The 72,089-nt window shown below is 36.9% G+C and overlaps 1 protein-coding gene and 6 pseudogenes across 1 annotated transcript; all 7 read right to left on the bottom strand.

The window, feature by feature from the left end:
- Nucleotides 1-29,799: 29,799 nt before the first annotated feature.
- On the bottom strand, nt 29,800-35,755 carry LOC149255688 (uncharacterized). Its single transcript, XM_089457281.1, has 3 exons — nt 35,637-35,755; nt 35,346-35,488; nt 29,800-35,215 (listed from the first exon to the last, which is right to left on the bottom strand). Exons 2-3 carry the CDS (start codon nt 35,471-35,473, stop codon nt 35,011-35,013), a joined length of 333 nt encoding a protein of 110 aa, XP_089313407.1. The 5' UTR covers nt 35,474-35,488; nt 35,637-35,755; the 3' UTR covers nt 29,800-35,010.
- A 2,477-nt stretch (nt 35,756-38,232) lies between these two features.
- Nucleotides 38,233-39,552, bottom strand: LOC149255687 (L-aspartate oxidase 2-a, chloroplastic pseudogene; annotated as a pseudogene).
- Nucleotides 39,553-40,312: 760 nt separating this feature from the next.
- Nucleotides 40,313-41,035, bottom strand: LOC149255686 (cytoplasmic 60S subunit biogenesis factor REI1 homolog 1 pseudogene; annotated as a pseudogene).
- Nucleotides 41,036-41,158: 123 nt separating this feature from the next.
- Nucleotides 41,159-42,076, bottom strand: LOC149255685 (U-box domain-containing protein 45 pseudogene; annotated as a pseudogene).
- A 3,793-nt stretch (nt 42,077-45,869) lies between these two features.
- LOC149255684 (L-aspartate oxidase 2-a, chloroplastic-like) lies at nt 45,870-49,663 on the bottom strand (annotated as a pseudogene).
- A 2,405-nt stretch (nt 49,664-52,068) lies between these two features.
- On the bottom strand, nt 52,069-52,479 carry LOC149255683 (L-aspartate oxidase 2-a, chloroplastic pseudogene; annotated as a pseudogene).
- Nucleotides 52,480-53,645: 1,166 nt separating this feature from the next.
- Nucleotides 53,646-54,431, bottom strand: LOC149255682 (cytoplasmic 60S subunit biogenesis factor REI1 homolog 1 pseudogene; annotated as a pseudogene).
- Nucleotides 54,432-72,089: the final 17,658 nt, after the last annotated feature.

Raw genomic sequence — 72,089 nt, 5'->3', positions numbered from 1 at the left:
AATATGATGAGTGTTGGAAAAAGGATGTAAAAGTGAAGAAAAAATGTTGGGAAAATAGACATAAAATTGTATGAAAAGTGGATGCACCATAAGTAGATGCAAAGCAAGACAAAAAATATAACACAAAAGTGGTTGCAAAAGCATATGCAATAGTCAATGAAAGCTTGGATGCAAAATAGGATGCAAACAGATATAAAAAAGTGGAAGAAAAAGTGGGTACAAAAGTAGGCATAAAGCTTGGCACGAATTGTGGTGAAACAAATGTGGATGCAACACTAGATGTAGAAATGGACTCAGATTTGGATGCAACAAGGAGACAAATTTGGATGCAAAATAAGATGCAAAAAGGGATGTAAACGTGGACACAAACATGGATGCAATGGTGGATACAAAATTGGATGCAAAAGTAAATGCAAATTGAGTTGCAAAACCTGATGTAAAAGTGGATGCAATAGGGGATGAAAAAAAATAAAAAATATTTGATGAAAACTTGGACACAAATTATGGCACAACAAAAGTGGATGTAACAATAGACATGAAAAAAGATGCAAACTGATGTAGAGAAAGATGCAAAAAGGGATGTAAAAGTGGATGCAAACATGGGTGCAACAGGCAAAACAAAATTGGATGCAAAAAATGGATGCAACGAAATTAGATGCAAAATTAGATACAAAATGAGACACAAAACCCAATGCATAAATCCGACACAAAACTGGATGTGAACCAATGTGCACCACCGATAACAAAAAAAAATTATTAATTTTTTTTGGTTCAACTCCATTATATTTGTTCTAAGTTTTTTCGGTTTTGAATTTAATTTGATTGCAAGTTATAGAAAATTGTAAAAAGTCGATCTCTAAGTGAACCATTAATTTAATTCAAATCATAGTATTCTATTTGTTAAAAATTTGGGGGCTTTAGAAAATTGTTAAAAGTCGATGAGTAAATTAATTGTTGATTTAATATATATTTATTTGTCATAATTTTGGAGTTTTTGGGTATAATAATTTGCTTAGAATTTAAAGTTGTAAACTCCTTATTATTAAACAAGCTCATTAGTGTCGATTAATACGTGAAATCTAAATCACGATGAAAATGTAAGGCGAAGGAAAACGATATTAAACACCGTTTTATATCTACAGATTAGGGTAACTGTTCATTTCGTAATTTAAATTCTCTGTAGGGTTGGTGTGACTTATTATGTCGAAACCTAATCACAACAAAACAAGCTATAGGCGTTGAAATTGAAATATCAAATTAATAGTGAACTTCATATATTCCTAAACAAAAACAATGTTAAATACCATTCTCCTTTCTCCTTGGCAAAAAATGGTGAGAGATGCAGCTTCATGTGTCTCCTGCAATCAAATTTATCAGGGTGAGATATGGAGCTATCTGCGTCTCTAGCAATCAAATAATCTCCCTAGGAGATGTTGCCACCCTACCATTTATTCTTCTTCACTGAACTTTATCAGTCTGCATTGACTCGTTGACAATATAGAGCTTTCATGTTACCACATGCTACTTCTTCTTGACATTGTGGAGTTCACGATTTATGAGATCTTACCACCACATTTCAACAAGTTATGAACCATCTTATATGATAACATGTTGTGGTTCTTGAACTTCACAAGGGTAACACGGGCTTCAACCCAGCCAATGAATAAGGATATTTCATTCAAATGAACCGGATTGGACATTGACAACCATAATCACAAGGAAACAATGAGTTCATTAGGACATTCACTTTAATAACAATTGACAAAAGAATGAAACATGTGGAGCAGAAAGTGTTATTTTCAATATTTCGAAACAATTACAATTAAATAGATTACATAAGAGATATCAACAACAAATAACTGAACTAGAACTTAATTGTAACTGAATCAAACTAGACTGAACTCAAAGTGATTATAGCACTGGGATAAACAGTTATAATACTTAGTAGGTGGTTGGAATTAGTTTTTCCAACACTCCTCTTAATTATAACCACAAAAATTTAAACTAAGATGCCTGCTGGTCTAAGTCTCATCTGGACTTACAACTTAAAAATTGACATCAGCTAGATTGTTTTTTCTTTTCCTTTTCTTCTAATGCCATTAGCCTCTAAAATTATTCAACTTTTTCTTTTTGTTGTAGGCTTCAAATCTGAGTTTCTTCATGTGCTGGGACAACCCTTCCAGTGTTTCTTCATTTTGTCCATGGATGTCATTTTTTTCTTCATAAATTTGCTTGTATGTGGTCTTCTACCACATGTTATCTTTTATTGTTTGCTCTTTATCATTAGTGTTTTGAACATCAACTTAATGCAACATAACTCTATAATAGAAATTTATCCCTTCAGTACTTCAATACATGAACAATTAATTGGCATTTTCATCATCCATGTTGTCTTCAACATTTATTGTTACAAATTATTTTCATACTTTATCAAGACATGGTGTTGCAAGCCATGCTTCAAGGAACTTTGTTTCTTTTTCAAATTTTTTTGCCTCTTTGTGGTTGTTGCTGACATGCACACACAAAATCAATGTTCAGATTAAAAATATTTGCAGAACTACATAGGTTATGTTCTTTCTACTCTGCAATGAGAGCTTTCTCCTCTTGCGCTTCCTTCTCTTCCTTTGTCACTTCCACTTATTTTCTAACCTATGCTGCTTCAAAGAAGTTTTTTTTTTCACGTTTTTGGGGCTTCTCTCACCAAATAATATCACGTCTATGATATTTTTCACTGTTGGAGAAACTAATTCCAACCATGTGCTAGGTGTCGGACCTGTTCATTCAAGTGTCATAGTTAGTTTGAGTTCAGTCCAATTCGATTGAGTTACAGTTGAGTTTCAGTTCAGTCATCTATTGTTGACATCTAGTATGTAATTTATTTAACTTTTTGGAAATATTGAGAAGAGAACTTTTCTCCACATCTTTCATTTTATGTCATGGTATCAAAGTTCAGTCTGCATAAGACTCATTGACAGATAAGCAGAGAGAAGAGGTGAGGTTGCATAAGATTCCTTGAGAGAAACATCCGAAATTAGAGTGTATGTGTTCTTATAGAGAAACAACACAAGTTGAGAAGGAGAAGAAGCCAGTTGTTGTTTAGCCAGTAAAGAAAGGCCGACCAGCTAATTAATTAAAAATAAAATAAATAAAAAATTGCAGAGACCATCACAGTCCCGAAGAAATTAGTGGGACTCAACGCACATTGCAAAGAGAAAAATCACGACGCAGTGCATTCGGCAAACAAAGAAGTTGGGATGAACTTACCGCATTTAAAAAAAGGAGAAGATGCAATGAAGATAAGTAACTTATGAACTGAGAATTTCTACGACTCAACGTAGTAGTTTGTGCCGAAAAGTATGACAACAACACGAAATATTAAAAACAAATAGTCTACCATGCCCACAGCTTTCAAGTCCTCGGAGCATGAAATCTTGAGAACAAAATAGTAGTTGGGACAACATAAAAAATATGATCGACAACGTTTAAAAAAAAGGTACCAAAATTCTACAACATCATGGTTCGTTTGTAAAAGTCCACAACCACCATTTTATGTGAAAAAATAAAATTTGGGTATGGTATGTGATTAAAACGTAATTTCACATGTGCTTATGAGAAAAGTGCATAAGTAATTCGTTTGAATAAAAACTTCTTTAAAGTGAAGATATTTGTTGAACGACATATTGTGTAGGGTGAAAATGTTTTTTTTAAGATTTTTCTTCATAATTTTTTTATTTAAATAAACCTTTGTTGTTATCAAGGATTAAAAGGAATGGGTTATATATATATATATATATATATATATATATATATATATATATATATATATTTTATTTTATTTTTAATTTCAAAATATTTATTTAAGTATTATAAAAAAAGGCATGTTGTTTGGTATAGTTTCTAGTATTTATGAGTGGTTTACCATGCGACTCTAATATTGAGAAAAGGTCGATAAAGAAGCCAAATTATATTAAGTGAAATGTTGAAATTTTGCAAAGGCATAAACATGAACCAAAATTTTTCATTGCAGAGGATTTGTTATGTCTCTAAGTTGATTTTCTTATTGAGATAGCTTTTGCTAGTGGTCAACAAATGGGAAAAGCCAAGGGGCTATAAAAGTTGAACCAACAATACGAGTTGTTTGATGTCTTATTTGAATGAATTGGAAGACAAAAGGAAAAATAATGCCTTCTCATTGAAATGCATAAGAGAATGTGTAGATGAAAACATTCTTCCCCTCATTTGATACGCAAAGACAACCAAGGAGGCTTCGGATACCCTTGAGAGGGATATTGGTGTAGTGGGGAGTATTCAAGTTGAAGATAAAGGTGAATCTATAGCACCAGTTCTATAGCAAGATGAATAATTTCATCAATCCCACTTCAAAGTGGATGAAAATGATGATGTTTTGTTACCAGAAGCAGAGGAAAAACATATAAATGCTTGTGAGTCCCACAATGCTCATCCGCAAGTCGATGATGACTGTGGAAAATTTGTAGAAGAAGCAGAGAAATAGCACACAGATGCTCCCGAATCCCACTATGCACAGCCACAAGTGGATGATGATTTGGTGAATCCAACAATAATGACTGCTGATGAAAATGAAGTTGTCATTGGAGCAACTACTATTATGGAGATCCAATAATTCAATTGGTTGATGTCCAGTTTGATAAAGATCGGTTTGCTAATGATGAATGGTTGCATATGATGCAACAAAAACATCTTACTGATAAATTATTATTTGGTGAGAGAAGCCCACCTATGTGTGAAAACTATAGAAATTCCTCAAATTCTCTACAAATCTTTCTTTGAGACCTATGTAGAAAATCTGACTATAGGTTAAACCGATAATGCAATATAACCAAAGCCAAATACTATAACCTACTTCTACTATCAATTTGTCGAAGCTTGAAGATCGAGTTGAACAATATAACCAGAAGAAGAAGAATCAATGCACAATAAATATGAAAATACTTTGGGGAAAGCCTCAGTTAAAAACCCCACTATCTATATTATCATGCAAGGTGGAGATACATAAGAATTATACAAAGCCTTAGCACTAACATCTAGCCAGCTCTCAGTACAATCCTCACAGATTCTCACAGACAATCTTGGCTTCTCACAAGCCTTCATCTCTGCCCTCCAAGCTCCTATTTCATTGCGCTTTTCCTCTGGGATGATCTCACCTCACCAAGTGGAACACTTCTAATCCCACACACTCTCAGAATTGCACAATCCTCAAGGAATTTATTCCTTCTGCATGTATGAGTTTTCTTTATATGAAAACACATGCAACTGATAGTACACTATCCTTGTCTTTAATCTCAACTGGGCCTTTCTTAGAATAGACATGCATGAGTTTCTGATGAGGGAATCTTTAGTTAACTTGAGTACACTAGTTGGGTGCATGCATGCATCAACTGATTGTTAACTCTCTATTAGTTCCTCAAACAGTTTGGAACTAATTTAACTAGACTTAAATCAGTAAACTGAGTTAACTAATTACAGCTCAAATATAACTCAATCTTATCTCCTTAATTTAAGGGATAACTCTTGCATAACTTCAGAAAGACTTCTAACTTGAATTTCTCCAACTAACTAAGTCAAAATAACTTAATTAATTATTTCCAAGTAGCTGTTAAGACTAAATTCAATTTTAATTCACAATTTAATTCAAGGACAAATTAAATTGGAATATTCTTGTTCCCACATTTGAACACTCCCTCTCAACAAGAAAGGGATTATCTGCCACCCCAATCTTGTCTCTATGGAACTCGAATTTACACTTTGACAATGCCTTTGTCAAAATGTCAAAATATTGCTCATTTGTCAAAATATACTACAGTAACATGATCCTCCCATCATTTGCAACATGATTTACCTTGTAAAGCCAACGAGAACTCACAACTGACTTGTTCTTCAGTCTCAAAACCTCATCCCAAACATTGTTATGAACTATGGAGTCATGCTCCTCCACCAAAACATCAACCCAAATCGGTTGTTGCACTGCTTCCTCAAAGGAAGATGGCTTTGTCTCAACACATTCCCCAACAAGGGCCATGTATCCAGTGTACTTCTCAGGTGACATCCTCTGTCTGTGCTAAGAAAGTGGTGCTCCCACATTCTCTCTCGCATCCTCCAACAATCTGTCAGCTTCTCTTGTGCGCTTCCATCCATCTGTGGAAGATTCTGCTTTAGTGGATGTCTCCACTCCTAGAACCTCTGCATGTGGCTGCTCCGCATCAGTCTGAGGCTCCTCCTCCTTAGGAACCAATAGTTCCTCCATAGCCTATAGTTGGAGCTCCCTCTCAAGGGAAAGTCACATGGCCTTCTTCTCATCAAACTTGAGATCTCTGCAAACCATCATCCTCCGAATGGTAGGCAAGTACACCCAATAGTTGTGAGGTGTATCAATGTACCCGACAAGTATCCCCAACTCTGATGTCATCTCAAGCTTCTTCCATGCATCCTTTGTCCCATGGAAATATACCGATGAGTCAATGATCCTGGAGTGACCCACATCTGGTCTCTTACCAGAGAAAGCTTCCTCTGGTGTCTTCATCCCAAGTATGTGATGCGGGCTTCTATTCTGCAAATAGACCGCTATGCTGCATGCCTCAGCCCACAAGTGAAGTGGTAGGCCTTAGTCATGCAGCATCACCCGAGCTGCCGCTACAATAGTTATGTTATTCCTCTCGGCCACCCCGTTCTGATGTGGGTTATGAGGTGCCATCAACTCTTGTTTAACTCCTTCCACTCCACAAAAGTCCTTAAATTCTTGAGAGACATATTCTCCACCGTTGTCGCTTCTCAAGGCCTTGATCTTTTTCCATAACTCTTTCTCGACCAAAGCTTTGAACTCACAAAACTTTGAGAAGGTTTGGTCCTTCTTCTGCATGAAATAAATCCAGCATTTACGAGAATAATCATCAATGAAAATCAAATAATACCTTTGATTCACTGTGAATTCCATTGAGAATGGTCCACACACATCAGTATGAACTCACTTTAAGATAGACTTTGGTCGACTATCTCGATCATGAAAGGAACACTTTGTGTACTTTCCCAAGGTACAACCTTTGCATGTGTCAACTTGCTCAAGTTTACCATTGGGAATTCCTGTAGATATTTGTTGCATTATCTTCAAAGCCCAATGATGCAAATGGCCCAACCGCTTGTGCCACAACTCACCAATGTCTTGGCTTTGCACCAATTCTGCTTTCGTACTCAATGCTGCACAATCATCTACCTCTAGTTTATAGAGATTCTTCACCCGAATCCCTATCCTCTTGGTTTGACCTATGGATATGTGTCTTAGGAACGCCTTTCCTTTACTGAAGACAACATTGTAGCCTTTTTCCTCCAACATTGTGACCTATACCAAGTTCTTCTTCAGCCCAGGCACATACTTCACACCTGTCAAGATGATAGGAGCTCCATGCTCCCTCTAAAAAGCAATTGTGCCCACTCCTGAAACATTATACCTTCCATCGTCACCCATCTCTATGCGCATCTTAAGGTCTTTCTCCTCCAAGCTAATGAATAAACTTTTATCGCCAGTCATGTCGAATGAGGCTCCACTGTCAAGATACTAGAAACACCCCATCATCGATGACACCATGCATGTGAAGAGAAAATTCCATTTCGAACTGGGAGGCTAATGCCTCACCTTTCAATCCTTCTGAGGACACCTTCTTGAACTTCATCGATGGGAAATTAGTCACATAATGTCCCATCTCGTGACAATTAAAGAATCTCACTTTAGACTTGTCACCCTTCTTCCCTCCATGAGAAGAATTCGATTTGGAATGAGAAGCCTTCTCCTTCCATTTCCTTGTAGTACTTGCTAAGGCCAGATTTTCTTCATCATCACTCTTTGATCAAGAACCATCTCATGTGCTCCTCCTGATCTCCTCCTGCATCAGATCCGACCACAATCATTCCCAATCCGATAGTTTCTCCCTTCCATTCACAGAGTCCTAGTAGCTATTCCAACTCTTTGGAAGGTCAAGGAGAGTGAGGCTCACCATATCATCATTGGAAGTAGTTATTCCCACATTGCTAATCATATCTCTGCAGGTGGTGAGCTTGTTCAAATATGTGGAAATAGTATCACCCTTCTCCATCTTGATTCTTCGAATCTTATCCTTGAGCGCCAATTTCCTCTAGTCGCTACTGTTCTGGTAGAGGTCCTTCAGTGTCTTCCACATTGAAAATGGAGTATCATTCCCATGGAGACTCGAGATAATATGGTCTTGAAATCCCTCAAGGATGATTTATCTCACCTTCACCACACACTTCTTCCACTCAGGCAACTCTTGAGCATTAGTTGAAGCTGGCTTTGGGATTTCTTGATCAATGAATTCCTTCAAGCCATTGTCTTCTAATATAGCCTCCATTCTATCTGTCCATGCTATGTAATTGGAGCTACCTTCCAAGGCATACTTGAGTCTCAAGCCATACAATGCCATTGGCCAACCTTGAAGTATGATAAGAATTAGATTTTCACCTGCAACCTTGAACTTCAAACTTCGAATTCACTTCTCAGTATACTATTCACATCTCTGATAAACGTGGCTCTGATACCATGTAGAAATTCCTCAACTTCTCTACAAATCTTGCTCTAAGACCTATGTAGAAAATCTGACAGTAAGTTAACCCGATAATGCAATATAAACAAAGCAAAATACAATAACCTACTTCTACTATCAATTTGGGGAAGCTTAAAGATCGAGCTAAACAATATCACCAGAAGAAGAAGAATCAATGCACAATACACATGAAAATACTTTGGGGAAAACCTCAGCTAAAAACCTCACTATCTGTATTATCATACAAGGTGGAAATACAAAGGAATTATACAAAGCCTTAGCTCTCACAGCCAGCTAGCTCTCAGTACAATCCGCACAGATGCTCACAAGCAATCTTGGCTTCTCACAAGCCTTCCTCTCTACCCTCCAAGCTCTTATTTCCTTGTGATGTTCCTCTGGAATGATCTCACCTCACCAAGTGGAACACTTCTGATCTCACACATTGTGAAAACTGCGCAATCCTCAAGGAATTTATTCCTTCTACATGCATGCGTTTTCTTTATAGGAAAACACATGCAACTGATAGTATACTATCCTTGTCTTTAATCTCAACTAGGTCTTTCTCAGAATAGACATGCATGAGTTTCTGATGAGGGAATCTTCAGTTAATTGGAGGACACTAGTTGAGTGCATGCATGCATCAACTGACTGTTAACTCGCTATTAGTTCCTCAAATAGTTTGGAACTAATTTAACTAGACTTAACTCAGTAAACTGAGTTAACTAATTACAACTCAAATATAACTCAATCTTATCTCCTTAATTTAAGGCTTATCTCCTTAATTTAAGGGATAAATCTTGCATGACTTCAGAAAGACTTCTAAATTGAATTTCTCCAACTAATTAAGTCAAAATAACTTAATTAATTATTTCCAAGTAGCTGTTAAGACTAAATTTGATTTCAATTCACAATTTAATTCAAGGAAAACTTAAATTGGAATATTCTTGTTGCCATATTTCAACAAAAACCAAGTGGAAGAAAACCTCTTTGAAGCAGTTGAAGTGATAGAGGCAGAGAAAGAAAGACAAGAAGAGAAATCTCTCATAATAGAGAAAACAAATGGAACCGATATGTTTTTGCAAATATTTTTAATCCTGATATTGATTTCCATTGTGCAGGTAAACAAGATAATTATGAAGAAGAATTAAATTTTCTTGAAGCATGGATCGTAACACAATGTGTTGATAAAGTCTACATAGAAGTTGTAAAAATGAATGTTAAAGACAACATGGATGATGAAAAAATTAATAATATTTATGAAATGGTGTGCTGAAGAGATAAATTATAAACTTATGTTGCAACAAAATATTTAAAATCACACAAAAAAATATGACATGTGGTAGAAGTCCACATACAAGCCTACCATTCTAAAAGTAGAGGACATATATGGACAACCTAGAACAATAGAAGCAATACACTAGCAAATTAAGAATCTAAAATTGAAGCCTACAACAGAAAGAAAAAGCTGAAACAATTTAGAGGCTCCAAAATATGTAAGGAAAAAAAAAAGGAAATCGAAATGATGTCAATTTTTTTAAATTGTAAGCCTAGCTAAGACATAGACCAACAGACATCTTAGTTTAATTTTTTGTGGTTTTAATTAAGGGGGAGTGTTGGAGAAACTAATTCCAACCACTTGTTAGTTGTCATTATTGTTAATCCAAGTGTCATAGTAAGTGTGATTTCAGTTTTGTTAGTTAAATTTTAGTTTATTTTTACTCCAGTAATTTATTACTAATGTCTCTTGCGTGATTTTATTTAAGTGTTTGATAATATTGAGAATAACACCTCTACTCCACGTTTTTCATTATCTAACAATAACTTCACATTAATTCATTAAATTAGTTTATAAAAATTGTGAAAGAACCCAATTTAACCTTCTTGAACCATAGCCCAATATCATTTACCTTCCAATAAAAAAGTATATCATAGATCACCATGCTATTGTGAAAGACTGTAAAAAATGCAACTTTAGAAAGAAGAAACATTGTTCAATCTCATTATGCTTGTTCACATATCTATTGCGGCTAACTTGTTTAACCATAATTGAGCCACACCAACTATGAAGAGAATTGAAATTATGAAATGAATGTGATTGTAACATGTACACCCACAATTGATAATTACTCACACAAAACAAAACAAAAAATTATTGATTACCACAACAATATCAATTTACTGCATCTGAGTATATTACTCTTTGATCAAAGCATATGGAGTGTTATTCAACACAACAAAAATTTCATTTCTCATTTAATGGGAGGCACACTAGCACCAACCCCAAAGTCACATTATTAAATAGAATTAATTGAATTTACATTGCGTTGATACAAGCTTGATGACAATTAGACTTATTACTCATTTTTGGTACAATTTTTTGTTTTAATTTCACTATTCCCGGAGTACACTTGGACATGCATCCTCTGTCATCTATCAGGCTCTTGATCCAATGGTGATGTTGTTTGGAACTCGTTTGAGGTAACTGCTTATCCCCCAGACCTTGAGGTTGCCGACCATTATGCCCCTTCCTCACTAAGGTTCCGGCTCTACAACCTTCTCCTCTAATATGAAGAGTGAACCTTCAGAATGTGATTTTTAACCTACAGGAAAGTGCAAAAATATGATTATCATATTTTCCTTCAATATGTTAGAATTAGGAGAAATTTTCTAGGTTTAAGTCACACTCTGCACTTGAAGGCTTCTTACTCCCTCCCAATGATGACGAAACTCTTTCAGCAAGAGTTAAAATAGGTCACATGCACTCTCCACAAGATAACTGAGATTTCTTAACCCCTTGAACTGGTTTTTCCCTCTTTTGTTTTGTTATTCCACTGGGTTCTAATATAATTAATCCCTAGGGTTTGGTGACAGACTGACGCAAAAGGTTTATCACACATGTACTTTTTGGGTTGTTTTCTCTATTTTTAATTCATTAATTTCAGAGATGGTCTGGAAAGAGATAGGGATTTTAATTGGTTCTTCCCTTGTTGGAACAAGTTCATGCTCCTCCACTACTCCTTTGGCAATGACTACGACACCAACCCATTCTAACAATTGCTTCTCCTTCCTATTCAAGGTTTCACTCTTTTCTTTTCTAACCAATACGAGGTTTTATGCTTTATGAGTTTTCCTGAGAAGTATTATATATATATATATATATATATATATATATATATATATATATATATATATATATATATATATATATATATATATATATATATATATATATATATATATAGATATATATATATATGAACTATTCCAACTTCTTCATATGACCAAATTACCCTCAAAGCAAAAGGTATCCTTCCTCACGAAGACCTTTGATCATCTAAGTGGTTTTTTTCCTGTTACAATTTGCAATTTAATAGTTCTGAGCGTTATAGTAATCTTAGAAAAGGAATTGTAAGTATAGGATGATTTTTTGAACAATTGGGTTGTTATTCCCTCATATTTGCACTGAACTCAGGGTTATTTGAATTGGGCTACATGTGAATGTGTGTGTGTGTGTGTATTTATATATTTATTTATTTTGCTACCCACTCCAAGGTTTGTTAATTGACATACGGTTTCCATATTTCTTATTCAGGAAATCTTTGTTTTGTTTCTTCTTTTTTCCATGCCAAATTCTTTACATAGTTATGTTAATGGAATATGTTATTATATTGGTTGAATTATGTTAATGGAAATTTCCATGTTATATTATAATTTAAATAGAAATAGGCATTATGCCTCTTTAAATTCAGCCATTATCTCCTTTATCTCGCACTTGTCTCATTGGACTGTAAAGATTGATTTCCTTTGTAGTTTCCTTTCATGAAAATATTTGGTTGTTATTCAAGAAGTTTGCACCAATCAAATCTGAGTTAAGTGTACAATGAATCTATGTAATTTCACATTCTGCTTTTTGAGTTTTGAATAAGGAACTAGGTTACATTTTTAACACACTTAACCCTTATATTGTTGAGTTATCTTGTAATTTCTTGGTACACACCTGGCCATGATTGGGACCTAGGTTATCTAGGACCCACTCACTGCCCTTAAGGTGTTATTAAAATATTGTATTTGGTTTCGGATTGCCTCTAGCAAGCTTTCTGCTGGTGACCCTTGAGGCATAACTGGAATCCCAGTTATCCACTATGAAACTCCTATAAATTATGTTAAAATTCCATTATGTTGTAGGCCAAAACTAACATAAAATAAGTACTCCTGCTTATACTATCCCTACAACATGTATACACATTCATTCCTTCTTTGTAAGATTGTACTTCAGGATTCTATAAAATTTTAACATACTTTATTTTCAAATATGAATAGAAATTATAAATACCCATCATGTCTTCTTTGTTAATCTCTTCTTTTACAATCCATTTTTTTTTGCAATTAACACACAGATAACACAAAGTACTTTTCTAATCAGTAAAATAAGAAAATATTGCAGAGATATTTATATGTTCCCAAACTGTACTTTAAAATAATTCCACTAGGAATATCTCTCCACCCAACCACGAGTCTGGCAATGAAATCTAGTCTCCCCCTCAGCTTCTTCCTCTCTAGACAATTTGAAAAATCGAATATTTGAGGTAGCATGTTCCTGAACCTGAGGACTATACTAGTCTAATCCAGTATTGTACTCTCAAGGATTGGTCCAAGGGTTCGATTGGCTCTAAGTCCATCTCAAGGAAACCTTAGTATGGTAGAATCTCACCACCTTCACAACGTCCTCTACAAGGTATTAGCTCTAGTTCCAATTTCTCTTTCTATCCTCCAGCCTTCACTTGCTACCCTTGGATTCTTTCCTCTGAGATGGGGTTTTTTTTCATCTTTAGGAAGAGAGAAACTGATAATTTTCTCTACCTGTCTCGAGGGTTAAAGATTCATTTTATTTTTTCTTTTATTTAGCTTAGTCCACAGCTGTGACCTTCCAAGTCATATCATCATTTCCTTCATTTTCATTTCTTTTATATTTTGTTTTAATACAAAGTTTGTTACTATACCTCTTCCACCAGATGATAAGTTACTGAGTAATGTAAAGTAAAAAGTAACTAACAATAAAACAAATATTCACAACACTAGGGTGTTACATATTCCCCCCCCCCTCGTGCAAAACATCATTCTCAGTGTTTAGTCTAATCTTTTGGAACAAATCGGGGTATGCTTTCCACATGAACTCCCCATTCTCCCAAGTGGCCACCTACAGGTTAAAGCATTTCCATTGCACTTTGACCTAGATGATAGCTCACCTCCATTGCATTTTTTCTCTCTTCTAGAGAATATGCAGGTGGTCTATTAGAAATGCCCCTTCTGGTTTGACTTGCAACCCAATGGTCACCTATCGTTAGTTCATGCTTATTATAATTTTATATCCACATAGCTTAAATTACAACATCAAATTTTACCTACACATCTTGTTAATTAATCACATGCCTAGGATTAGATATATATATTTCTTCAACAAGGAAAAATGAAACACATTCTAAATCTTGATATGACCGGTAGTGTAAGTTTATATGCTACAGGTCTGTCTCTTTCCAGTATCTCAAAATGCACACAATATTGGGGTGCTAAGCTTGCACAATTTCCCCACCACAAAGTACTCTTTCTAGGCTTAAATCAGATGTAGACCTGATCTCCTACACAAAATTCTTGGTAGGTCCCTTTTTTGTTAGCATAAGTCTTTTTTCTATCTTGGGAAGCTTTCCAATTTTTTCGTACTTTCCTCACCACTTGCTCCATTTCAGCTATCATGTCAAGTCCTAGTTCCAATCTATCATCAAGATTGTTCCAGTTAATGGACACCCTGCATATTTTCCCATATAGTACCTCAAAAGGACTCATTCCCAATGATTCATGGCAATTATTGCTATATGTGAATTCAACGAAGTGGAGATATTATTCCCACTTAGTTGGCTACTACATAACATACATTTTTAGCATATCTTCCAACACTTGGTTAAATCGCTCCATTTTCCCATCAGTCTGAGGGTGGTATGAGTTGCTAAACTGAATTTGGGTAGCTAGACTTGTAGAAATGACCTTCGAAAATGTGGAGGTAAATTTTACTTCCCTATATGAGATCACGACCTTGGGTATACCAAGTAGTTGAAATATTTCTTTCATAAATATATCTATAATTTTGATTGTTTTATATGTATATTTAGCTGGTATAAAATGGGTTTTCTTTCTCAATTTATATACCATTACCATGATGGAATCATTTTGATTTTTCGATCTAGGAAGACCTGTAATAAAATCTAAAGTAATTGTATCCCATTTCCACTCCAGAATAGGTAGTGGATGAACTAACCCTGTAGGGTGTTGGTGCTTAGCCTTAACTTATTGGAACTCCAAGAATTGGGCCAAATAGTTTGTAAGAACCAAAGGTAATCCTTTTTTATTAGAGAAAATAAACTTTGATACTGAGGATGGGCATCATATGGTATTTTGTGGAATTCATCCAAGACAACTTGCTTAGCCGAGATTTCGTTAGGTACATATATCATACAACTATAGGTCAACAAGTTATCAGTGTTTATGCTATAATTAGATTTCTTCCTAGAGTTTTGTGTTTGACTGGTCTACTACCATAGGAATTGATATTCTAGGTCTTTATGGGAAGCTTCCTTAATTTTTTCCACAAAGTTAGATTGCATTCAACTATATGAAATCTCATATACACAATGTAGTTTCCTGCTTAGTCCATCTACTGCCCGATTTTCTTTCACCTTAAGGCATCTTATATCAAAGTGAAACTCACTTAAGAAGGTAGTCCACCTAGCTTGGTGTTCATTTATATTAGGTTGCTTGAGAAACTGTTATGATTGGTAGTTAAAAGAAATTTCTTTCCCAGTAAATAATGTCGCTATGCTTTTAAGGTATGAAATACTATCGTTAATTCCAAATCATATGCAAAATACTACTGCTCATGATATTTCAGTGTGTGTGACTCATACACTATTACTCTACCTTCCTACAAAAAAACCCCTCCTACACCTTCTCGACAAGTGTCGGTGCAAAAAATAAACTTTGTCTCGGCTTACTATGTTTAATACAGGGGCTTTGGTCAGTAAGTGTTTTAATGCTCAAAACTTTGTTGACATTTTGTTATCCATTTGAATGCTCTTCCTTTTATCTACAGAGAAGTTATAGGGTATGAAATTTTCGAAAACCCCTCAATAAAGCGACAGTAATACCCAACTAGCCCCATAGAAGAATGAATATTGACAACATTTTTGGGGACAAGCCACTCCATGATAGTTTTCATCTTCTCATGATCCACAACTATGCCTTCAAATGAAATGATGTGTCCGAAGTATTGGATCTGATTTTTATAAAAATCACATTTGCTATATTTAACATACAAGTAGTGATCTCGCAAGTTTTGCAGTACAATTCTCAACTGTTCCTTGTGTTCTTCTAAGTTCTTCAAATAAGTGAGAATATCATCAATAAAAATCAGAACAAATTTATTTAAGTAAGGATGGAATATATGATTCATCAAACTCATGATTTCCACTAAGGCATTAGTAAGTGCAAAGGGTAGCACCGTGAACTCATAATGCTCATATCGAGTTTGAATTATTGTCTTACATATATCTTCATCCTTAATTTGTATTTGATGATATCAAGATCGTAAGTCAATTTTCAAGAACATACTAGCCCCTCTAACATGATCAAATAAATCATCAATTTTCAGCAGAGGGTATTTATTTTTGATATTCAGCTTATTTAACTGTCTATAGTCAATCCATAGTCACAAATTACCATATTTGTTCCTTACGAATAAGATAGGGTCTCCCCAAGGTGACATGCTTGGGAGAATGTATCCTTTATCCAAGAGCTCCTATAATATCATTTTGAGTTTTGTTAGCTCTAGTATACTCATACAATAGGGATTCCTTGATATGGTTGTTTATCCTGGAACACGTGCTATGGTAAAGTCTATATCTCGCTTAGGTGGTAGTCCAAGTATCTCTTCCAGAAATACATCAATAAATTCTTGAATCACTGGCAAGTTTTCGAAGGAAACTATTTTATACTTAGAATTGGTATACCCCGCTTGTATTGTGTAAATTTGACAGACTTTCCAAATGCATCTTCCTAAGTGATTGGAATTTATAGGTCACAAATTAATTTCATTTTTAACACCTTGAATTTCTTGTCTAATTCCTTCCTCCATTAGAAAATTAACAGGTTTATCCTTCCAGTTCACCGGGGACTAATGTTTTTTTAACCAATCAATTTTGATCAGCACATCATAAGATCCTAAGGGTAACACATTTATATTCACTCTAATTTTTGTCATGTTACCTTAATAGGGTAGTTTTCTATTTTGATAGTCACCCTTCTTTTGGCTCCAGTGTCCAATTGCACTAACCATGGGTTTTTGAATTTAATCTGTTGCGAATGACACAATTCTACAATCTTTGGACTAACATAACTCAAACTTTCTCCTGGATCAATTAAAATAGAAGCAGTATCATTTGGTATTTTTCCTTCAAATTCTATCATCGTAGGTTGATATTTAGCCTGATTATCGTCCAAAGTTGCGTTAATCGTTAGTATATTCCTTGCCACCTCACCCACTATATAAGCCTCTTGTATTTTGGAAGCTTGTTCTATCCAGACATAATGTGGCTAGTTTTTATAGTAATGGTTCTTCCCACATCCCCAACATTACAAAGGACATTTCTGCTGCTAGCTGACTTCTCGTTTACTTATTGTTTCTGTATGTCTGTTTTCAGTTTCTAATCCAAATTTTTGTTGATTCTTTCGTAAAAATTTTCTCTAGCGTTTTCGATACATGTTTATGCAACTAGTAGCTTTAACATTTTTATTATTCAAGAAACTTTTGGGTCATTTTTTACTCAACCCACTTTTACCACCTTCTACCTTCCGCTTCATTTGCTGAGAGAAAATTCATGCTTTTTGGATAGTCTCATCCATCATCTTTGGATTATCAAATTTCAACTTCTCCTTCATGAAGGTAGGTAGGTTGCCAATAAAACGTTATAACTTGACTTTATGTTCCTAGATGTAGGTAACATATCTTAGAAAGGATGAAAACTTCATTACAAATGCATCTATAATCAATTGGCCTAGTCTTAGATCATGAAACTCTTTTGCTTTTTCATCGTAAAATAGTCGAGTCAAATATTTGTCCTTCAAATGTTTCTGAAGGTCATTCCAAGTTATCTCCTACTCTTCAATTCCCTAGAAAAATTAATTTCCTACCACCACAGGGTAGCTTTACCTTTTGATTGATAAATTTCTAGTATTTCCTTCATATTAGGGTCCTATTCACAAATCTAGAAATACTTATTCATTTTAATCAGCTAGGCCTCAACTGCCTCTTCAACTTTACCATCAAAAGTCATAGGTTTAATTTTCTTGAATTCCCCTTGAAGTTTAACTTTCCGCCTCTTAGCCCCTTTATCACCAGAGGAACTATCAAATATTCCCTCATCATAATTATGTATCCCTTCATATTCTTCATTATCATCCCATTGTCGAAATACTTCATTTTTGTTGTCATTACTAGCACTCGGATTTGGCTCTCGTTGATTCTGTCTTTCTAACAGAATTTTTTAGAATTTTTCTTGTTCTAATCTGAGTCTTTCGTTGTCAGCTCTTAAATTAGTCATTTTAGCTGCAAACTATTGAACTATTTCCAACAATTCTACATTGGCTTGTCGAGACTCCTCACCAATTGCACCCACAACTCAGCATGAACCTCAATGTAGGGTGTTTTTGATCTTGTCAGTGGTAAAGTCCCTCTCTGCATATTCTCTCTACTATATATGCACATTAACATATCAGTTATTCTATATTTGCCCAATTGGACACAGTATTGAAACTACGATCTGACACCACTTGTAACATGTACACCCACAATTCATGATTACTCTCACAAAACAAATTAAAATTTATTGATTACCATGACCATATCAATTTACTAGATTCGAGTATATAAGTACTCTGTGATCAAAGCATATGGAGGGTTATTAAACATAACAAGAAATTCATTACTCATTTAATGAGAGGCTCACTAGAACTAACCCCAAAGTCACCTTATTAAATAGCATTAATCGAATTTACATTAGGTTGATACATGCTTGATGGCAATTAGACTTATTATTCATTTTCAGTATGAAATTAAATTTCATTCCACCAGTCCTCGAGGACACTTGGACTTGCATCCTTCGTGTATCTATCAGCTTCTTAATCCAACCGTGATGGTTTTTGGAACCTTGTTTGAGGTAACCTCTTCTCCCCGATACCTCCAGGTTGTTAACCATTATGCCCCTTCCTCGCTAGGGTTTCGTATCCTTCTCCTCTAGCATCAAGAATGCACCTTAGGAATGCGGCTTTCAACCTATAGGCATGTGCGGAAATCTAACTATCATCTTTTCCTTCGATATGTTAGCACTAGGTGAATTTTGCGAGGTTTAATTCACACTTTGCGCTTGCAAGTTTCTTAATTCCCTCCCAGCAATGGTGGCACCCTTCTGACAAGAGTAAGAATAGGTTGTGTATGCTCTTAGTCAAATAATTGAGATTTCTTAATCCCTTCAAATAATTTTTCCCTCTTTTTTTTGGCTATTTCACTGGGATTTGATATAATTAACCACCCAAGTTTGGTGATGGATCGAAAACAATGTTTTATCACGTAGGTACTTTCTCGGTTGTTTTCTATATTGTAAATTCATTACTTTCAGAGATGGTCTGGAAATAAATAGGGCTTTTAATTGATTCTTTCCCTACTAGAACAAGTTCGTTCTCCTCCACTTCTCCTTTGGAAATGGCTATGAGATCAATCCATTCTAACAATTGTTTCTCCTTCCTATTCAAGGTTTCAATTTTTCTCTTTGACGAGTATGAGGGTTTATGTTTTCTGAGTTTCCTTGAGAAGGATTATATATATATATATATATAGATATATGTGTGTGTGTGTATGTATTGTTCCAGTTTCTCCATATGACCAAATTACCCTTAAATCATAAGGGATCCTTCCTCAGGGAAGCCTTTCAATCATCCGTGTGGTGTTTTTCTTGTTACAATTTTCAATTTAGTAGTTCTGAGCGTTACAGTAATATTGGAAAATAAAGTATAATGATAGCATGATTTGTTGACCAATTGGGTTCTTAATCCCTCATATTTGCACCGAACTTAAGGTTCTCTGAATTGGGCTACATGTGAATGCATATATATATATATATATATATATTTGCTACCCGCTCCAGGGTTGTTAATTGACATGCGATTTCCATAATTCTTGTTCGCGGAATCTCTATTTTGTTTCTTCTCTTTTCCATGCCAAATTATCTGTGGAGTTATGTTAATGGAATAGGTTACTATATTGTTGGAATTATGTTAATGGAAATTTCCGTGTTATGTTAGAGGTTAAATAGAAATAGGAATTGTGCCTCTTTAAATTTAGTCATGATTTCCTCCATCTCCCACTTGTCTCATTGGACTGTAAAGATTGATTTCGTCTGTAGTGTCCTTTCATGACAATATTTGGTTGTTATTCAAGAATTTTGAACAAGGAAATAGGTTTCCTTTTTAACACAGTTAACCCTTAGATTACTAAGTTACCCTGTAATTGTTTGCTACGCACCTGGCCCTAATTTGTACCTAGGCTATCTAGGACCTGCTCACTACCCTTAAAGTGCTATTAAAAGATTGTATTTGGTTCTAGACTACCTCTAGAAATATTTTTGCTTGCGACCTCTGAGGCTTAACCTGAATCCCAGTCATCAACTATGAATCTCCCTTTGTAAATTATGTTAAAATGCCATTAATTTTTAGGCCGAAACTAACATAAAAGTCATACACACACTTATATTATCCCTACAACCTGTATATGCATTCATTCCTTTGTGGTAATATTGTGCTTCCAGATTCTATAAAAAATTAACAGTCTTTCTTTTCAAATATGAATGATAATTAGAAATTCCCATCATGTCTTCTTTGCTAATATCTTCTTTTACAATACTTTTTTTTTGCAATTAACACACATATAACACAAATATAATCAGTAAAATAAGAAAATATTAGAGAGATACTTATTTGTTCCCTGACTGTACATTAAAAGTATTCCACTAGGAAGATCTCTCCGCCCAACCATGAGACTAGAAATGATGTCTAGTCTCCTCCCAAGCATCTTCCTCTCTAGACATATTGAAAAATCCAATATTTGAGGTATCTTGTTCTTGAAATTCAGGACTATACACATCGAGTCCAGTACTATACTTTCAATGATTGGTCTAAGGGTTCCACTCGCTCTAAGTCCAACTCAAGAACACCTCAGTTTAGTGTTAGGCACAACCTGACTAGGCCTAGATTTTGATGAGGACTCCACATTTTGTGGAGCAGTGTGTGAAGAAAAGGATGCACTGAAGTGCAAAGTGGACTACGCAATGGAGTAGCAGAGCACAAATTTGACTGTGTAGTGGAGCAGCAGAGTGCCAAAGTGCACTTCACAGAGATATACCGTGTGGTATATGGGCTTCGAGGCAAGCAAGAGACTCTCCCTTTTGTTAAAATAATGTAATTTTGTATATGATGAATGGTTTTCAGACCATAGTATCTTGTATTAGGGGAGTCCATAGTATATGGACCATGGTATTGCAATGATATATACCTCGATGTAATATTATATATGGGGATGAATAATAAAGAAGGAGATAGCCTTGTGCCTTTAAGAATCACACCATGTATTTAATGGTTGTATCTTTGTGAGTTGTGTTTTGGGAAAGAAGGTGAGGCTTTGTAGCTAAGTGCACAGACTGCCTACAACTAAGTGCGCATGCCAAGAAATGTTGGTGTACAAATTCTCTATTATAAGGAACAGTTCTTGTTGACGTAGTCCCACATTTGGATGAACCACGGTAAAATTTGTGTCTTCATGTGTTTATTTTCTTATTATCTGTTTTAGCATAGCAGTTGCACTTTATTTTAGTACAATGGATTTTTATGGATATATATGATATGTTTTAAGTGATGAATGTAACATGGCGAAGTAATGTATGAATGTGAAGTAATTTATGAAGTTTAAGTATAAGAAAACACAAAATACCACATATTTGCATCCCTTAAGGATACAAAAACCTCGTTCTGTATCCTCCCATAGTCACTTCGGGTGAGACCGCGATCTGCTTGTATGTCATTGTCGAAAGGGTCAATTATTGAGGGTTTTGCTGGTGCAGAGTAAAAGAATTGAACCTGGGTCAGCACAACCTAAGCCATCAAATGGTTCTGTTTCTGGGACCGAGATTTGCTTGAGGGATACGTGGATGTAACATCCATCGAAGAAGGAAATTCAAGATTGGGTAGAACAGAAGGAATGAGAATTTGCAGATCAAGAGAATAGAAGCCTTCGTCTGTCATATGAAAGGTGGTTACATAAGTATACTTTCGAAGATCAATACAGAATTTTCTTCATTTCGTTTCATGTTAAGATTTACGAATCGATATCAAGGTTGAATGAAAGAAAAATTTGTTTTAAAGGAGACGCACATAACGAGTGGACTCCTGAATTGATACAACAACTCAAGGACACTGACAATAGGATTTCAAGGGCTCTTGATTTCTGGATTGATAGCATCTTGGGAGGATTCATTACTGAGTTCGCGGTAGACTCGACTGTGTCCTATAATGAAGCAGAACGATACTTTTTCAAGGGACTGTGAGGTAAGTATTTCAGGTATTTGAAACTCTAGATTAAGATGCTTTTGTGTGAAAAGGGAATTTTACGAATGCAACCAAATTATTAGATTACATATGTTTGGGAGAAGATCTGAAGAAGACACTGGAACAATGCGAATTGAAAAAAAATATAGAACAGACATAAAAAAGGGATCTCATGGCCAAGATCCGAAGCTTTCATAGAAACTGATTATAACCGTCTATTGAGTGAATATGAAAATCAAGAAAACCTCCCTGAGAACCCCAATGTAACTTCGTAGTATTCACTCTTCCAACTTGAAAGTTTACCGAAGCCAAAATCGAGTAATAATGAGGGTGCTTTTGGTTTTCTTCATCCCCCTACCTACCCTATCCCCGACTCCCCTCCCCTTATAAAGCCTCCTCCCCCTCGCCCTCCCCCTCCATGAACAAATATGGTCAATGATATTAAGCTACCTATTTTTAAAGGAACATGATCGGGAGATCTGAAACAATTCTAGTTTTTATGCGAAGCAGAATGGACAGTGAAGGAGGTCCATGATGAAAATATAAAGAAGACACAAGTCATCATGACATTCCGAGATCAAGCGTTGACATGGTACATGAAGTATTCAAGTAATTAGATCTGATCATTCACATACATTAAAACAACACTGGTAAAAGAATTTAAGAAACCAAAGTTTGAATCATAGTAAATCAGAGAGTTAAATGAAATCAAATAAAGGCCTACTAAATCTGTTTGGGAAATTGACCAGAGATTTAAGGTATTATTGGATCGGGTAAGTTTCAACATAGCTCTGCAACAACATAAGGAATGGTTTATAGCTACGCTACTACCACATATCAGATTTCCGTTGATGCAAGAAAAGGTAGAAACTTAAGATGAAGCTCTAGAGCTCATGATGAAATTAGAAGCTTCATCTATAGGAGATACCAATGAAGGTATGCAACAGATTCAGAGTCAGCTGGAAAATTTGACTTTGCAGTTACAAGTTATGAAGAAAAGTAAATAAGTCAGAGAAGAAGTGGAGGAGATACAAGAAGAGGAAGGTGATGCAGTATTTTTATCACCCCTACCATCTAGATCTCGCCAAAGAAACAAAATACTAACCTGTAAAAGAATCAAAGGATGCGAAGTATGGCACATTTACCTTGTTGTAGCTAGAAGTATTACCCTTTAATGGAGGAGTTTAGGGAAAATTCGCAGCTCAAGTTCACAGATTATAACTTTAACGACAGGAAGAAATACCCCCAGTTCACACCGGAATGCTATTTCAAGCAAGTAAATTACCCTAACAACAGAGTGATGAGGCTGGAACCAAAACAATGGGAAAATGGGTTGGCGTAGTCAAAAATACTAAATATGTTGAACATGTCACACTTCAACAGTGCTCGTCCATGGTGGAAATTTATGGATGGGGAATAATATCCCCATAGACCCTATGTTGATTTGGAGGATCACAAGATTTCCATACCAAGGATGGAACCCTACGGAGGAGTTTGTTGGAAAGGATCAGGACCGCGCTATAGTGGAAAGTATGAAGAAAGAGTTCGAGCTCGTCAAAGGAAAGAGAGGTTATGATATAAATTCAATCAACAACCAAGCAATTCACTTCGCATCACACATATTGGCTGGGAAGGTTATGAGAAAATGTCGCACAAATGAAGTTCCTACTGTTACACAACACTTTTTATTGTCCCTGTACTCCCCGTTCCATGATCCTAGAACCTCTGCAGTGAACCCTACATGCTTTCCTATCATGAAGAAACTCCCATCATGTACCTCTTCACGAGCAGAACAATTCCCTTTTGCATCATTTCCCAAGAATCTTCCATTTACCCTAGTATATAAGACCAACACTAATGACCTGTTTCCCCGTGTCGGTTTGCAGAGATTAAAACCAGGACTAGTGTCATACGACACTATTGAACCTTTTCTCAGTCACGTCGATCCTCTTTTGTCAAGTTTTTTAAATATGGAGTCGAAGCTTCGAGGTCTAAAAGCTTTGTAACTGAAGTCTGGTAAATGGTTGCAGTCGAGGAAGTCAGTTTGGGCTCCTTTCCCCTATTAGGATGGAACCAATCCAATAGATAAGGCCTTCTTCCATGATAAGAGGAACCATCTCTCCTCCATCCAATCTATATAAACCCCTCCTTTTACAAGCTAAACTAGTTTTTCAGTATTAGTATTTTTGGAGCTTGAATAACCAGCAAGATATTATATCTTGTAGCTCTCTAGTTTATGTTTGAGGGATAATAGTGTGTTTGGTTTCGTTTGAGACTAAAGGGAATAAGCCTTAAAACTTCCATTGTTGGGGCTATTCATGAGATGCTAGTAGAAGTGTTGGAACCCAGATACGTCGAAGGAGACCAGCAATGTCAAGGCATTGGTTGTAATCTCTTTATGAACTTATATGAATACAACTATTGATTGAGTTCCTACATTAAAGTGTTATCTTAAATTTGATGGCTTAATTTTCCTTGACCTGTTAAGTAGGATAAATGAAATTTGTATGCTATCATGTTTGTTGTTGTTGTTTGTTTTCTTGTTTAAGGTATTTGAAGGAAGGAATGAAAAGTAGTTGAAGTAAGGAAGAAGGATCATCACCAAGGGGAATAACATTCTAAGAGGTAGGCCCTCTTATTTGGTTCTACCTTAAGGAGGTTTTCCATAGATTATTTGTTTGTGGCTAGACCCGCTCTCTCGGGTTAGAGGAATTATTTGTGTCTGCACTGGCAATTTACCTGCACCACACCTACATTGGTGGTGTCACTAGCTGCGCAGTGTGCCAACGAGGTTTAGTATAACTAGGCAGGATACCTGTGCAAGGAGTTCCTAGTAAACTGCCATGAGGTCTTGGAGAAAGGCACAACTTTCCACTATTCTTGGTTGATCTTAATTATTTCTATGTTGGCGTGGAGAGAATTAAAGGAGTCGCAGTTCCCTCAGGTGCCTATAGATACCTGTGAAGATGCGAGGTGTGCTTCACTGTGGTTTACCACCGACGTGTCACGCACAAAATAAAACATAATATTTTTTGTATTGTACAACATGGATCTACATATGCTAGTGAACCAGCATACCCCACTCTCGCCAACCTTATATGAGCATTAAAACTTTGTGGCGAAGTTCAAAGTAGATTTTCACCATGTATACATACAAGCGCACAGAGATACAAAGGAGAAATGACATTCCTTTCCATATATGGTAACTGAAGATGATCTTGCAGCGTAGATACAGAAATGGTCCACAAAGTGAATGACTCCATTGGAAGAAGCAGGAGACAGTGCGACAGAAGAGGACGCAGACACTTCAGAGCATGGGGAAGCCAGTGGAAAAGATAAGGAGCAGGATGAACATGAGTCAGAGGAGGAAGAGCAACATGATGAGTGTCAATAGGATCCTCCTGAGGGAGATGAGCATACCAAGGAGACAGAAAAGGGGGAAGCATTAAAAACTACTGCAAAGAAGAGGAAGGAAGAGAGTGAAGTTGCCTCAAAGAAAAATAAGAAGCAGAAGGCCGATAAGATTAACGATCTCATGGTCCTTGTTTAAGGGAACTTAGATCAAATCGAGGATAGGATACAAGAAGCAACAATAGAATCCTGGAACAGAGTAGAACATCACTACGACATACTTCTAACAAGTGTGACAGAGAGGATCACAGAATTTAAGATACTGGCGTAGTCAGTCAGACAGTCCGCGTAGATAGAGGAAACGGTTGGATCATAAAGACAGATATAGCCTATGCTTGCAACGAGGTTAGCATAGATACTTGTAGGAACCTTACACTTTGAATCTTTCGAACTATAACAACAGGCTAAAGAATGGAAGCATGTCAACATGAACTTAGTAGCAGTGTTGTTGCCAAGACTACACAAACTGCACTTAGATATTATAGAGGAACTAAAGTTGAGGGAACATCATACATCACAACTGAATATACAAGTAGAAAAAGAGTGAGCTCACTTTGCCAGAAGCTCGAGCACGTGATCCAAGAAAAGGATCAAATGGCAGAGGAACACCAGAAGATCAAGGAGGTGGTTGAAGCCATATGTAAAGAGATTTTGGACCTTAATGTCCAAAAGCAAGAGCCAGTAGAAGAAAATGTCATAAAGCTTGGCCTTTCAATGCAATTTAAGTATGAAATGCATATTAGTGAGTTGAAAATGAAGCTGTATCCAACTACGCCACACGAAGTGAGGGATCAAAGGGGTCACTAACCTAAAGACTGTAATAGCCACCATCTCTGCAACAGTGACAAACTATGGGAAATTGTTAGATGGAAATTTACAAATTTGGACTTCACTGCAGGAAGACCAAATGCACATAAATTGCAAGAAGAAATGTGGCAGAAGCAACAATAGTTAGAAGAAATTCAAGCATATGCAAAGATCTTACACATCTTGCAGAGGCTCGTGAAGATCAATGAGAGTAAGGCCCTCTAGGAGAGCATTAAGGAACTAAGGAAAGATGAGAAAATTTTGATAGAGATGACTCAACCTTGGAAGGATGAGGTCCTCCAGTTATAACATGTAGTGGATGAGAAGCTTTAGGAGCTTCGATAAAGGGAAACAATCTTGGTGCAGAAGGTTCCAGAACATGTGATGGAGACACTGTTGGAGGAAGCACACAGTAAGGATAAGCACGTGACATAAACTCTGCAACAATTCAACTAGGCCTACAACAACATCACAACAAAAATTAGAGGCAAAGTAGCTGATTTACTTGGGACGAGTCACATATGAGTGTCGGGGTCCTTTTGGACACAACCCAACTTGGCCTAGATTTTGACAAAGACTCCACATTTTGTGGAGGAAAGTGTGAAATAAAGAGTGCAGTGGACCCTAAAGTGGACCACGCAGTGGCGCGATGGAGTGCCAAAGTGGACTGCGCAGTATATGGGTTTTGAAGTGGGTCGAAGCCCCTCCCTTTTGTTAATATAATGTAATTTTGTATATGATGAATGATTTTCGGACCATAGTAGCTTGTCTTAGGGGAGTCCATAGTATATGGACCATGGTATTATGATGGTATATCCCTTGATGTAATTGTATATATACGGATAAATAAGAAAGAAGGAGATAACCTTGAGTCTTAAGAATCACATAATGTATTGAATGGTTGTATCTTTGTGAGTTGTGGTTTGGGCAAGAAGGCGAGTCTCTGTAGCTTAGTGCGTAGAGGCATGAGTCCGCAGACGAGTGTGTGGACTACTTGTAGCTAGGTGTGCAGGCCAAGAATTGTTGTTGTACAAATTCTCTATTATAAGCAATCGTTCTTGTGGACTTAGTCCCACATTACGATGAACCATGGTAAAATCCGTGTCTTCATGTGTTTATTTGCTTATTATCTGTTGTAGAGTAGAAGTTGCACTTTATTTCAGTACAGTGAAGTTTTATCGATGTATATGATATGTTTTAAGTGATGAATGTAATATGGCAATGTAACCTATGAATGCGAAGTAATTTATGAAGGTTAAGTCTAAGAAAACACAAAAATACCACATCTCTGCATCCCTTAGGGTTGCAGAAGCTTCCTTCTGCATCATCCCATTGTCACATCGGCTAAGACCGCCCTCTGCTTGTAGGTCATTACTGAAAGGGCCAGTGATTGAGGATTTTGTTGGCGCGCAGTAAGAGAATAGAACCTGGGTCAGCCCAACCTAGGCCAACATCTAGCAACGTCCTACCACCTTCAGGACGTCCTATGCAAGGTATTAGCTCCAATTCTCACTTCTCTCTCTATCCTCTAGCCTTCACCTTCTATCCTCATATTATTTCCTTTGAAATGATTATTTTTTCCATCTCTATGAAGAGAGAAACTGATAATTATCTCTAAGTCTCTGGAGGATTAAATATTCATTTTAATTTTTCTTTTATTTATTCTTGGTCCAAAATGCTACCCTTCCAAGTCATATCATCATTTTTATATATTTTGTTTTAATACAAAGTCATAAGTTACTTAATGTAAAGTAAAAAGTAATATTCACAACACTAGGGCTTTATATATATATATATATATATAATTTTATTATTTGATATGAAGAAATGCATCAATTCTTTTGTGTAGACATTATTTATTTTCACAACTTCAGTGATACATGAAACAATTTTAAATAAAACAACCCATGAAATATCATCATTCTAATGGAGGGATTTATTAGAATCACTAGTTTGAGTTATGAACTTTGCAAGATAAGAATGCCCAGAAAATTTCCTAAAAAACTGAATCCATTTATGCATTCAAAAATACATTTTAAACAATAAAAAAATCAAAATGTAACCCAAAAAAATACAAACACCAAAACTTAAAATAATTAAACAACTTATCTATAATATTTTTTAAATATTCCAAAGTTTAGAATACATAAATCTGAATTACAAAACAATAGAAGCAGGAACCCGTGGATGCATATTATTAGTCTTACTGAAAAAGCAGGCTGTGTGGCTTCTATGGCAGAATACTCTCCCCCTGTTGCTCCTTATTTTATATTCTTTGACTGATTAGGCTTCCATCAAATCTCTGTTTTTAAGTGATGATGTCTTCTTGATGGCCATCGCATCTTCTGTGCTGGAATTCGACTCGCTTTCCCACCAGGGCTGAACGCATGTAGAACACAAAACACAAATACTGCAGTGCAAATTCAATGAATTTCACAGCTCAATATTTAAAATAGCTTTATAAATTCAGTACACATGCAGATAAAAGCTCTTAGCCATCGTTATCAAACAAATCTGATTTTACTGCAGATCAAGGCCTTAGGGTATGATTGGTTGGCGTACGGCCTGCTGCTTCTCATCGGTGAATAGTTTTTTAGAGTCGCTACCATCGCCCGACTCTATACCTCACGCGCCAACTCTGCTGTGCTAACGTGGGAATCCATAGACATATATCTAATCACAGTGAAAGAAATAAAATATAAAAAATACAGATGCTAAAAATGATTACTGCATGAGCGTACCAAGTTAGAGTCATATATAGTATTCGTTTGCAGACAAATATATATAGTACGAAACGATCAGACGAGAAGGCAACCACAACTCACCAGCCACTATTTTGTGGGTCACACTGGTTCAAATACTGTCTTCCTCTTATTATAATTATAATAATAATAATAATAATAATTATTATTATTATTATTATTATTAATTTTTTATGGTTTAATCATTAATCTTAAACCTCTTATTATAATTATAATAATAATAATAATTATTATTATTATTATTATTATTATTATTATTAATTTTTTATGGTTTAATCATTAATCTTAAATAGTGCAAGCTTAGTCTATTATTATTATTAGTGATGAGATGAATAATATTATTATTATTAGTGATGAGATTGTTAATTTTTATTATTTAATCTAGAAATTTTTTTGAATATATGAATAATATTAATATTAATATGAAAAAAATATATAATATTTAAAATTATTAAATTTATAATTTTATTAAATTTTTATTAAATTAAAATAAAATAAATAATTAAAAAAACAAACTTATTAATGTACTAAACTAAACAAAGAATTTTGGAAGTTATATTATTGGAATTTGGATATTTTAATTGTAATTTTTTATAAACTAGTTTTTAAGTGGGGTTTTTGGAGTTTCTAGCAAAATTATAGTCTAAAAAATTTATGGTCAAATCTTGATTTGTGTTGTTTAAATTGGCTTTTTAAGTGTATATATAGATTGAGGATTCACAAAAACCCATATGACACTTTAGTTTTAAAGAGTTCATTTGTCAAACTTTTGATTTCAATGAATCTCTACAAGATTTTAAACAAAAATAAGAAAGAAATTAAACTTAAAAACTTAAAAAAAAAAAAATCTCAATTAAAAAACTAGATTTTTTATTCTTCTTATATGTACCATTTTAATAATTATTTTAGAATTTTAATTAAGTTTTAAACCCACTTAAGAATAATAAATCGAAATATATTTAAATTTACAAAATTAGAAAATCTAAGTCATATTATATTTAAAGTATGTGAGTTGTATAATATGTAAGAGATGGAAAGATCAAAATGGTAAAATCTAAGTCATATTATATTTAAAGTATGTGAGTTGTATAATATGTAAGAGATGGAAAGATCAAAATGGTAAAAACCGTGGATAGGATAGTGTGGTGTGGCTCTCGTTCACGTTTGTTCGAATTTGATGAAAGAGAACTATATTTTATACATTAAAAACATTGCCCACCACATTATCAAATATACATATATAATTATTTTTTCAATAAATGTAGACACCGACCCTCTAATTAAAAAAGTATTCGTTTCAACGTAATCCACGCCCTCTTTGTTGTTTTGTGTGGATGTTTGAGTGAACAACGTCCTCAATAAATTCTGTGTTATCTAAAAGATCAATTTTTTTCGTATGTTTTCATTGGTGACTCATTAACATAATATTGACTTTGTCGGTGTTTTTAAAATGTTAATAGTTTATAGATAAGAGTTTTTGGTGCAAATTATATTGTAATTTATTTATATACTTGTTTTAAATAAATAAAATAATAAAATTATTTTTAAACTTAAATAATGACTTTATATTAATCGAAATAAAAAGTAAATATAACATTGATTAAAATAACCTAACATTGGTTACTGGCTTAGAACAAATCGGATAGGTAATAATATTTTACTTAGTAACAAATTTTTTATTTATTAGAAAAAATATATATTTAAATATATTAAATAGCGAGAATGCCAAAATGAAAGATCATCGTGCATCATCTATCTTCCCATAGGGAGAGGCATAGTTGAGGGTGGGGTAATCATGGTAGCGCTCTAAAGGCATGACCATTTTCTCAAGATTGATAAACTTATTGAAAGAGAATACTTACACTTAGATTATTTTGTTAATGGAATGAATTTTTAATTAAAATAAATATTTATTAATATTTTAAAATTAGAAAAATAATATAATTATATATATTTTTAAATAAAATATTTTATATAATTAATTATTTTTTATATAATTAAATTATTTGATATATTTGAAATTAAATATAATTATTATGAATAATAATTTTAATTTTATAGGGATTTGGTGAACTAGTAAAGAGGGAAGAAGAGGACAAAATTGTCCTGGGTTGGCTAAGGAGTTTTAAAGAGTCTAAGAGAAAGAATCAAAGGGTTGTAACTCTAGAAAAATATGAAATGTTTCTAGTAGAAGAACCTATACTCAAGGATTGTAATGCAAAATTGGACTAGACCAATGATTAATTTGAAGAAATGGATGAAATTTTGAAATGTTTAATGCGGAGTCTGTCATGTTTTTCACGCATGAATTATGAATCTTCGACAAATGAAATGGTAGAATTACTTTGTTCTGTTAATTTGTTCCATCATGTTATTTCTAAGACTTTAGTGATTCATAATGTAAATAAATGTTTTTCGGATTAATCACATCATTAGGGTTTGGTAGATGAAAGAAACTCATAAATTAAATGCTAGATGGAGTAGTAACTTATGTTGAAGATCATTTGGATGAGCAAGATGAAACTGATTACAAATATTGTAATGTATGAAAGAATGAAGATTTTTCAAAAGAAGACAAAATTAGAAAGAACCCAAATTATGATGATTTTGTAAATCTCAGGAATCTTTACCAGTGTGCAGGTATTGGTAGCACCCATGAAGAAGCAACGTAAAAAGAAGAATATAACTTACTTGTAAAATCTATCTACAATCAAGAATCAGACTTTGTTGAATACAACATGAATGAGTCAATTGCACAATACTTAAAAACTTTCAATAATGGAAGTGAACCTCTTGAAAAAGGAGTTGAAATGAATTGGCATCATCCTAGTTGTAACAAGGAGCAATATCTAGTGTTCATGATCTGGAGTAAGAAGAAGAACAAAGAGTTTGAACACACCAAAGTTTGGAGCAACAAGTTCAAAAAAAAAATTCATCAATACACTATAGCAAAGAAAGTGAAAATGAAATATTTGAGTCATCTTTGTAAGCCTAGTTGAGACACTTAGACCAACATGAAAGTTAACATTTAGGTCATGATTAAGGGGAGGTGTTAGAAATAATCACGACAAGTACATTCTAGATTGTTGGTGTCAGTTGCGAGAAGTTAATAGTCGGCGGGAGTAGATAGAAAATAAATAAGAGTTGTAAAATCTCTATAGATTCTCCTATTGAATTTATATATAAATTACAATGCCTGTGAAAACATCAAGATTTATTGTTGGGTTTTCTTCTCTATACTTCACCATCACTGTTTGCTCCATATCTTTAAGACCCCTTGATTAATATTCTTCCATACTAAAAACTCACTCGCATGAAATTGAAATTCACACAAGGTTCCCCAAGTTGGCGTCTTTTTCTCTCGGATATTTTAGTAATTACAAAGGCACAAGATTGAAACAGACCATTGTTTCTATAAACCAAAAAGGAAAGAGTACTTGTGTTGGCTCCCATAAGAAAGCATAAGTACCCTCCCCATAACACCAGCTCCAAACCCATTTTTTCTTGGAACGAGCTAGGAATCCTATCAACTCTGTCAATAGGGTAGAGTTCCCGATAGAAACTAGTCACTAGAGCTATCTTATGAGCATAACAAAGAGGCCATCAAATATCATCATCAAATGTAAAATGCATACGTATGCCAATCACTGACACAATACCGGACTTTACCTAGAATGAGCCAAGGCCACAATTACCTCTACATGAAGGGTATGACTTCCATGGGAAATAGATCACCAAACTGATACTATATGCATGAAAGAAGAATTTCCAGCAAGTCCATGATAGTGGACTAGCATTATGCGACAAGAGTTACCCAAGATCAAAAGAGAAACTATTCCCATTTTGGCTTGCTTATTGTTCAAAACTTCAATCTCGCAAGAGGCAAGAATAAGAATTATCGTCTCCATAAGATCACACATACACTCCAACTATGCATACACGCTCTCTTGATAATTGTGCTCCCATGAATACATGGTATTGTAGGAAGAGAATGGGGGCATTGGTTTAATTGCATTGTGCTTATATAACCACCCTCATGAATGGGATGGTAAGTTGATTTAATGCGAATTTACATGATCATATTTCCCACAAGACTTGGACATGAAAAAAGGCTTTTGAGGGAATAAGGATTTTTCTTTAAATATCATGTCTTTAACAAGATCGTAAAAAATGAGGAGTGAATCACACATAATGGATTTTTCCTTAAACATAATGCCTACATAATGTATTTTTCCTTAAATATCATGTCTCTAACAAGATGGTAACAAATGAGGACTAAATCATCCAGAATGGTGAACCTAATTGTCTTTGGTGTTTTTCTCTATCAAGAGGCCTTGATAGAGACCATGAATCTCTACGTGCTTATTGGTCATGAGACCAAATCCCCAAATATATATAAATTCTTTGTTATCCTCAAATCTACTGAAAACCCATCCCCTTACAAATCACATAGCATCACCTTAATTATCTTAAAATAAAGGATTATAATTATAAAAAAAAATTAATCTTTTTCTTTTTATATAATAAAACAATGTTTAATATCATTCAACTCCTGTAAAACAATTATGTTTTTCTAATAACTTCGGTTTATGTATTAAATATAATAATAAAAAATATTAAATAAGATATTTGTGATATTAAGCCTAATGTTGTTATCTTTTTATAGAATTATTATTAAAATGATTTTCCTCGAAAAGTTAATATAATATCTTAATATTAAAAGTTGATTTTGCAATTTTTTTTTAAATTTACAATATTAAATATCCCTAATTAATTTATTCGATTAATTTTGCGCACCAATATAAAGGCTAACAATCTAATGACAAAAAAACAAATAGAAATCTTAATACTTATCTGTATCCAATTCGCTTTAAGGATGTCCATCCAATTGGTGCAAATTAATGTTGAGATCCAACTCGCTTTGACCATGTCTATCCGATTGATCCAAATCAGTGTTAACTCCAATGACTGCCATAGTGGATCAAACAGTTGATGTCTCCATGCAAGGCCTCAACTCAAGAAGAATACTAAGTAGTTGAGTCACCTAATAATACAATGAGCAGGAAAACACCTAAGCAATTATCCACAATATCAAATTGAGACAAGCAACGTGTGACAGCTATATCAACGAATTTCTTCTGAAATTTTCAATGTAGTACAGGAACTCTATCTACACATATACTACAATACCTTTAAAATCCCAGAATAATTTCTCAAAGAAATTCCATACAGTAAAACACAACTGAACTACCTGGAAAAAAAAACCTGTAAAAGTACTTTCCTTTAACTGAGAATAATATTTTTCTTTTGCTACAGAATATAGCCTCCTTTAACCTAAGTTATGGTAAAAATAATCTTTTCAAATCCTCCCAACATTTCTTAAACCAATATGGATGATCTTACGATTGATGTTCATATTTACAGAATATATATGCCAAATATGGATGATCTTACAAGTGATGTTAATATTTACAGAATATATATGCCATATGCAAGATTATAACAATCCATTATTTCTTTTCAAACATTGTACGAATCTATTCATATATCAAATAAAGCAACATCCAAATTAAATATGTTTACAGGTGCCCACTGTGAACTTAACCTATGCTTCCCTTTGGACTGCATGACTCTAAAGTAATCAATTCCAATGGCAATATAAAGGTTAAACAATCCACTCATCTTGTGAGTGGGATTGACATCAATGGTGTTAAAGGACAGAAGTGTGAAAGCCCCTGATTGTTTCAAGGAGAAAACAGCGCATGTGGCGGTCTACGGTAGATTACCCTTCCTTTGCCCCTCAACGTCTTCTGCCCTTTGCCTTCTTTGTCTTTCATGCCTTCAAGTCTCTTTGATGATGAGCTCCTGTTCATGATGGCCACCCCATCTTCTATATTAAAATTCCAGTCGCTCCGGGGCTGCCCGCAAGCAGAACACAAATCGTTAAGTCTGCAAAGCAAATCCAATCAATTCCACGCTTTCATATCATGACTAACGTTATAAATCAAATATACAGACAGACACAGGCTGTTAGCTACTCTTGTCAAACAAATCTGTTGTAATTCTTGCAGATGAAGACCTTGGGGGAATAATTGGTCTGCGCACGGCCTGCTTCTTCTCAGTAGTACATGATTTTTTAGGGCTGCCGCCATTGTCCAAATGCTCCTCCTCATGCGTCATCTCTGCTGTGCTATCCTGAGAATTCATATCTATCTATTTACTCTGAAATAGATCAAACACACAGCGTTTCTCAGCCTCAAAAAATTGGCCAACATTACCGTAAATTGACATAAGGGCACAGAAAAAGATATGGTAAACTATGGAGAAAGGAGGCAAGAAATTCGGCTGTGGAAAACCGCTGAAGCAATACCGTCTGCGGCCTCTTGTTTTGCGGAGCCGAGAATACCCACCACCTGAAACTTTCAAATATTCAACGTCATCGATGCTCTCATCATTCTCGGTAGCAGTAAGTTCAAACTTGTATGTCACAATACCCTTATTTTATTTGAACTGTCACGTCTGTCCTCCATGTGGGATAATTTAATATAGTTTTAATACTCACGTTTGTCAAAGGGATTTGTACAGTTGTTAGTATTAAAGTAAAAGACATTTAAAAATGAATATGGGGCTTCCTTGGAATCTTGAAATAGAGCCTTTTTCCACACTGGTTTAACTTATTTTTATAATGTGAAGGAAGCATCTCGATGGTATGGTAATTTTTTTTAACTATATTTGATGTGCAAATTATCTGGCTACAAAAAAATGTCTTTCAAATTCCACCTTTCATTGGTTTATGGAATAAGGATGCTTGTATTAATTTCAAATTTATATGTTGTGCATCAATAGGCGCAATCAAGTATAATTTTATAAATCAGTGTAATTTTGTTTATACATGTAATTTTATAAGACTGTAATTTTACAAATCAATATAATCTTATAAAACAATGTAATTTAATTATTTATTTAAATAAATAATTACTTATTTGAATAAATAAAACAATGTAATATATGTATTTATTTATTTGAATAAGGTTTCAAATTGATAAGCAGTACATGTAAGTTTCAATATAAAGAAAAGTATCTCTACAACCTTAACAAGTAAATGAAAAATTTAAAAGTAGGTTGAGCACAGACCAAAATAATGTATATTAATTTATGAGCAAGAGTAAAAATGGGGTGTTTCGATGGCTTGGCCCCTTTAAAATTGCTCAGCATAGGGAATTACGGGTACTTTTGTTGCATATTCTTTTTATTCATCGTCAAACATGTAAGCCCACTATGTGTCGAGATTATTTATTCATAAAACTCTTAGAGTTAATACATCTAAATCTCATTGAGTTGAGTAGAGAGAAATTCAAAACAAACCTATGAAGTGAACACATTAGCAAGGTACAAGCCAAGTGGGTTTAGAGGAACCTTACTCATCATGCATGGGCCTTCATGCTAGCAATTTAATAATTATTAGATTTACTCTATCTCAAAACATGCCTTTGTAGGATTATATGACAATCTCCCTAAGTTATCATATGTAAACACAACATCATAACAAAATAGGTGGTGAGACATCACATCATCATTAGATAGGGAGTGATTGTGATGTATCTAAATCTAAAGGAGTATTATAGCTCTAAAAAGTGTCCAAGTGGCTTAAGAGTCCACAACCTAAGAAAGGAAATTTCTTAGCAAGGAAATCTAGCTAGGATAGAAAGGCTAAAAGAAGTTATTCATACATGATTTTGACTTATGCTCAAGCATTCTTGAAAAAAAACAAAACCAAAAGAAATTTTTAAGGTGTTAACGTAGGAAAAATGTGAACACCATGGATTCTAAGCCCCAAGTACTCAAACTTCTTTAAATACTGAGAGACCACATCACCAAGCTCTAGGAAAACACAATTTTTTAGGTTCAACTATAAACTTCCATGTGCTTTGTGTTAGCGCTCAAATCTGCCTCAGGCTGAAGGAAGGCGGGGTTCAAGGCAACATCAAACCAAGCTCAGCCTCGTAGCCAGCCCTACGAGGACAGGAGAGGGCTCTCTCCAGTCAATCTCGATAAAATGAGCAATTAGGGTGCGAGATGACTAAAAATGGGAACTGACTTTAGGCTAGTAAATGGATAGGAAAGGGGTAATTTGATAAATGAATGGGCTTTCTGGGCAGCGTGGGATTGAGAATAGCATGAGCAGGGAGATTAAATCCGAGACACAGATTATCTCAGGAGGCAAGACAGGCAATAAATTTAGCATTCAATTTTGAAATTATATGGAATGAAAAGAATGCTGAGAGGTTGACAAGGGCAATAGATGAATCCTTATCAAACAGAAGAAAACACAAAACATGAATACCTTCCCAAGGCTGAGCAGCAAACTGGATTCTTCCTTTCTCACTTAAAAGTATTCATTCAGAAATGATTATGAAATGAAATGGAAACATAACAAGCTACATATGAAACAAGGGAAAAGAAAAATATTGAATTTACACCACAAGAATCCCAAGAGTGAGAGTTGCATCTTTTCATTAAATCCCTGTCAAAAACTGTACAATGAAGTTTTCCTTCATAGCTCTGCCACTGTTTGCCAGAACTCAGAACCCTTTACAAATGATTTTTTATGAAATAAATAAGCTCCACTATGAGAAAACAAATCGATCCAAATGGGGAGCTGTTAAAACTAAAATCATGAGCATATGAAATGAATCGTCCATCTGCTCTATAGATAGAATGGAATTACGTTATTTCACTTTAAACTTTTTTGAAGATCAATAAAAAGATGACAACTGTAGCTACAGATCATAACTGAAGTGAAAAACAGGAAATCGAACCCTGTTTCTCTTCCCTAGTAGATGTCTCTGATTTAAATTTTGGCTTTTCGGTTTCCGACTTTTTGCCTTCCCTGTGCCTCTTTCACCGCTTGGTTTTTGACTTTTTCACCTTTTGTGTCATTCAAGGCCTTCTGCTTTATGCACTGCTTACAACAATACTGATGTGTTCAATGCGTTATGTGCAAACACAAGTGCTTAAGTAATGAGTTGCTTGCAAGCCTATTGGCACCATGAAGTCCTGTATAGGCAACTCCACCAGCTACATATAGACCCATTATAGGTGTCTCTCCATGAAGTTTAGCTTGAACCCCACCACACATATAATGTGTAGCTGGCACTGCAGGTATAGGACTTTCTGTTATGTCAAGGTCATACTTCAAACACTCAGCAGCAATATTTGAGAAATGATATAATGTTTCCTCCTTAGATCTGTGACTTATATCCAACATAACATATCTCTCATTCTGTTTCTTTAATTGATCATCAATACTGCGTGCCACCACATCTCTAGGTGTAAGTTCTTCTCTGGAATCATACTGTGGCATGAACCTTTCCATAGCTTGATTGTAAAGAATACCACCAGCCCCACAAACAGCTTCACTTATTAAAAATGCATTTTCTCGTGTATGAGGTTTAATTGGTAGACCTTCATCAACTAATGCAGTTGGATGAAATTGTACAAAATTCATATTTGAAATAACTACAGATGCTCTATGTGCCATCACAATACCATCACCAGCTACAACACGAGGATTTGTTGTAGTAGGATAAATATGTCCAGCCCCACCAGATGCAAGTAAAGTTACCCTTGAAATGAAGTAGACCACCTCATTAGTGTTGGTGTTCAATGTGTCCACACCATGATAGTAAATATTTGATCCATCTTCAAACGTAAGCAAGTCTATGGCAAAGTGATGCTCAAACATGGTGATGTTGGGGTTATTAACAACAACCTTCAACAGAGCTCGCTCAATCTCTCTTCCTGTCATATCTGCTACATGAACAATACGGTGATGAGAATTCCCCCCCTCTCTAGCAAGATGTAAGCTACCATCTTCACCATGATCAAAGGATGCACCCATGGTGATCAACTCTTTAACTCTATCTGGGCCTTCTGTGCATACCACCTTTACAGTCTCTTTATCACATAAGTATGCACCAGCAACAATAGTATCCCGAATGTGGTTCTCAACAGAATCTGAAGGAGAAAAAAACTGCACTAACACCACCTTGTGCATAATTTGTATTACTCTCATGTGGTTCAACTTTTGTGATGACTGCCACAGACCCATGTTTTGCAACTTCGAGGGCATATCTAAGACCAGCCACTCCACTACCAATGATAGAAAAATCAAAATATTTAATTGAATTGGCACTTGATTTGGATACATGAACTACCTTTGGAGATTTTCTCTCTTCATTGTCTATGGAGGCCATGCAAAGCTGAGGGCTCTGAAATCGCATATTTTCAAATATCCCCAATGTATATATTTCAATCCTTTTCTTATAGGTGAAGTTCTTCAGCGATGCCTGGGACAGTAGTGAAAGTTGTTTTTGCATTTTATTCCTCCCTGAGTGCATTGCAATGGATAACTGGCCATTGTTCTCCAATACGTGCTATGCATTCATCATAGATGATCTTGTGGAAGAGTTCCTTGTATTGAAGACTTGTGTCATTCAAGGTCGCCTCCTTTGTTTTGCGCCAGAGTCCTGTGGATTTTCCTCATTCGAATCCTTTGTTGTGGATATCTTTGTTTATATTTAGGCATTTAATTTTTGACTTTTCACCTTCCTTCGTCCTCAACATTGATCATTCGTTGCACATTCATTGCATCATATAGTTCCTTGGTATAATTAGTTGGTAGTCTCTTGTCCATCTGTCATTTGAATAAAAACCAATTTTCAATAAACAGGCCTTTGAACGAAGACTTTTCCAGAAAATCCATCGGCGACATGAATGTGATGGCCATAAGAATGCCGACATTCCACCTGTATGTCTACGGTTCTGTAATAATCCATGGTCCGGGCTGCAATTTCTCCTTTAATACCACGCGCATCCAAATCGCAACAAATTCATTACTCTGTCTTAGCAGGATCAAGGCGTATGATTATCCACCCTTTGTCACTTTGAGCAAAGCCACGTAGTTCCTTTATGCACCCTTTGTCACTTTGAGCAGCGTTTGCGTGCGCAGAATGGAGATAGCCATGTAGTTTCTGAGGAACATGCCTACATACGTTTAAATTCAGCCCCAGACGAAAATACATAGGCGTTTTCCAACCATGCATCGGTCTGAGCTGTCTCAAACGAATCACATAATACATCTATGGCAATTGCCTTCACTCCAGAATGTTGTATTTTCTTTAATGAATTGCGCCTCAATATCTTCTCTTTTAATTGCATAATTGCCAAACCCATGCTTTCAGTACCTTGAGACTAATGCACGAGAAAGAGCAACATCTCTCTCAACTGTTGGGTGTGGCCTCTGACAATAATAACAAAGAAATTCACGAGAACCGAGAATTTTGCATGTTGTTCCATTTTTAGACTTTCTTTGGATTACCATTTCAGCCCCTCTAAAGCCAAGTTCAATATTGACATTGAGATTTTCTTTGGTGGGGACTATTTTCATCCCACTTTCGTCCGCGTAACTGCTGCTGTAGTCATAAAAGTCATCTAAATCACTATCTTCTTTTACATCTCCATCTCCGTAGTGTAATTTGCAGTGGTTTTTATAAATCATATGCTTCCTAACAGCTTCTAGACTTGGAAATGGTTTTCGTTTCTCATTGCAATACCAACACATAAAATCGTCGGTCACCTTGAGGCCAAGATAGCTTAGTAATCCATGGAGATCTTTCAAATATTTAGAATTAGGAACAAAAATCCATGCATCATGTGCATATGCTCTACACAACTCTCAATGGTCCCATCTGGCCTAAAATCACACATGGAGCAGCAACTGGAAATCAGGCCTTTGACACAATAGTTGGGAGTTACACCTAAATATGATAACTTTTGCTGAGTTTTCGGGCACATATGATGACCTTCACTGAACCACTTCTCTATGCAGACTCATTCATATGTTTTTCCAGAGGAAATAATCACGGGGTGAGACATTAATTTCAAGGAAATTAGACATCTGTATTCTTCAGGAAGTCCTGGCAGCATGCCTATTGAATTTCTACAAGTTTTCTTTCTTTCTAAGTCCAATGAATGAGGTTTGGCTTCATGCTGATCACTCTCTCTTCCATTCATGTTAGCTTCCTCTACAGAATTTCTCACTGATGGAGAACATGTATCTAAGCTCAGAGGATCAAGATTATCCCAAGATGCATTTCTAAATAGCTTGCTATATTTTCTGAGCAGATGCAGGAGATAAAAAATGATAGACTCTTTCCTTTTGTCTTCCTCACAGCAGGATTTATCAAGCTGCTTCTTTAGACCTCTTTTTTTAATCGACACAGCTCTTGAAGATACTGTGCCCAACCTCATAGCTACATGATGAAAAGTTTCTAGTTCTGATATGTCATTTAAACCACTGGGATCCTTGTTTTGCCTAAGCAATGTAATAACTATATCACCAATTTCCTTTTTTGATGGCTCATGTTCAAATGTTTTTTTCTCGAGCTCCTTGAAAATTTCAGTAATTTGCCAGGCTAAGGAATCTGGCACAAGACTTTCAAGACGCTGTAAACTTTGAAACAAGTCATCCTTGACCCTTTCAAATTTTATCAATAGTGCATCCCCTGTAATTGCCAAGTACATTTTGCTGCAGTCTGCACAGTGTCGAAGAAGTGATTTGGCCTTTTCAAGTGCTAAATGAAAGGCACATAACGCCTAAATACCTGAGTTACGCCTTGGACATACTGCTTCCATTGCAGGAAATATTTTCATAATTTTAATCACAAGCCCAGCAAGTTGTCTGCACATTTCTCCATGTAGCTTAGCATCATTAGCAACTGACCAGAATTGCTCTATAGCAGCGTCCATAGTCCCCATCCAATTAAAAGGAAATGCTAAATTGGAAAATAATTGAGCTGAAACAAATTGAATTTTTGATGAATCGATGATGAATTTCGGCCTTGGGGCTTTGTGTGTCGCGCCTTTCTGCCTGTGTGCCGCGCCATTTGTGTGCGCCGCGCATGTGTTATTTAACACGGCGTGATAGCGCCCAGTGCGCCGCGCACCCTCTGCTTGTGCGCCGCGCTAAATGTCAACACACCATCGGCCCTCTAAAATCACGGCTTCGTTCCTCAAATTTCAACACGACTTTCTCCTTTGGATTTTTTGATATCCTTTGATGCAAATGGATTAATAACTTATATAGAAATGGATAAATATCTTATATAGACATGGATTTCAACTTTTGTTTCTCATTTTGTAATGTTTTTGGCTTTCGCGCTTTTACATTTAACACAACTCTGACATTTGTTTCCTCACTGATTTTCTGAGCTTGAATGATGAATATGTTCTTGTTTTTTGTAGGGATGACTGATGTTGAATTTGGAAAAGGATCATGGCGAGGCTACATGTGAACATCTTCAACTGAAAAACTTTGAATAATTTCATATTTGAAAGTGAATTTAAGGATTTCTTCTTCAAAATAGAATTTTGAAGAAGAATCCCTCTTGAGCATTATTTGATGATGAAATTTCATAATGGAAACTGATTTGGAACCTCTCATACAGACTCAGTCGAAAAAACCCTGGACTCAAGAATTAAAATGACTCTTTTTGACCAAAATGGGATTTGATGACTGCAAATGACGAGAAATGAACCTTGGTGAATTAGACTCTGACAGAGGACTGACAAGACTGAGTCTAACATTGGCTCCAATTGGAATGGCAACTGCCGCTCCGTGAAGGTGCCAAGAATTGTAGATCTTTGGGAGAGCAGATAGTGCCTTTGTCCATTGGGCTACGGAGTCATTATTTCGACAACCAACACAGACTTTGACACCTTTATTGACTGAAACTGGAGTCAAACCGACTCAATTGTGAAACTGAAATGACTTCAAAACTGACTCGACAAACTTTACTAAAAAATACTAAGACCTGAACTTAAAACATAAAGCTGGGTGGTAGTACATGGCTACCCGTGTTTCTGACAAGGCAATATACAATCAAACTATATCAAAATGCCAATGTAGCCAATCAAGTAGATGCCTTCTTGATTGATCCTCTTGATCATATCTCCTGGTCAACAGTAGATACTTGTAACTAGGCATCCAAAAAGCTAATTGACCCTGATCTCCTTCATCACCGATTATTGTAGTAAACACCTTCACTGCTGAATGCAACATATTCGCCTTTGGATCATGAAAAACATGAAGATTTTCCTGCTACTGAAGAAACAAGGTGTCCTTTGCTTCAAATTATGATCTTCCTTCATCATGTACTTTAGTAAAAGTATGCTCCTGGGCTTCAAAAAACTCTGAACAGGTATATGAGCAGATATCTTCTTGGAAAAACATTTCAACACATGAAACATATGAAGAGGAAATTGAATGGAAATCCTGAATGTTTTGATCTTTTGTGGTGTGAATGTACTGTAGGTCATATTCATATGATATGACAGCCAGGTTTTCATGTTCCTTATTACATTCATTAATCATAAGAAGAGAAACTTCATATGATTCTTGAAGCGCACAAATGACATTTCTACCATCTACTAAAGATTCATCCAAAGGAACCTTTTCACCTACTTGAACAAAGATATCCTCTTGTTGTTCATGAATAGACTGGATTACCTTGGTAGGAAGGCTGTGTTCCGATGAGATGAGGGCAATTAGGCCTGTAACTCTGTCTTCTTCATTTGAGGCAGCCTCAACAATGCAATTCTCTTCTATGAGATCCAGAACAACATGTTTTTCCTCATCACAATTCGTCTCTCGATTTGGTTTATCATCATCATTTTCGGAGATTGGAACATCATTTTCCTGCGTATCCTCATTTATTTCAACCAGATCTGAAATAGTACTTCCTTTTTCATCATTTTCAGTCATATGGAAATCTTTAACATGCTGATTTTGATCCTGCTGCAAAGTTTCCTCTAAGAGTTTTGTAGACTTCTGAAACATATTTTCGTACAATGCTTCCATGATCTCTTCATCCATAAAATTATCATCCTCATAATATTTCTCAAGTCTTTCAATAAAACTATGAACATGGCTACAAAAATTCTGAACTAAAGTCAAGGATGTATATGATTCTTTGTACCTTTCAAAAAATACTGCATGAAAATCCTTTAGACAATAAATGGAAGCAAGTGGAAAACTTTCATAACAAGATTGGGATTCATCCTCCAGGGTAGCCATGAAAATTTTCATCAAACAGTCTTCAGGAAACTCGATATTTAATTTATGCACATGAATGTGAAATTTCACCAGATGAAGAGCAGCGTCATTACCTTTCACATTTCTGAACACAGGAAAATTCTTTGACCAGTCTACCTTGGGCATTTTATTTGGAAAGCCTGGGATGTGATCTCGGCTCATGGGAGCGTATCTTCTTGCGATCTGATCCATCTTAAGAAATCTCAAAGCTACTGATCCCTCTGCAGTGGAGTCAACATGAAGGATTGATTGCATGGATTCTTCAGTGAATGGAGTCGCCAGGTGAATGATTTCAGCTGTCTTCTTATGTCTGATCGTTGTTCACCATCAACAATAAGCTCTGAACTCAAGATATGTATTGGGGAAAAATAATCTACAAGTGAACCATTTCGTTCCCCAGTATGGTCGCCACTATGCTAGTGCTCGAATCTGCCTTACGCTGAAGGAAGGCGGGGTTCAAGGAAACATCAAACCAAGCTCAGCCTCGTAGCTAGCCCTACGAGTACAAGAGAGGGCTCTCACCAGTCAATCTCGATAAAATGAACAATTAGGGTGCGAGATGACTAAAAATGGGAACTGATTTTAGGCTAGTAAATGGATAGGAAAGGGGTAATTTGATAAATGACTAAGTTTTCTGGGCAGCGTGGGATTGAGAATAGCATGAGCAGGGAGATTAAATCCAAGACACATATTATCTCAGGAGGCAAGACAGGCAATAAATTTAGCATTCAATTTTGAAATTATATGGAATTAAAAGATTGCTGAGAGGTTGACAAGGGCAATAGATGAATCCTTATCAAACAGAAGAAAACACAAAACATGAATACCTTCCCAAGGCAGAGCAGCAAACTGGATTCTGCCTTTCTCACTTAAAAGTATTCATTTAGAAATGATTATGAAATGAAATGGAAACATAACAAGCTACATATGAAACAAGGGAAAAGACAAATGTTGAATTTACACCACAAGAATCTCAAGAGTCAGAGTTGTAGCTTTTCATTAAATCCCTGTCAAAAACTGTACAGTGAAGTTTTCCTTCACATCTCTCCCACTGTTTGCCAGAACTCAGAACCCTTTACAAATGATTTTTTATGCAATAAATAAGCTCCACTATGAGAAAACAAATCGATCCAAATGGGGAGCTGTTACAACTAAAATCCTGAGGATATGAAATGAACCATCCATTTGCTCTATAGATAGAACGACGTTACATTATTCCACTTGAAACTTTTTTGAAGATCAATAAAAAGATCACAACTGTAGCTGCAGATCATAACTGAAGTGAAAAATAGGAAATCGAACCCTGTTTCTCTGCCCTAGTAGATGTCTCTGATTTAAATTTTGGCTTTTCAGTTTCCGACTTTTTTCGTTCCCTGTGCCTTTTTCACCGCTTGGTTTTCGAGTTTTTCACCTTTTGTGTCATTCAAGGCCTTCTACTTTATGCACTGCTTACAACAATACTGATGTGTTCAATGCTTTCTGTGCAAACACAAGTGCTTCAAGTAATGATTTGCTTGCAAGCCTATTGGCACCATGAAGTCCTATACAGGAAACTCCACCAGCTACATATAGACCCATTATAGGTGTCTCTCCATGAATTTTAGCTTGAACCCCACCACACATATAATGTGCAGCTGGCACTGCAGGTATAAGACTTTCTGTTATGTCAAGGTCATACTTCAAACACTCAGCAGCAATATTTGAGAAATGATATAAGGTTTCCTCCTTGGCTCTGTGACTTATATCCAACAGAACATATCTCTCATTCAGTTTCTTTAATTGATCATCAATACTCCATGCCACCACATCTCTAGGTGCAAGTTATCCTCTGGAATCATGCTGTGGCATGAACCTTTCCATAACTTGATTGTAAAGAATACCACCAGCCCCACAAACAACTTCACTTATTAAAAATGCATTTTCTCGTGTATGAGGTTTGATTGGTAGACCTTCATCAGCTAATGCATTTGGATGAAATTGTACAAACTTCATATTTGAAACAATTGCAGATGCTCTATGTTCCATCGAAATACCATCACCAGCCGCAACACGAGGATTTGTGGTAGTAGGATAAATATGTCCAGCCCCACCAGATGCAAGTAAAGTTACCCTTGAAATGAAGCGGACCACCTCATTAGTGTCGGTGTTCAATGTGTCCAAACCATGACAGTAAATATTTGATCCATCTTCAAACGTAAGCAAGTCTATGGCAAAGTGATGCTCAAACATGGCGATGTTTGGGGTTATTAACAACAGCCTTCAATAGAGCTCGCTCAATCTCTCTTCCTGTCATGTCTACTGCATGAACAATACGGTGATGAGAATGCCCCCTTCTCTAGCAAGATGTAAGCTACCATCTTCACCATGATCAAACTCTTTAACTCTATCTGGGCCTTCTGTGCATACCACATTTACAGTCTCTTTATCACATAAGTATGCACCAGCAACAACAGTATCTTGAATGTGGTTCTTGACAGAATCTGAAGGAGCAAAAAACTGCACTAACACCACCTTGTGCATAATTTGTATTACTCTCATGTGGTTCAACTTTTTTGATGACTGCCATAGACCCATGTTTTGCAACTTCAAGGGCATATCTAAGACCAACCACTCCACTACCAAATCAAAATATTTAATTGAATTGGCACTTGATTTGGATACATGAACTGCCTTTGGAGATTTTCTCTCTTCATTGTCTATGGAGGCCATGCAAAGCTGAGGGCTCTGAAATCGCATATTTTCAAATATCCCCAATGTATATCTTTCAATCCTTTTCTTATAGGTGAAGTTCTTCAGCGATGTCTAGGATAGTAGTAGAAGTTGTTTTTGCATTTTATTCCTCCCTGAGTGCATTGCAGTGGATAACTGGCCATGGTTTTCCAATACATGCTTTGCATTCATCATAGATGATCTTGTGGAAGAGTTCCTTGTATTGAAGACTTGTGTCATTCAAGGTCGCCTCCTCTGTTTTCCGCCAGAGTCCTGTGGATTTTCCTCATTCGAATCCTCTGTTGTGGATATCTTTGTTTATATTTAGGCATTTAATTTTTGACTTTTCACCTTCCTTCGTCCTCAACATTGATCATTCGTTGGACATTCATTGCATCATATAGTTCCTTGGTATAATTAGTTGGTAGTCTCTTGTCCATCTGTCATTTGAATAAAAACAAATTTTCAATAAACAGGCCTTTGAAAGAAGACTTTGCCAGAAAATCCATCGGCGACATGAATTTGATGGCCATAAGAATGCCGACATTCCACCTGTACGTCTACGGTTCTATAATAATCCATGGTCCGGGCTGCAATTTCTCCTTTAATACCACGCACATCCAAATCATAACAAATTCATTACTCTGTCTTAGCAGGATCAAGGCGTATGATTATCCACCCTTTGTCACTTTGAGCAAAGCCACGTAGTTCCTTTATGCACTCTTTGTCACTTTGAGCAGCGTTTGCGTGCCCAGAATGGAGATAGCCATGTAGTTTCTGAGGAACATGCCTACATACGTTTAAATTCAGCCCCAGCCGAAAATACATAGGCGTTTTCCAACCATGCATCGATCTGAGCTATCTCAAACGAATCACAGAATACATCTATGGCAATTGCCTTTCTTTAATGAATTGCGCCTCAATATCTTCTCTTTTGATTGCATAATTTCCAAACCCATGCTTTCAGTACCTTGAGACTAATGCACAAGAAAGAGGAACATCTCTCTCAACTGTTGGGCATGGCCTCTGATAGTAATAACAAAGAAATTCACGAGAACCGAGAATCTTGCATGTTGTTCCATTTTTAGACTTTCTTTGGATTACCATTTCAGCCCCTCTAAAGCCAAGTTCAATATTGACATTGAGATTTTCTTTTGTGGGGACTATTTGCATCCCACTTTCGTCCGTGTAACTGCTGTTGTAGTCATAAAATTCGTCTAAATCACTATCTTCTTTTTCATCTCCATCTCCGTAGTGTAATTTGCAGTGGTTTTTAGAAATCATATGCTTCCTAACAGCTTCTAGACTTGGAAATGGTTTTCGTTTCTCATTGCAATACCAACACATAAAATCGTCGGTCACCTTGAGGCCAAGATAGCTTAGTAATCCACGGAGATCTTTCAAATATTCAGCATCAGGAACAAAAATCCATGCATCTTGTGCATATGCTCTACACAACTCTCAATGGTCCCATCTGGCCTGAAATCACATATGAAGCAGCAACTGGCAATCAGGCCTTTGACACAATAGTTGGGAGTTACACCTAAATATGATAACTTTTGCTGAGTTTTCGGGCACATATCATGACCTTCACTGAACCACTTGTCTATGCAGACTCATTCATACGTTTTTCCAGAAGAAATAATCACAGGGTGAGACATTAATTTCAAGGAAATTGGACATCTGTATTCTTTAGGAAGTCCTCGCAGCATGCCTATTGAATTTCTACAAGTTTTCTTGCTTTCTAAGTCCAATGAATGAGGTTTGGATTCATGCTGATCACTCTCTCTTCCATTCATGTTAGCTTCCTCTACAGAATTTCTCACTGATGGAGAACATGTATCTAAGCTCATAGGATCAAGATTATCCCAAGATGCATTTCTAAATAGCTTGTTATATTTTCTGAGTAGATGTAGGAGATAAAAAATGATAGACTCCTTCCTTTTGTCTTCCTCACAGCAGGATTTATCAAGCTGCTTCTTTAGACCTCTTTTTTTAATCGACACAACTCTTGAAGATACTATGCCCAACCTCATAGCTGCATGATGAAAAGTTTCTAGTTCTGGTATGTCATTTAAACCACTGGGATCCTTGTTTTCCCTAAGCAATGTAATAATTCTATCACCAATTTCCTTTTCTGATGGCTCAAGTTCAAATGTTGTTTTCTCGAGCTCCTTGAAAATTTCAGTAATTTGCCAGGCTAAGGAATCTGGCACAAGAACTTCAAGATGCTGTAAACTTTGAAACAAGTCATCCTTGACCCTTTCAAATTTTATCAATAGTGCATCCCCTGTAATTGCCAAGTACATTTTTCTGCAGTCTGCACAGTGTCGAAGAAGCGATTTGGCCTTTTCAAGTGCTAAATGAAAGGCACATAACGCCTAAATACCTGACTTACTCCTTGGACGTACTGCTTCCATTGCAGGAAATATTTTCATCATTTTAATCACAAGCCTAGCAAGTTGTCGGCACATTTCTCCATGTAGCTTAGCATCATTAGGAGCTAACCATAATTGCTCTATAGCAGCGTCCATAGTCCCCATCCAATTAAAAGGAAATGCTAAATTGGAGAATAATTGAGCTGAAACAAATTGAGTTTTTGATGAAACGATGATGAATTTCGGCCTTGGGGCTTTGTGCGTCGCGCCTTTCTGCCTGTGTGCCGCGCCATTTGTGTGCGCCGCGCATGTGTTATTTAACACGGCGTGATAGCGCCCAGTGCGTCGCGCACCCTCTGCCTGTGCGCCGCGCTGAATGTCAACACACCATCGGCCCTCTAAAATCACGGCTTCGTTCCTCAAATTTCAACACGACTTTCTCGTTTGGATTTTTTGATATCCTTTGATGTAAATGGATTAATAACTTCTATAGAAATGGATAAATATCTTATATAGACATGGATTTCAACTTTTGTTTCTCATTTTGTAATGTTTTTGGCTTTCGCGCTTTTACATTTAACACAACTCTGACATTTGTTTCCTCACTGATTTTCTGAGCTTGAATGATGAATATGTTCTTGTTTTTTGTAGGGATGACTGATGTTGAATTTGGAAAAGGATCATGGCGAGGCTACATGTGAACATCTTCAACTGAAAAAATTTGAATAATTTCATATTTGAAAGTGAATTTAAGGATTTCTTCTTCAAAATAGAGTTTTGAAGAAGAATCCCTCTTGAGCATTATTTGATGATGAAATTTCGCAATGGAAACAGATTTGGAACCTCTCATACAGACTCAGTCGAAAAAACCTTGGACTCAAGAATTAAAATGACTCTTTTTGACCAAAATGGAATTTGATGACTGCAAATGACGAGAAATGAACCTTGGTGAATTAGACTATGACAGAGGACTGACAAGACTGAGTCTAACATTGGCTCCAATTGGGATGGCAACTGCCGCTCCGTGGAGGTGCCAAGAATTGTAGATCTTTGGGAGAGCAGATAGTGCCTTTGTCCATTGGGCTACGGAGTCACTATTTCGACAACCAACACAGACTTTGACACCTTTATTGACTGAAACTGGACTCAAACCGACTCAACTGTGAAACTAAAATGACTTAAAAACTGACTCGACAAACTTTACTAAAAAATACTAAGACCTGAACTTAAAACTTAAAGCTGGGTGGTAGTACATGGCTACCCGTGTTTCTGACAAGGCAATATACAATCAAACTATATCAAAATGCCAATGTAGCCAATCAAGTAGATGCCTCTGCAGTGGAGTCAACATGAAGGATTGATTGCATGGATTCTTCAGTGAATGGAGTCGCCAGGTGAATGATTTCATCTATCTTCTTATGTCTGATCGTTGTTCACCATCAACAATCAGCTCTGAACTCGAGATATGTACTGGGGCAAAATAATCTACAAGTAAACCATTTCGTTCCCCAGTATGGTCACCACTATGCTAGCACTCGAATCTGCCTTACGCTGAAGGAAGGCGGGGTTCAAGGAAACATCAAACCAAGCTCAGCCTCATAGCTAGCCCTACGAGGATAGGAGAGGGCTCTCTCTAGTCAATCTCGATAAAATGAGCAATTAGGGTGCGAGATGACTAAAAATGGGAACTGATTTTAGGCTAGTAAATGGATAGGAAAGGGGTAATTTGATAAATGACTGGGTTTTCTGGGCAGCATGGGATTGAGAATAGCATGAGCAGGGAGATTAAATCCGAGACACATATTATCTCAGGAGGCAAGACAAGCAATAAATTTAGCATTCAATTTTGAAATTATATGGAATGAAAAGATTGCTGAGAGGTTGACAAGGGCAATAGATGAATCCTTATCAAACAGAAGAAAACACAAAACATGAATACCTTCCCAAGGCAGAGCAGCAAACTGGATTCTGCCTTTCTCACTTAAAAGTATTCTTTTAGAAATGATTATGAAATGAAATGGAAACATAACAAGCTACATATGAAACAAGGGAAAAGACAAATGTTGAATTTACACCACAAGAATCTCAAGAGTAAGAGTTGTAGCTTTTCATTAAATCCCTGTCAAAAACTGTACAATGAAGTTTTCCTTCACATCTCTCCCACTGTTTGCCAGAACTCAGAACCCTTTACAAATGATTTTTTATGCAATAAATAAGCTCCACTATGAGAAAACAAATCGATCCAAATGGGGAGCTGTTACAACTAAAATCCCGAGGATATGAAATGAACCATCCATTTGCTCTATAGATAGAACGGCGTTACATTATTCCACTTGAAACTTTTTTGAAGATCAATAAAAAGATGACAACTGTAGCTGTAGATCATAACTGAAGTGAAAAATAGGAAATCGAACCCTGTTTCTCTGCCCTAGTAGATGTCTCTGATTTAAATTTTGGCTTTTCAGTTTCCGACTTTTTTCGTTCCCTGTGCCTTTTTCACCGCTTGGTTTTCGAGTTTTTCATCTTTTGTGTCATTCAAGGCCTTCTACTTTATGCACTGCTTACAACAATACTGATGTGTTCAATGCTTTCTGTGCAAACACAAGTGCTTCAAGTAATGATTGGCTTGCAAGCCTATTGGCACCATGAAGTCCTATACAGGAAACTCCACCAGCTAAATATAGACCCATTATAGGTGTCTCTCCATGAAGTTTAGCTTGAACCCCACCACACATATAATGTGCAGCTGGCACTCCAGGTATAGGACTTTCTGTTATGTCAAGGTCATACTTCAAACATTCAGCAGCAATATTTGAGAAATGATACAACGTTTCCTCCTTGGCTCTGTGACTTATATCCAACAGAACATATCTCTCATTACGTTTCTTTAATTGATCATCAATACTCCATGCCACCACATCTCTAGGTGCAAGTTCTCCTCTGGAATCATGCTGTGGCATGAACCTTTCCATAGCTTGATTGTAAAGAATACCACCAGCCCCACAATCAGCTTCACTTATTAAAAATGCATTTTCTCGTGTATGAGGTTTAATTGGTAGACCTTCATCATCTAATGCATTTGGATGAAATTGTATGAGGTTTTATCTGGGCCTTCTGTGCATACCACCTTTACAGTCTCTTTATCACATAACTATGCACCAGCAATAATAGTATCCCGAATGTGTTTCTTGACAGAATCTGAAGGAGCAAAAAACTGCACTAACACCACCTTGTGCATAATTTGTATTACTCTCATGTGGTTAAAATTTTGTGATGACTGCCACAGACCCATGTTTTGCAACTTCAAGGGCATATCTAAGACCAACCACTCCACTACCAAATCAAAATATTTAATTGAATTGGCACTTGATTTAGATCCATGAACTGCCTTTGGATATTTTCTCTCTTCATTGTCTATGGAGGCCATGCAAAGCTGAGGGCTCTGAAACCGCATATTTTCAAATATCCCCAATGTATATCTTTCAATCCTTTTCTTATAGGTGAAGTTCTTCAGCGATGTCTAGGATAGTAGTAAAAGTTGATTTTGCATTTTATTCCTGCCTGAGTGCATTGCAGTGGTAACTGGCCATGGTTTCCCAATACATACTTTGCATTCATCATAGATGATCTTGTGGAAGAGTTCCTTGTATTGAAGACTTGTTTCATTCAAGGTCACCTCCTCTGTTTTCTGCCGGAGTCCTGTGGATTTTCCTCGTTCGAATCCTCTGTTTATATTTAGGCATTTAATTTTTGACTTTTCACCTTCCTTCGTCCTCAACATTGATCACCTGTTGCACATTCATTGCATCATATAGTTCCTTGGTATAATTAGTTGGTAGTCTCTTGTTCATCTGTCATTTGAATAAAAACCAATTTTCAATAAACATGCCTTTGAACGAAGACTTTTCCAGAAAATCCATCGGCGACATGAATTTGATGGCCATAAGAATGCCGACATTCCACCTGTACATCTACGATTCTGTAATAATCCACGGTCCGGGCTGCAATTTCTCCTTTAATACCACGTGCATCCAAATCGCAACAAATTCATTACTCTTTCTTAGCAGGATCAAGGCATATGATTATGCACCCTTTGTCACTTTGAGCAAAGCCACGTAGTTCCTTTATGCGCCCTTTGTCACTTTGAGCAGCCTTTGCATGCCCAGAATGGAGATAGCCACGTAGTTTCTGAGGAACAGGCATACATATGTTTAAATTCAGCTCCAGCCGAAAAGACATAGGCGTTTTCCAACCATGAATTGGTCTGAGCTGTCTCAAGCGAATCACAAAATACATCTATGGAAATTGCATTCACTCCAGAATGTTGTATTTTCTTTAATGCATTGCACCTCAATATCTTCTCTTTTGATTGCACGGTTGCCAAACCCATGCTTTCAATACCTTGAGACTAATGCACGAGAAAGAGCAACATCTCTCTCAACTATTGGGCGTGACCTCTGACAGTAGTAATGAAGAAATTCACGAGAACCAAGCATCTTTCATGTTGTTCCATTTTTAGACTTTCTTTGGATTACCAGTTCAGCCCCTCTATCGCCAAGTTCAATATTGACATTGAGATTTTCTTCTGTGGAGACTATTTGCATCCCACTTTCGTGTGTGTAACTGCTGCTATAGTCATAAGTGTCATCTAAATCACTATCTTCTTTCTCATCTCCATCTCCGTAGTGTAATTTGCAGTGGTTTTTAGAAATCATATGCTTCCTAACAGCTTCTAGACTTGGAAATGGTTTTCGTTTCTCATTGCAATACCAACACATAAAATCGTCAGTCACCTTGAGGCCAAGATAGCTTAGTAATCCATGGAGATCTTTCAAATATTTATCATCAGGAACAAAAATCCATGCATCTTGTGCATATGCTCTACACAACTCTCAATGGTCCCATCTGGCTTGAAATCACACATGGATCAACAACTCGCAATCGGGCCTTTGACACAGTAGTTGGGGGTTACACCTAAATATGATAACTTTTGTTGAGTTTTTGGGCACATATCATGACCTTCACTGAACCACTTCTCTATGCAGACTCGTTCATACGTTTGTCCAGAGGAAATAATCACAAGGTTAGACATTAATTTCAAGGAAATTGGACATCTGAATTCTTAAGGAAGTCTTGGCAGCATGCCTATTGAATTTCTAGAAATTTTCTTGCTTTCTAAGTCCAATGAATGAGGTTTGGATTCATGCTGATCACTCTCTCTTCCATTCATGTTAGCTTCCTCTACAGGATTTCTCACTGATGGAGAACATGTATCTAAGCTCAGAGAATCAAGATTATCCCTAGATGCATTTCTAAATAGCTTGCTATATTTTCTGAGCAGATGCAGGAGATAAAAAATGATAGACTCCTTCCTTTTGTCTTCCCCACAGTAGGATTTATCAAGCTGCTTCTTTAGACCTCTTTTTTCAATCGACACAGCTCTTGAAGATACTATGCCCAACATCATAGTTGCATGATGAAAAGTTTCTAGTTCTGATATGTCATTTAAACCACTGGGATCCTTGTTTTTCCTAAGCAATGCAATAACTCTATCACCAATTTCCTTTTGTAATGGCTCAAGTTAAAATGTTGTTTTCTCGAGCTCCTTGAAAATTTCAACAATCTGCCAGGCTAAGGAATCTGGCACAAGAACTTCAAGGCGTTGTAAACTTTGAAACAAGTCGTCCTTGACCCTTTCAAATTTTATCAATAGGGCATCCCCTGTAATTTCCAAGGACAGTTTGCTGCAGTCTGCACAGTGTCGAAGAAGCGATTTGGCCTTTTCAAGTGCTAAATGAAAGGCACATAATGCCTGAATACCTGACTTACGCCTTGGACGTACTGCTTCCATTGCAGGAAATATTTTCATCATTTTAATCACAAGCCTAGCAAGTTGTCTGCACATTTCTCCATGTAGCTTAGCATCATTAGCTGCTGACTAGAATTTCTCTATAGCAGCGTCCATAGTCCCCATCTAATTAAAAGGAAACGCTAAATTGTAGAAGAATTGAGCTTAAACAAATTGCGTTTTTGATGAATTGATGATGAATTCGGCCTTGGGGCTATGTGCGTCGTGCCCTTCTGCCTGTGCGCTGCGCCGTTTTTGTGCGCCGTGCACGTGTTATTTAACACGGAGTGATAGTGCCCAGTGTACCGCGTGCCCTCTGTGCACCGAGCCCCTCTGCCTGTTCACCACACTGAATGTCAACACACCATCGGCCCTCTAAAATCACGGCTCCGTTCCTAGAATTTCAACATGACTTTCTCCTTTGGATTTTTTGATATCCTTTGATGCAAATGGATTAATAACTTATATAGACATGGAGAAATATCTTATATAGACATGGATTTCAACGTTGTTTCTCATTTTGTAATGTTTTTGGCTTTGGCGCTTTTACATTTAACACAACTCTGACATTTGTTTCCTCACCGATTTTCTGAGCTTGAATGATGAAATTGCTCTTGTTTTTTGCAAGGATGACTGATGTTGAATTCGGCAAAGGATCATGACGAGGCTGCATGTGAACATCTTCAACTGAAAAAACTTTGAATAATTTCATATTTGAAAGCGAATTTAAGGATTTCTTCATCAAAACAGAGTTTTGAAGAAGAATCCCTCTTGAGCATTATTTGATGATGAAATTTTGTAATGGAAACTGATTTGGAACCTCTCATGCAGACTCAGTCGACAAAACCCTGGACTCAAGAATTAAAATGACTCTTTTTGACCAAAATGGCATTTGATGACTACAAATGATGAGAAATGAACCTTGGTGAATTAGACTCCGACAGAGGACTGACAAGACTGAGTCTAACACTTGGTAGGTGAAACAACATTTTTTACTATGAACATCAATATCAAACTTTCTGTAATCACAAAACCTAACCCTGACAAGTTGTTGATCAAGTAGACCTTGAGTAACTATTTCAAACCAACTTTTGGCTGAGGCTTAGCCTCCTCAACCTCAGAGGGATCTCTCACTAGGTTAAAGATTTCGATAATGGATTAGATGGCTAACTCTATGAAACAAATGAAGGAGTGTAAAGAGTTGAAACACAGTCAATAAACAGCCATTGGGCTTATGGAGTCAAAAAATTCTTAGTATGAACATGGAAGTCAGGGCATCAAAAGTTCAATATATTAGTTAAGACATAGGAACATGTAGGAAACACAGTCTACAAATGCATTAAGGAAGTTAGAGCATTTCCAATGAGTTCTAAGTATCATACATTCATACTACTGCAAATAAGGAAATTAGGAAAAACATAAACAAGCCACCATTGAACTATTTCTGAATCTTGAGAAGTAAAGCCAAAGTCTGTATTCATAAAAAACATAATCTTCTAGAATGACACAATATGAGTGTTTTCTCTGAAAATTTCCAGCCCCTGGTGCATTACATCTCTTGTCATATATAGAGTTTCCTTACAAGCTTGAATTCCTTCCTCCAGCAAGAGGGGAATTTGAATTTCTCTAGAGATGACACCTATTGAACTTCAAACAAATTATTAATTACAACTGACTGTAAACTAACAATCTTAGAGACCTAATTTGACTAGGAGTGTAACTCCTTATCTATGCTGGCAACAACCTTAGTTATGAAAACAAACGCGTTCTTTAACATCTGTCCCTCTTCATCTTTGGCTTGAGTGATGACTTTAAACTTCATGCTGGCCTTTGATTGTTTGTCCTTTAACTATCCATAGATACTAGGAAAATTGCCCTTGTTTTTTTTGCTTTGGTCTTCAAAGTGGTTGCTCGAATTCTGTTAACAATTTTATCCCTTTTAATAACATGTGATGCCTTGAATTAGTCTAGAGGTCTTGCTCATATAATCTTGCTAAGACAAAACCCCTTAGAAGCTGGTTGAAGAATGACAACTGTCTGAGCTACAAAATGACTATTGTTTTCATAGCGCAGAGCTTGGAGATATTAAATGCCTCTCATTCTTTGAATTTTTCTTTGCTTAGTATTCAAAAATTTTGAGGTGGCCCTTTTGTGTCTTCTACAGCAGCATTCTTACTGTTATCACTGAAAAAATTTCAAAAAATTTTGGACAACTGGTATGGTTCCAAAGTTTTATCATTAGTCCCGGTCAAAGTCATTTTTATTGTTTTTTTTTAAGGAGTCTAGAACATAGAGTGGATTCTTGTTCCCATTGCTAAATAAGGTCAACAATCTTGTTTTAACTATCATTAGTCCCACATTGGTTCATAGGTTGCATGTGTTAAGACTATTTTAAAGTTGGCATGCACTACGAAATCAACTAGGAGCTTTCGTAGCGCAAACTCATAAAAATACACTATGTGCGCTACGAAAACAGGGATTCGTAACTAGGATATTTCGTAGCGTAAAACACAAAATTTGTACTGGCTGCACTACGAAATCGGGGATTCATGCCAGATCTTGTCTAGCTGTCTTTTCCATCAAAATCTGTTAATATTTCATCACCATGTGTCAGTCCATGAACCATGCCTATCACATGCAACCATTCATTCTTATCATTAGATTCGTTAGATGTCTTGTACACATTCTTTCAAATTTCAAAAAATGTAAGGTGAGGTGAGTTAGTCTTGGCTTTTCCTGTGTTCTTTTCATGCATAAGAAGACAATTGGCAAGCTTAAGGACGACACTCAGTAGAACTTTTTAAAAGCTCAAGCGAGGAAGTTCTCAGTTTCAAGTTCAAGCGAGGCAATGTTCAAACCAATACAGTGCAGGTTTATCTTCAAGTTTCCTTACAAGGATTTCGTAGACATGTCTGAAGAAAGGAAAAATCACAGATCAGGCCAGTGTCTTAGAGTTGAGCTTGAAGGTTTAGATGTGCTCATGAGAAGAAGAGAGGTTGAACATGCATTCAAACAGGTGAGCTGTTGGAGATTCTACGAAAAACTTCAAGGTGGTCACGTTCAAGTAACCAAAGATTTTGCTTTCAATTTCACTGGTTTGAATTCAAGAGTTGGAGTGCTAGAAATTCCAATTTCTCCTGAGGTCATATTTGCAGTCACCGAGATACCAAGAGGCCGAGAAAGATGGTTCAAGAACTTTAAATTCAAAATGGCACCTTGCCAAGAATTTTTGACAGAATTTATAGGCTCAGACTTAACCAAATCAATGCCTAGAAGCTATGTAAAGGATTCATATGCCAACTTGCTGACATGCATCTAAATATATTTTACCTGTGAGGGAAGATATCATAAGGTGTACTCTTACCATTTCAAGCTCCTCTTACATTTCACTGGAAATATATCTCTTGATTTACCTTTTTATCTGTTTCGTAGCTTAGGCAAAATGTCTAATAAGGTTCAATTGAAGAAAGAAGCTTTTGAAACCTCCTTATTCCATCATGGGTTGATCAAGCTGATTGTTTTACATGAGCTTCAAAATATTGGAAGAGAATGGTTTGCTTTCTTGTTTATGACAGGCTTTAAAACTAAAACAGGACTTAGCCCTATGGCTAAGGAGATTTCTTCACTAGCAGTAAGTCATCAGGAGGAAACAAGATCAAGAAGATTTGTGAAATTGAAAGCCAGAAAGCAGGTGAAGGGGCCTATGTCACCACTAGTAGTTCAAGACACACCCGAACAGTCATAGAGAAAGAAGGTTCAGATCAATGAGGTGGTACAAGAGTAGTCTGTTGATAAAAGTGTCCAAAGAAGAGTAACAAGAAGTCAATTAGCGAAGGAAAATGGGAAGACTGTGACTGCTGATGAAAGCCCAACTTCAAAGGGAAGTCTGAACGATCTCCTCCAGGCCATCGACATAGAAGAGACTCCTCTGGTCCAAGCAGAGCTACTTGAGGCCAACAAGAACAAAACCAAAAGAGTTAAATCTTCCAAAAAGCTTCAATTTCATGACCAAGTCTCAGAGTTTGTGTTCAAGCCAAGAAGACCTATGACAAGGCATTCAAGAAGGATACAAGAGGCATAGCCAGAAGCAAATGAAATAGGGGAGGTAGTAGAATTACTTAAAGAACTTGTGGTTCTATCAGAAACATCATCACAACTGCACAAAGATGACAGAGGTAAGAAAATTATCACTCATAAGGAAGAATGTAGCTTCGAGGAGGTTAAGAAGAAATTGAAGCTTTCCAATCTTGAGATTTCCAAACTTAGAAAAAAAGCAAGGAAACATGCAGTTAAGGAAGCCAATTTCAATAGAATGGAGGCTCTGTGGGAAGATAAAAGAAGCTTCAATACCTGAAGTAGTTAGCTGTCATCCTCAATATTTCACTTGGATGATCCTTGCTTTAAAAGAGGCAAGATATATCAGAAGGGTCAAAGAAAAATTAAGAACTAGTATCCGAATGATGAAAAGACAGATTGAAGATTTGAAGATTCAACTAAATGAACCAGAAGAAATGTTAATCATGATTTCATAAACTCTAATGTTGGATTGAAGACCCACCATGTTCCAAATATTGATATGAAGAAGTTAGATGGAAAGGATCCCATAACATGGATACTATAGATGGAGCAATATTTCGATCTCCATAATGCATAAAACACACAAAAGGTAGACATTGCAACTTTATACTTCGAACCTAATCAGTTTGTATGGTATTGATGTCTTTAATCTCATAAAAAAATTGTCCCTTGGGAAATTTTAATAGAAGAAATGATTGCACATCATGAGGATACAAAAAGAAAATCCTTTTTTATCCAAATTGATAAATCTCAACAAAAAGGTTCAATGGTCGAGCACACTGAGGATTTCCAAAAATTTAATATGAGGGTAAAAGATATTTGAGAGGAGCATAGGATTGATATGTTCATAGGGAAATTGAAGGATAACATCCAACATGAGGTTCTCATTTGGGAACTTGATTCATTGGAGAAGGCATTTAGGTTGGAAAGAAAAATTGAAAGAAAAATTATGGCAACAAGGAAGCCTACCAATCACAACTATAAATATGGAAGTGTTGTTATCCCTAGCCTTCCACAACCTACAAGTTTGACACCACAACAATTGGAAGAAAAAAGAGGAAAATGGCTTTGTTACAGTTGTCATAACAAATACACTAATGGTCATAAATGTGCTAACAAGAAATTATTTTATGTAGATTGTGAGGAGGAAGAAAAAAAGGAACAAGAAAAATCAAATGAAGAGGATACACACTAGGAACAAAGCCTAGAGAAAGAAGAAATGAATCTGACCATATCTTGTAATGTATTGGCCAGAATAACCACTCCTCAAACTATCAAGATAGAATGACATATCATGAAGAAAAAGGTAATAGTTTTGATTGATTCAGGTAGTACCTATAATTTTATTCATTGTAAGATAGTGAAGGAATTGAATCGCTTCCTATATCCAGCACCAGAGTGTCAAGTGATGGTTGCTAATGGAAGAACCATAAATTGCTCTGGAAAGTGCCATAATATCAAGCTATCCATGGTAGAATATGTGTTGAATAGTCCAATTCTTTCCATTCCAATGGGTGGTGTTGATGTTGTACTAGGAGTCTAATGGCTACAATGTTTGGGTACGATTGCTTTTAATTTTCAAGAAGTTTTCTTGAATTTTTTTCAGAAGGAAAGGAAGTTGAATTAAGGGGTATCATAGGGAAACCAAGAAAGATAATCAATGTAACAACCTGAAAAATCTTCTAAAGAAAGAAAAATGTGGCATAATTCCATAATTATGTTCGCTACAGGTTCCCACATCGAAATCATTTATTTCTCCAGATCTCCAGAAGTTATTGGACAATCATTCCAAGCTATTTGAGACTCTTAAAGGCCTCCCACCTATTCATGATCATGATCATACTATTCATTTTATTCCAGGAAGTGTTCCTCCAAATGTCAAGCCTTACAGATATCCCTATGCCCAAAAGAGTGAAGTTGAACATATGGTTGTAGAAATGCTAGAGGATGATATAATTCAACCTAGTCAAAGTTCTTTCTCTACTCTAGTAGTATCGGTGCACAAGAAGGATGGATCATGGTGCATCTGTCTAGTTTATAGGGAGCTCACCAGCTCACTATTAAATATAAATTTCTGATTCCTATCATTGACGAGTTATTGGATGAATTGCATGGAGAAATTTTCTTGACCAAGTTGGACCTTTGTTCACGATATCATCAAATCAGAAAGAAGACTAAAGGCATTTCGAAAACAACATTTAGAGCTCATGAGGGTCATTAGGAATTTTTGGTCATGCCTTTTAGCCTTACCAATTCTCCTTCTACATTTCAAGGTTTCATGAATTCCATTTTCGAACCCTTAGAAATTTTGTCTTAGTATTTTTTTATGAGATACTAATCCACAACAAGACTTGGAAGGATCATGTTCAACATGTTGATAGAGTGTTCAAAATATTGGAGGGGAAACAATTATATGCAAAAACCTCCAAATGCTTCTTTGGAGTACAAGACGTGGAATATTTGGGTCATATTGTATCTCATGAAGGTGTTAAGGTAGACCCTAGAAAAATTAAAGCCATTAAGGAATGGAAAATCCCTACATCCATAAAGCATCTACGAGGATTTCTAAGGTTGACAGGGTATTACCACAAGTTTATTAAGAATTATGGGAGAATAACAACACCTCTAACAACATTAATAAAGAAAGATGCATTTTCATGGACTCTGGAAGCAACAAAAGCCTTTGAACGTCTTAAAGAGGCAATTTGCGAAGCATCGGTCTTAGCTATGCCAGACTTCACAAAAACCTTTTTTGTGGAATGTGATGCCTTTGGAAATGGAATTGGTGTTGTTCTAATGTAAGAAGAAAGACCAATTTCTTTCGAAAGTCATCGAATTAAAGGAAAGTATTTAAACAAAGCTATTTATGAGAAGGAAAGGTTGGAAATACTACATGCACTTAAGAAATGGTGACCTTACTTAATGGGAAGACACCTCAAGGTAAAAAGAGATCAAGATAGTCTTAAATAATTTTTAGAACAAATATTATCTTCAGAAGAGCAGAAAAAGCAAGTCAGAAAGATGTTAGGTTATTACTTTGAAATCATCTACAAAAAAGGGAAGAAAAATGTTGTTGCATATGCACTCTCAAGAAAGGATGAGGATCGAGAAGCATTATTGTGTGCCATTTATATTATCCAACTGCATTGGATAAATGAAGCAAGGGATGAATGGAATAATGACGAAGAATTGTGGGAACTCATTCAAAAGTTACAACAAGACCCCAGCATTTGATAGATTTAGCTGGAAAAATGATCTGTTATGGTACAAAGATTGCTTATAACTCTGTAAGAAATCCCAACTCAAACAAAAAATTCTTATGGAATTGCACACCTCTCCCTTAGGAGGGCACTCGGGACTTTTAAAAACTTACCATAGGATTAAGAAGGAATTTTTTTGGGAAGGCCTTAAATCTAATATTCAAAAGTTTTTTGAGGAATGTTTCATTTGCCAACAAAATAAAGTTGAAACAATTAAGACCTCAGGTTTATTACAACCTTTATCCATTCCATGTTAATGTTGGGAGGAGTTTTCAATGGATTTTATCATAGGTTTACGTAAGTCTGAAGGTGTTAACACCCAGGTTGTTCCCTATGACTCCCAAGGGAATACGGCCGGGGTAACCACTAACCAATCTTTGGATCACTGTTTCTAGCCAAACTGTGATCAGAGAGGGCTCTCTCTTTATGATTTGTAACTGTTTATGATAGGGTTTTAGGCTAGCTATTATGCACTGGTTTTGTTTATGTTTTGGTTGATGAAATTCCTTTTAGATTCTAGTGATGTAGTTTTCAGAGAGGTTGAGTACCATTGGGCAATGGAGTCTGTGGCTATATGTGTTTGAAACTTTGAGATGAAAGATGGAACTTACAGGGCCATTTGAGTGCTTAATAGAACAGATTTTTGATTAAATGACTGGAAACAGGTAATACAAACAGTGAAAGCATTTAAGAATTTTCACTTATTGTCTATATATTCCCAACAGACAGCTTTAAGAGGAAAAGACAGAGGTCTCAGGGGCAAAAATTGAATCCCTGAGAATGCCTGTCACAGTAAAAGACACAGTTTCGAAATGCAGCAACTAAGAATTACAATTCTGTCACTGTATCTGAGGAAAACATATATAATAGCTCAGTTTGAGTCCAGGGTAAACATGGTTAAATCCTGGAACTATCCTTTCACCTTGCTATCAAGTGTAGAACATTTGAACAACAAAAGAGAACAAAAGACTCGAAAACATATAACAAAGAGATTTGAGAATACTTATTGTTTTATGCAACACCCTGGAATCCTGTAACATTCATCTTTCACCACAATACATCAAAGAACACCAAGCCTTGGAAATTCCATTCTTCCTTTGTATTACTTCTCTGAAAATATTACAACGAGCAAGAGCTCTTCAAAAGAAAATTGCAACAACCCCTTCAACTGCTGTGAAGGGTGAATATATACTTGCGGTGATTTACAAAATATCTGAGTCCTGAGTTATCTCAGATTTTACTTTCTTACCAACTACTTAAGATATTATGACCAAAATTTAATGCAGCATTGATTACAGAGTACAGGCATTTTAATGCTCTGTCAGAAGATATTTTAGCCTTTGGAGACAGCTAAGTCGGTCGAGATATTCTGAATAAATGCTGGAAGATCTGTCTTTAAGGCTTTGTACGCTGTATCCTGGACTTGTCACCTGTGATTGTGACTGTTGCTTGTGGTGAGTCAATGGTCCTGCTGAGTTGGCTCAGCCTCTGCCTCTTCTCTGTAGATCTCTTTCTTCAAAATTGTGCCTGCGCATGTATGCTTATTTGCCTGTAGAAATGGCGTTACTGATTCTGGCCTGACAAAACTGTCTGTGTCAAATTTCTCCAGGCATCCTGTGTGGGCAGTTGGTGTGCTAAGATTGCCCCTAGAGTTTCATCTGCTTCTGTGAATTTGAAGAAGTTAGGTGGTGTATCAAACAGATGGTCAACTTCATTCATGAGGAAAAACAGGTTCTCCACCCTGTCATACATACTCTGCCCGGTGGCTGGCCCTGGCTCTGCTGAAGTGCTGGGTGGTTGTGCAATCTCTGCTACTGCCTGGGCATCAATTCTCTTATTGTAATTGTCCAGGGTGAGCAGTCTTCCTACACTGCTTAAAATGCTGGGGAGGCCTCTGTTTTGTAGTGCCACGAACTTTTCCAGGAATCTGTTGATTTCAGTTTGCATATCCTGTGTCCTCCTCTCCAGTGTTCCAACCAGGTTCCTCAATGTTATGACTCTCTTGGCTACAGCAATTGTTTCTGTCCTGTTGGTGATTCCCATGACAGCTAATTGAGAGCTAGTCTTATAGTTCAGAGTATTGATTATCCTAGTAGCAGCTTCTGGCATGTGTCCAAGGCTTGCCCTGGCTCTCTGTATTTCTCTGTTTGCTTTAGTGATGAGCACCATTTTCTCATCCATGGTCTCAATATATTGCCACTGGTTGGCAATGGACCGCCCAATGTTGCTCCATAGCACTGCTTTCATTTCAGCTGTCACTTTTTCTAGTGCAAGCTCTTTCTCTAGCTCAGCAATTCTCCTCTTAAGAGCTTTTACCTCTCTCTCCTTGGCTGCCTCATTCTGTTTGCTCTTGTCAAACTTTTCATTTACCTTAGCCAAGGTTTTCTTAAGTTCATCCAGCTCTTTCATTTGAGATTCCATGGCTTGGATCTCAGCTTGCAGCTTTTGCATGTCTAAACTAGTAGCCTGTTCTGATGTTGTAGTTGTTGCTGCTGTGGATGGTGCTGTAGTTGGTGCTGTAGCTTCTGTTTGCTGAGGAGGAGGAGTAATCTTTGGAGGGGTTTCCTCAAGATTTATTATGACAGGAGGAGGCTGGGAGGGTTGGCCCTCTTCTCTTTGCTTCAGCGTTTCTTGTAGTGCTGCCTTTGCAGCTTCAGTTTGTCCTAGCTGGTCCTGAGTCCTGACCAGCTCTTTGTATAAGGACACCAGCAGATCTGTAGCATCCTTTTCTTGCCTTTGCTGGGCAACTTCATCTGTTTGTGGATGGATGGTGGCCGGGAGTTTGATTTTCTTTCTTAGGGCTGCCATGTCTGCATCCCTTATCTTCAGGAGTTCTTGGATGCCTTTGACATCTTTAGGATCATGCCCTATCTCTATAATTACCTCTTCCAAGGACTTGATCCTATTGTCCTTGGCTTGTGATGATGCTCTTTCTAACTCCAGCTGAGAAGCTGTGTTATCCAGGCTGCTCTTTAGTTTATAGTTCTCCAATGTCTCATCTGCCAGGGAGGCATACACCATTTCACCAGTTTGCTTATGTAGTTCAATCTTGTCCATGGGGTGTATGTCTTTGGCAAGAACCTCCATGTTGGTTCTTAGATAGTCTGAGGTGGACTGAGGCTGCAAAGTTGTGGGCATGAAGTGGCTCATTATCATTTTGCCTTCGCTCACATCGAAAGCAGACATGAGTCTCTGCTGGTTGCTAGGAGCTAGGTTCAACAAGTGATCATACAGCTGCACTTTTATGGGATCACTCCTCCTTTTGATGTCAATGAATTGCTGTTTTATACTTGACTGCCCTTTTCTAGTTTGACCGGAGGAGCTGACCTCTCCTCCCATAGTCATGTCATGTCCACGCTGAGATGAGCTGGCCGAAAGTTCTCCACTGGGTGGGCCCATGCCCATGGCTTGCCTCACTGCTATGTCCTCCTCTTGGGAGTCATTCAGTCTTTGTCTCTTCTCTCCTCTGATGAAGGATGAGGTGTGGGGGTCTCTCTCTCCCTTTTCCTTGTCACATCCTCCTTCTGTGGTGTTTGGAGGACTGAGGTGTCTAGATTGATATCTGTCCTGGGAGGCACCTCTGTTTGGGGCTGCTGCTCAGTGTAACTAGGTAGATCTGTCCCCTTTTCCTGCTGCAAGGGCTGCTGTTCACTGGACTGTGCTTCTTCTTGTTGCTGCCCCAGTTCTTGCTGTTCCATTTCTTCTTGCTGCTGTAGCAAGGTGTCAACTTGTTCTTCTGTCAATACAGGTGGCTGTTCCACCTGTTTACCTTTGTCTTTGCCTGCTGCCTGGGATGTCTTCTCAGTGGTTTGCTGCTGTGCTGCTGAAGATCTAGCAGCTGTTCCAATTTGCCTTCTGTAGGAGAGGGGCACCTGTAATTCGACGAGCAGAGGTTGAAACACAGGTGCACAGTTGCTGTTTGAGGAGGTCGCCCGGGCTAATTGACTGGTTGGCGAAAATTTGAGTTCAAACGGTCATGCAGAGCGTTCAGCAAAAATCACAGTGAAAATGGTAAAAACACGGGAAAATTGGTAAATATGGGTTATTTTACCAATTTGGCGCTTTTTTCTGCTGACGTCAGCATGACGTCATTGGTGGGTCATGGTGAGGTGACGTCAGCTGACGTCATCGGGCGACGTGGCAGTGGGTGACTGGTCAAAGGGCAGTGAGGTGGCAATCCAGTCAGCAGCGGGTAGGTGGCGGTCAAACTGCAGCGGTCACGGTTAAGGCCTTAACCGCCGCGGTTTCTCGGGGCGGTTTAGGTACGGCGCAGAGGATGTCAGAGCGGGCTCCGAGATGGTTCAACGGTTGACGCGTGGAGGAGGCGTGACAAGGCGCAACGTCACTTTCTCGGAAGTTAACGTGCCGCCACAGGAAGCGCTCCGATATTGATGTGGGCCGTCGGATCTAATGGGCTTGATCCGACGGCTGGCGGAGGAGAAAAAGGTGCGTTTGATAGTGCGGGCGGAAAAATCAAACTTTGTGGGTTTTATGGGTTTTTTCAAATGTTTTGATTAACCAACCATGCGGTAGGATTGGGAAACGTGCCAGAGGCGGGTATTAGCCTTTGCAAAGGTTTTATATGCCAAAGGGGTTTGGAGAGGGGTTTTATCAGTGCAGAGGTGATTTGAGGGCAAATTGACTTGCAACAAAGGGGAAATAGGGTGGAATAGGTTCACCAAAGTGGCCAGATGCCATTTTGGTCCCTTTTGAACAATACACAGCTATTATGCCTAGGGGAGGGAATATACATAAGATTTGGGGTTTTATACACCTTAGTGTTAATAATATTAGGGGTGGGGGTAAGATAAGGGAGGTTATATAGTAGAATTAGGAGTTAATATGATTGAAGGAGGGGAATTAGAAAGGGGGTGTTAGTGATAGACTAGAGAGGGAAAGAAAAGAAGTTAGTGATGCTCTTTGCTGTAATTTCATGGAATTCACCACTTTGTTTGCTGATAGATTTGTTGCCTTGGCAAGAGACCTGTTGATACCTGTGTAATGGTGATCATATTCTTTCTGCAACCACAACTGCCTACCCAACTATTTTGCCTAGCATTTTTTTTTTTGTTTCTTCTTGGAGGGGCACTTGGACTTGCAACCCTCAATTGCCTTTTCTTTTCTTTGGCTTTTTCCTTTTCTCTCTATCTACTTCTACCCTTATGTCTTCCAAGGTCCCAGATTAGACTTTTGGGAACCTTTGTTTCTCTACCTGAACTACTTGTCTGCCAAGATTAAGCTGTTTGGACAGACCTCTTTCTCTATTCTACAACACAAAATTGAAACATGGCATGATCCAGATTAGACTGTTGAATCATCCACAAAACTTGAAATAAGGTCCTCAACACTTGAAACACTTTACCCAGCTCTTGCTTTCTAGGAAATATGGGATCTTTGGTTATACCAGAGCAGAGCATATTTGGCTTTTCTCTTGCCAATCATGAAATATGAAACCTATTACTATAGGTATCCAACAGTGGCTCCACATGGGGATGGTTTTTCTTTTGAAAGACCAAGAACAGCAGGTCAGATTGCCTTATTCTTTGACTGCCCATCTTTGTCTTTGAAATCTGCTGCATATAATCTGTCAAAATAGTGTGCTTCTTTCTTGGAGAACCTCTGATTCTATCTGCCTGTTGCTGCTAGGTGCAGCATTTGGGAAAACCTCTTTATACAATTTAAATCAAAAAAGAATATGTACAATTGCATATATACAATGAACCTCTGAATTTCTATCATAGTGAACAGTCAAAATAGTGCTTCAGCATCCTGCCATTGACAGGACCTTCATCCATTTCAGTTACAGTCAAACTTTTTAGGAAGTAGGTGTTATTACCTTGTACTGCTTGGACAGCAAATGGTCCTTTCCATAAAGAATAAAACTTCCCATGTTTTCCTTTCTCTTCTCTTCTTGCATCCCACTTTAAAACTTTGTCCCCTACATTGAAATCTTCTGCTTTAGTTCTTCTATCAAAGGCCTTTTTCAGTTTCTCTTGTAGTATCTGCACTCTGCTGAAAACTTGTTCTCTGGTCTGTTGTAGACAAATTATCTGGTTAATCCTTCTTTGCATGTCATTTGGCTCTGCTTGGCTTTCTTGTAGGAGTTTCATAACCGGCACTCCTAGTGATGAAGGAAATCTGGCCTCCAATCCATAGACTAACTCATATGGGCTGGTCCCAATTGATCTTTTAGTGGTTAATCTGTCTGCCCATAAAGCATTTACTAGTTTCTTATGCCAGTTCTTTTTGTTCTCTTCCAGCACTTTCTTTATGATGTTTATCAGGCTTTTGTTTGATGATTCAGCAAGGCCATTTCCTTGAGGATAGTAAGCTGTAGAATGGCCCAAAGTAATGTGAAATTTATGGCAGAAGTTCACCATTTTCTTGGATCTGAAGGCAGCAGCATTGTCTGTTATTATCTTGTCTGGGCAGCCAAATCTAGCTAGTATATTGTTCTCCAAAAATTGAATGATTACTGAATCATTTGCTTGTCTGCATGGGATAGCTTCAATCCACTTGGTGAAGTAGTCTGTTGCTGTCAAGATCCATCTGTGTTGTCCTGAAGATGAGGGATGAATTTCTCCAATGAAATCCAAGCCCCATTGTTGAAAAGGTCTCTCTGTTACAATGGGCCTCAAAGGAAGTGGCAGCAACTGTCTTTTGCCTTCAAACAGTTGGCACTTGTGGCATGATGTTGTGAATTTCTTCACATCAGAGAACATAGTGGGCCAGTAATAACCAACCCTTAATATCTTGTCTACGGTGGACTTCCAGTACAAATGTCCACCACAGTCTCCAGCATGGAATTCTTGCATGATATTGTCAGTTTCACTCTCAAGAAGACAGTGCAGCAAAATACCTTCATGGTTTTTCCAGAGTAGATTCTCATTTATCACACAAAATTTAGATGCTTTCATTTTTAGGAACCTAGACTTAGTTCTAGACAGTCCTGGGGGAGCACACAGGTTTTGTAACACATAACAGATATCAGAGTACCATGGAGATTGTTCAAAGGCTACATTGATCTTTGGAGTCGCCAGCTCTGTTTCACTGTCCAGTTGGTTGATATCTAAAGCTTGGAAATTTGCTTCTGTCATTAACTTGGCCAAACCTTGCCCTTTGATCAGCTTTGTAGGCTTTATTTCAATGTCAAATTCAAGTATATTCGCAATCCATTTTCCTCTTCTTCCCTCTAAGTTTTCTTGTGTGAGGATGTCTTTGACAATAGGACTTGGTACATAAGCCACAACATGGGAGTAAAGGATGTAAATCCTAAAGTCTTTGATAGCTTTGATCAAGGCATAGGCTTGTTTTTCCATTATTTGGTACTTTAGGGGGGCATCTCTAAGAGCTCTGCTGAAAAAAGCAATGGGCTTTTCATTCCCTTGGTCATCTTTCTGTAATAAAACAGCAGCAATAGTATGTTGGGAGGCAAAGGAGAAAATGATAAAGTCTCTGTCAAACTGAGGGTTAGTTAACACTGGGGTTTGAGTCAAGGCCAATTTTATACTTTCAAAAGCTTGTTTTGCTTCAACAGTCCATTTGACCTTTGAATCTTTCTTTAGCATATTGTTTAGTAATCTGATTAACTCTGCTAAATTTGGGATAAACCTTCTCAAAAAGTTGATTTTTCCTAAGAATCCTTGCAGCTCCTTGATATTCCTTGGGTGAGGCATTTGTAGGATAGCTTGTATCCTATCTGGATCAATTCTTATGCCATCTTTCGAAATGATGTGTCCTAAAAGTTTCCCTTCTTCCAAGCCAAATAATGACTTCTTGGGGTTTAAGGAAATACCATATTTCCTGCATGTTATGAAGATTTGTCTTAAATGTTTCAAGTGTTCTTGGTCAGATTTTGAAAAGGGTGTAAGATCATCTAAGTAAATGACCAAGAAATCATGAATTTGCTTTGCAAAAGCAATGTCCATTGCTCTCTGAAATGTTGCCCCCGCATTTTTCAATCCAAAGGGCATCTTCACATACTTGAAAGTGCCCCATGGGGTAGTAAATGCAGTCTTGTCTTGATCATGAGGGTGCACCAGGATTTGATTGAAGCCTGAGAAACCATCCAACAATGATATTCTTGAGGCTCCTACTACTCTTTGAAGGATGTGGTCCATTTTGGGCAAGGGGTAGTTGTCTTTGAGTGACACTAGGTTCAAATTCCTTAAGTCTACACAAAGTCTAATCTCACCAGTTTTCTTTCTTGTAGGGACCAAATTTGAAATCCACTCAGAAAACCTGATTGGTGCTATGATACCAGCTTTGAACATTTTTTGTAATTCCTTTTCAATGGAAGGAAGAAGCACAGGATTGATTCTTCTCAATTTCTGTTTGAATGGTTTTTGATTAGGCTTGAGGGGAATGGTGTGCTGGATAACAGAGGTATCATAAGACTTCAAGTCTTCATAACCCCAGGCAAAGACATCTTGGAACTCTTTAAAGAGATCAATATATTTGGGTTTTTGGTCAGGGGGCAAAGCAGCAGATAGCTTTATTATTTTAGGTTTGTCAGTGGTACCGATGTTACATTCTTCAATTGTTGCATCTAGTGGTTGCATTTTTGGTTTCCTGGGGACATCATTTGAGTCAAAAATATCCTCTAGTGGGGTAAGGCCTGCTGGAAGAAGATTGTCTTTGAGTTGTATGATTTCATCTTCAGCGTTGCTCAGCTCTTCACAGTCAATTTGGTGAATTTGCTGAATGTTTTCTTTGTTGAAAATGGTTGGACTGAGTAATTGTTTGACTGTTCTAGGTGACATTGGGTGGGCAGACTGTTGAAACTGTAATTGTGATTGACTTGCTCCATCTACTATTTGAGATTGACTTGTTGTCTCAAGGTCAATATTTAATCCTGTAAACTCTTGTTGCAAGGTTAAAAAGTTGTTTATTTGCATGTCATTCTCAAATACTTGCCACTCTTTGACATTGTTTGGAATAGAAGGCCTATATTTGACCTCTGCTGTGAAACAATTGTTGGGTTGTAGTGGGAATTTGAAGGTGCTGGCAAATGTTGCCAAGCTATGTGCATGGAGATTGTGGCCCCTTGGAATCTTTGTGATAACAAACTCGGAGAAAGTTTCTAGTATTTCAATTACAGCAGACCTATAGGACCTTAATCTTTTGTCATTGGTGACAAAATCCCCTTTTACTTGTTGAATTACTAGATCAGAGTCCCCCATGATTGAGAGGCTATGTGCTTGTAATGATTTTGCAATCTTGAGGCCTAGTAGCAGAGCTTCATATTCTGCCATGTTGTTAGTGCATTTAAAGTTCAATCTATAAGCCCGGCCTTCTGCACAGCCTTTCTCTTTGTTATGTATCCATACTCCAGCTCCTGCCCCTAACTTGTTAACTGAGCCATCAAACTCTAGGACCCACAGACTATCTTGCTGGT

This window comes from Pinus tabuliformis, chromosome 7 (genome assembly GCF_031772625.1).
Source record: "Pinus tabuliformis cultivar Carrire ecotype Pingquan chromosome 7, CPIR1, whole genome shotgun sequence".
NCBI classification, from domain to species: Eukaryota; Viridiplantae; Streptophyta; class Pinopsida; order Pinales; family Pinaceae; genus Pinus; species Pinus tabuliformis.
This window is presented reverse-complemented; position numbering and strand designations above follow the sequence as displayed.

What these genes read in the sequence shown, in the direction of transcription:
- LOC149255688 (XM_089457281.1), bottom strand. Translation starts at nt 35,473, where the DNA reads ATGAATTCTCAGGATAGCACAGCAGAGATGACGCATGAGGAGGAGCAT. An exon ending in AGACCAATTATTCCCCCAAG is followed by an intron (nt 35,216 to 35,345) that starts GTCTTCATCTGC and finishes TTTGCTTTGCAG; the next exon opens with ACTTAACGATTTGTGTTCTG.